The sequence below is a fragment of the Lacerta agilis genome, chromosome 9 (assembly GCF_009819535.1).
Source record: "Lacerta agilis isolate rLacAgi1 chromosome 9, rLacAgi1.pri, whole genome shotgun sequence".
In the NCBI taxonomy this organism is placed as follows: Eukaryota; Metazoa; Chordata; class Lepidosauria; order Squamata; family Lacertidae; genus Lacerta; species Lacerta agilis.
Genome location: NC_046320.1, coordinates 71,918,897 through 71,980,894, shown reverse-complemented (window position 1 = coordinate 71,980,894; position 61,998 = coordinate 71,918,897). Strand labels below are relative to the sequence as shown.

The window sequence follows — 61,998 nt, the reverse complement described above, 5'->3', positions numbered from 1 at the left end:
CTTGCGAAACCTTTTCTCCGGGAGAACCTGGGGAGAATCTGCGCCCTCCGGCTCGTGACGCCGCCTTCCTCCAAGGGGGTGAGGGGGGGGGGAAATCTAGGCAGCTATCGGGAAACGTCCACTATAGGGGCGGCGAGGAATCTTGCCGCACAAACTCTGTGGGGAGCGACATCGGGGTCACGCATGGTGTGTTGTGCAGGAGCCGTCTCCTTGGAGGCGAGGATTTCGAAGCAAGTCCTTTCCTCTCTCTCCTACCCCAAGGACTACCATTGAGGAGAAACACAGTAAACCAGCCTGTGCTCCTTGCTGGGGAATCTGCCTCCTCCCACCCCTAATAGCTAGTTTTTCCACCCCAAAGTGGGGGGGGGGCGCGGCCGCAAAAGTTACCAGCTCTGCCCATAACGAAAGCTTCTTTTCAGTTGCACACCGCAAAGGGCGGGGAGCACTTAGAAGGAATACGTTGGCACGGATTCCCACGTTCTGTGTTTTTGCAAGGTTGAAATCGGAAAGTAGAACGACTTGTTGGTTTTTTTTTAAAATGTAGTTGTGGAATATATCGCTCCTATCAGGCTCTTCTGAACCCTTTTTTTATGTTTAACTCCGATACAGAAGAATGGTAGATTTTGCGTTGGTGTTTTCAAAAAAAAAACGAAAAAAAAAACGAGTGCTTTCGTTTTTTTGTTTTTACCGCAAACCCATTCTACCAGTCTTCTTTTATATTTCCACCGCATGGGAAATATATAGACATACCTTTTAAATTTGGGCGCAGCTTTATTTATAGCGATCCCAGGATGCTGGGCAGAAATGTCACAGAAGTTCTGAGCGGAAGGGAAGCATTTTGGGAAAACTGCATTTTAGTATTTGGGCACTGTCCTCTACGAAAAGCCCCCAGCCCCCCCCCCCCCAAAAAAACTGTCAGTATCTGGGTGACAAGGAGTCTAATGGGCTTCAGCATTAGGAATTTTAGCAGTACTTGGCACTTGGAAATATCCCCTTGCCCTGGAAACTTATGAAGCATCGAGCTCTGAAGAAACGTCCTGTATCTTGATTATTTTTTGGGGGGGGGGGGAGAGGAAGAGCGCTGCACCTGAATGCTGCATGTTTCCGTCTAGACAAAAAGGACTTAACTGATTTGTAGTGTGAGAGGCCAGGCCTTTGCTCTCTATCTCTCTTTCTCAGGTGGTCAGGGTTAGATCCGTGGCGTTTTTGTGTGTGCCACCGAGTTCTTGGAGACTCTAGACTTCGAACTGTTCACTGCCCGTCGGTGGCCCCAACTTGTGTGCGTGTGTGTTGCTCTTGTCTCTTAATAAACCACCTCAACACCACTGTGATAAGCCCTGCAGCCTTTGCTAACCCGATGCCTTGGGACTACAACACCCATCATGCGCCTTGTCTGGCTGGGGCTGAATGGGCTCTGTATTCCCAAACGCCTGGAATGGCGCGCGGTTCCACCGCGAAGGTTGGCCGACCAAATTCTGGACCTGGTTGCTGTGTCTCCTGCGTCTTCACGGCGGCGCTTCATCCCTGCAAGTTAGGAGACGTCACTTCTACTGTGAATCCTGCATCCTTGACTCCCCTCCTGGGTTGCGGGGAACTGGGGTGGCGGGAAAGGGAATTGGGGGGCCCCCCTACCTCGCACTTGAAGTTCCCACGGAGCCTTTGCTCTGATGCAGAGGAAAGGGCCTGTGTGTGTGTGTGTGTGTATCTATTTATACTCATGGTTCATGAGCCTGAAGCCCACACTTGAGTTTATCTCTGTGTTGGGGTGACCATCTATAAAACTGTTGAATCCGGTTTGGCATCAAAGTGTGTATTAAAACTTGTGTTTTCACCTGAAGGGGAGGGGGTCCCGGATATTGCAGAAATGATGATGGCTTTGAACACCCAGTGTGTTCTCTCCGTACCCCTTAACATTTCTTCCATTGTAAAAAGAAAAAAAAAGTTGTTGTTTTTTGTCCCTTTGCCCCCACCCCTAATGCAGCCGTGTGTAATCAGGGAGTGAATAAACTGCGAAGCTGTTTCAGAAAAAGTCTCAAATGCTGGTCTTTTGTGCAGAGCTTTCCTGGCGAGCCGCGGCGGGAGATTCACAGAATCGTAGAGCGGCAGGGTTGGGAGGGAACCCAAGCGCCATCTAGTCCAGCCCCCTGCAATGCAGGAACCGCAGCTAATCACATGACTTCCTCTCTGCTGTGCGAATGCGACTTGCCTGGGGTTGGGGGTTGTCCACCGTCCCTCAGACCATGTGGTGGGCCGGACTATATTTTGATTTAAAAAATGAATCAATTCCTATGCCCCATAAATAACCCAGAGGTGCATTTTAAATAAAAGGACACATTCTACTCATGTGAAAACATGCTGATTCCCGGACCGTCCACGGGCCGGATTAAGAAGGCGATTGGGCCACATCTGGCCCCCAGGGCCTTAGGTTGCCTACCCCTGGTCCACAGGGCTAGTGCTTTTTTCTGGGGGGGGGGGGAAGCAGGGGTACGCATGCCCCTACGCATATTGTGAATCTGGCCTCGTTGAGGGGCAGTATTTCAATATGAGTAGGAAAATGAGGGTGCCCCCAAATATTTTTCTAGAAAAAAACCCACTGCGTGAGGCTGTCACTTTATTTGGGTTTGCTGTACTGGTTTCTTGATCCACTCAAGGGCTGTTTGCACTGCCCACATTGCTTAGAGTAGACCATGTAGGTTTATGTAGGACAGTCTCCTGCTTGGCCTGTCACCCTTCCACATCTCCCAAGGCGCTTGGCTTTGGATCTGTGCCCTCCTACCTACTTTTGCTACTGCCACGTTCACCCCCACAAAAAATAGCTGGCAGGGATAGGATGACTGCATGGGGGCTACCCCTCAAAGCTGTAGGAACACACACACACACACACACAAACCTTAATATTGTTGGGTCTGTGCATGTGGGATCCTAGCTTTCCTCCTAGAAATGATAAAAATTTTCATGAGGACTAGGAACCGTGGTGTCAGTGGGATTTGAAATCTAAGGCGTCTCTCTGCAAATAACATTTCTTTAGTCCAGTTCTGAGACCGCAGAGACATGAAAGAGGGTTGCCAGGTTCGAATCGGCTTCGAGGAGTAATGATATGTTTTGCCTTGGATGAATCTATGAATGTGGGTTTTAAGAGCAAATTTTGCACATTCTCCCGTGTTAAATGCACAGGCTAGCAAGCCTTAAACCTGGTGAAATGCAAGCTTGGCTTAGCTGGAGACTATTCAGTCAAAATACAGAAGGATAGCTTGCAGAAGCTATCCTGTATAGCTTGCAGAAGCTATCCTGTCCAAAGGCAGTGTTGTGCAGTGGTTAGAGTAGCTTCCTCAAACTCTGCCCTCCAGATGTTTTTGAGACTACAATTCCCATCATCCCTGACCACTGGTCCTGCTAGCTAGGGATCATGGGAGTTGTAGGCCTGTAACATCTGGAGGGCAGAGTTTGAGGAAGCCTGCACTAGGGCCTGGGGGTCCTGGGTTCGAATCCCCCCTCGCCCATGAAGCTCACTGAGCTATGAAGGCAATCAACAAACAAGCCCCCGTGAATTCGTGATGGTTCGAAAAGGCGCTGCTGTATTTTCCAAACAGCCTTAAAAAAATACAGTAAACTGCATTCGCAGGCAGCAGATCCCGACTGGCAGCGCTCGGTTAACTTTTAAACTTTAAAAGCAGGAATTAAACGGCCTCTTTCTTTGAAAGGCCAACACTGCGTCACGTTGCCGCCGCTGGCCTCCTTGGCATGCGTTTCCCTAACCTACAATCGACGGCTGCCAAGACGGGCAGAAGTTCACATGGCTCACGTTTTTGGGAAGCGGAAAGCCTATACCCACCCAGAACAGAACCACGTGCCCCAAGCCCTCCCCTTGCGCGATTCGCTGGCAGCATTTGGGGAAAATCCGCCGTGAGCTCTGCAAAAGTTGGGAATCCGTTCCAACACGTGCCTTGGAAGGGAGCCTGGTCACGTCAACTTTGAAAGTTTAAAATAAACTTTGTGGAACTCCTCTCTCTCTCTGCTCTAGCTAGCACAGCCTCCCCCAAAGCCGGTCAGAATGAAATTGCTTGCCCAGGTGTAAACCTCTTGGCTCCCGTGTGTCTGGAACAGGAGTAGGCAACCTAAGGCCCGTGGGCTGGATGAGGCCCAATCGCCTTCTCAATCCGGCCCGCGGACAGTCCGGGAATCGGCGTGTTTTTACATGAGTGCAATGTGTCCTTTTATTTAAAATGCATCTCTGGGTTATTTGTGGGGCCTGCCTGGTGTTTTTACATGAGTAGAATGTGTCCTTTTATTTAAAATGCATCTCTGGGTTATTTGTGGGGCCTGCCTGGTGTTTTTACATGAGTGCAATGTGTCCTTTTATTTAAAATGCATCTCTGGGTTATTTGTGGGGCATAGGAATTCGTTCATCCCCCCTCCAAAAAAAATACAGTCCGGCCCCCCCCCACATGGTCTGAGGGACAGTGGACCGGCCCCCTGCTGAAAAAGTTTGCTGACCCCAGGTCTGGAATATGGCCTCACTGTAGAAAGTTAAGGGCTGAATCCATTGTTCCTCTTGCGTGAACCCTAGAATAGCGCAGTTGGAAGAGACCCCCAAAGGACATCTAGTCCTATCCCCCAGCGACGTGGGAACCACAACTGAAGAATCCCTGAAGGATGGCCCCCCCCAACTGCTGCATGAGGCCCCAGAAGGAATCTACGGCCCTCAGACAGAGAAAAGTCTCCTGTCCTGGCCCTAACATTAGGCAGAGGGAATGAAGTAGCTGACTTGGGTATCAGGTGAAAGTTGCAAATTGCTCATTATTTAATGTACTGCTGCTGTATTTTTACTGCTAGGGGAAGAGAGAGAGAGAGAGAGATGCTCCCTTTTTTTGCTTGGCCTCAGGCCACCAAATGTCTTGGGCGCCCGCTCTGGTTTTGAAAGCCGACACTCCTTTTGGACACACCTGGTGCGAGTGTCAGGATCCTGCCAGGCTTGTTCTGCTTTAAAATGTTAGATCATCTGTCCCTGTACGTAAATCGAAGAGGCCTTAAGCAAGGGGTTTCACTCACCGCTTTTGTCTGGCTGAGGCGCAGGAGGGGGGGGGGGCAGAGACCCTTTGCCAACCTGCGCCATTTGCAAAGAAAATAAAAACGCAGACAGCGGCACGTGCCGTCTGACCGTCTCCCAAGCTGGCGCCCTCCTGGCGGGAGTTGCAGAAGGGCAAAACATCTGGAGGGCGCCAGATGACAATCGGCGGACTTGTGCAACCTCTGAATGAGTCACACGCTGCTTCTCCGACGGTTTTTCCATTCATGAGAGGGAGGAGTGCCTGGAATGCAGGCGTGTCTGGAGCTACGAACGGAGAAGGGTGTGGGGCCTTCTGGGCTTCAATGGAGGCCCCACCACTGCCTTCAACCCTTCTGGTTTGGAGGCAGATGCATGTGTGGTCTATGCCCTGCCCAAGCCAAATGGTTAGGTATTAGCCTGTCTCGGCAGACATTTCCACCTCGCATGCAAAGAAATATTTGTGTCCCCCCACACAAACCTGAAATGGTTTGATTTGGAAATGGAAGTCTGGTTTCTTCCTGGGGAGGTGAGGGCATACAATGTCTGCGTGTCTCTGGGTGTGCATTTTTAAAGTTTACACTTTGGAACCTAGGTGAATGGCAGCTAACAGATTGAGGTTGAATCCTAACAAGACAGAAGTACTGTTTTGGGGGGACAGGGGGCGGGCGGGTGTGGGGGACTCCCTGGTCCTGAATGGGGTAACTGTGCCCCTTAAGGAGCAGGTGCGCAGCCTGGGAGTCATTTTGGACTCACAGCTGTCCATGGAGGCACAGGTCAATTCTGTGTCCAGGGCAGCTGTTTATCAGCTCCATCTGGTATGCAGGCTGAGACCCTCCCTGCCCACAGACTGTCTCGCCAGAGTGGTGCATGCTCTGGTTATCTCCCACTTGGACTACTGCAATGCGCTCTACGTGGGGCTACCTTTGAAGGTGACCTGGAAACTACAACTAATCCAGAATGCAGCACCCAGACTGGTGACCTGGAGTGGCTTCCGTGACCATATCACACTGGTCCTGAAAGACCTACATTGGCTCTCAGTACATTTCCGAGCACAATTCAAAGTGTTGGTGCTGACCTTTAAAGGCCTAAACGGCCTCGGTCCTGTATACCCGAAGGAGCGTCTCCACCCCCATCGTTCTGCCCGGACACTGAGATCCAACGCCAAGGGCCTTCTGGCAGTTCCCTCGCTGCCAGAAGTGAGGTTACAGGGAACCAGGCGGAGGGCCTTCTTGGTAGTGGCACCCCCTCCCCGGTGGAACGCCCTCCCATCAGATGTCAAGGAAATAAACAACTATCTGACTTTTAGAAGACATCTGAAGGCAGCCCTGTTTCGGGAAGTTTTAAATGTCTGATGTTTTATAGTATTTTTAATATGTTGTAGGTAGCAGCCCAGAGTAGCTAGGGAAAATGATCCAGATGTGCGGTGCGGGGATTCGGTGCTGGAGCTTCCCGTGTGTAAGTCTAGGCCACCTACACACGGGATACCAGTTGCCGGGGGATCTGCGGCCAGCGTTCCACATGCGTATTGGCACGGGCGCCGGCCAAGCCTCAAAGTCTGAAGGTGTGTGAGTAAGTCGGAAATGAATAGATGCCTCCAAACTAAACTTGAAATGACTTGCGACCTCCTGTACTGTTACCAAAGCAAAGGCGACTAAACTAAAGGCAAAGTTAAAGCCCTAACGTTTTTTAAATTAAATCAAAACCTTTTCCCCAATAAAGACAGACACCAATGTTTCTTTTATGGCTTTGGCTGACCCGCATAGGCTCTTACACTGACTTTGACCTACCGCTATTCTAAGAGTCCCTAAACTAAAAGTCCCTGCGCCGCCAAATCTTCCACGATGCTAAGGCTAACTAAAACTATACCCAGTTACAGGTGGGTAGCCGTGTTGGTCTGCCATAGTCGAAACAAAATAGGAAATTCTTTCCAGTAGCACCTTAGAGACCAACTGAGTTTGTTCTTGGTATGAAGTGTGCATGCACACGAAAGCTCATACCAAGAACAAACTCAGTTGGTCTCTAAGGTGCTACTGGAAAGAATTTCCTATTTTGTAAAATTATACCGCCAAATCTTCCGCAATCTAAACCTATGCTAGGTCTAAAGGCTATCTAACCTTTACCGCCAAATCTTCCACGAGCTAGACCCTAACTAAAGCTACGCGCACTTCCAACCCATCCAACCCTCAGCCCCTAAAACCCTTAAACTAAACTGAACTTAACCCAACTAAACATAACCCAAAATAACATAAGACTAACATGCCTAAGCGGGGAGCCGCAGCCTTTTATTGATAACCAAGTGTGACATCATAACCAATATATTTACCAATAGGAACGCTGTTGCTGCCCCCCAAAAAGGCGGGAAGCAGAATAAACGACCATTGATAACTTTGAAAACCTCTGGAACTACAATTTTAGGCAGAGTGATCTCAGTGGCAAAATGCCTACTGAGTCTTACTTTTACTTTCACTTTTGTGGGGAAGTACACATAAAATAGTGCTTAAATAATCATTAAATTAAACAAATAACCGCGGGTTCAAAGGAACCCACGAAGTGTATTCCCACAGGGCGGGGTATAAATAATAAATTATTATTCTTATTATGAATATGTGTGTGTGTGATGAATAGGGCCTTAGAAATGGGCCTTCCAGAGAAATGTAGCCAGACAATCTGTGCTTTCACCGGAAGGCAACAGGTGAGAGATACCCAGGAAGCTGCCACCATTGGTCCACCTTGCTGTCTTGTCTACACAGGCTGGCAGCAGCTCTGCAAGATTTCAGGGTCGCTTTCTCAGCTCCGTCTGCAGGTGTCTGGAATTAAATCGTCGGACCTGCTGCCTGTTCCCATTAGAGAGAATCTGTGATGGGAGAAGCTGGACCTGTTGGAACAGATTCTCATGCCATAGTTAAGGCACTTGGTCCCCATCTTAAAGAAGAAGGAGATAATAGCAGTGTGATTCCGGGGGTACTTAGGGTTCATGGTGTAAAACCATAGTTTTAATTCTATTCATGTGTGATTGTTTTTAGCTGTTATTATTTTATCTGTCAACAGTGTGATGCAGCAGCTAAAAAAGCCAATGCAATTCTGGGCTGCATCAATAGGAGTATAGCATCTAGATCAAGGGAGGTAATAGTACCACTATATTCTGCTCTGGTCAGACCTCACCTGGAATACTGTGTCCAGTTCTGGGCACCACAGTTCAAGAAGGATACTGACAAGCTGGAACGTGTCCAGAGGAGGGCAACCAAAATGGTCAAAGGCCTGGAAATGATGCCTTATGAGGAACGGCTTAGGGAGCTGGGTATGTTTAGCCTGGAGAAGAGAAGGTTAAGGGGTGGTATGATAGCCATGTTCAAATATATCAAAGGATGTCATATAGAGGAGGGAGAAAGGTTGTTTTTCTGCTGCTCCAGAGAAGCGTACACGGGGCAATGGATTCAAACTGCAAGAAAGAAGATTCCACCTAAACATTAGGAAGAACTTCTTGACAGTAAGAGCTGTTGGACAGTGGGATTTGCTACCAAGGAGTGTGGTGGAGTCTCCTTCTTTGGAGGTCTTTAAGCGGAGGCTTGACAGCCATCTGTCAGGAATGCTTTGATGGTGTTTCCTGCTTGGCAGGGGGTTGGACTGGATGGCCCTTGGGGTCTCTTCCAACTCTATGATTCTATGATTCTATGTTCTGTATGCTGCCTTGAGTCCCTGTTGGGGCAAAAGTCAGGGCATAAATAAATATAACAAGAAGCCTGGATAGCTCAATGGGATAGTGCATGGCACTGATAACACCAAGGTTTCAGGTTCGATCCCCATATGGGACAGCTGTATATTCCTGCATTGCAGGGGGCTGGACTAGATGATCCTCAGGGTCCCTTCCAATTCTATGATTCTACAACTGTTAGTGTACAAGCCTTTAGCAACTTGGGGCCAGTTTACCTGTGAGTTCGCCTTACCCCAGATACGACCACTTGGCTGCTTTGATCATCAGAACTGGACCTGTCACTGGTGCCGCCTAATACCTGCCCCACGTTGGTAAGAACTCGACTGTTGGCCTACACTTTGGAACTCCCTGCCGATTGAGATCAGGCAGGCACCTTCATTCACCACACCCTTGAAAACGTTTTTGATTACACAAACCCAGGGCTTTTTTCCCCCCAGCCGGAGCTCAGCTCCAGCACCTCTCAGGTAGGCGCCCTTGCCGTTCTAAAAGAAGAAGGCAGGAGGACATGGTGAGCTCCGGAACTTTTTTTTCTAGGAAAATAGCACTGGGCAAACCAACCCAGTTGGCTAGAATGCTGGTGTGTGTCTCAGTTCATGGCTGGTTTTCATCTTTTTGATCGTTTTATTTTTTTAAACAAATAATTGCGTTGTAGTAAACTGCTTTGGGTTTGTTTCCTTTTGGCAATCAAGTGGCGTATACATTTTAGGAAATAATAAATGTGTGTGTTTGTGACCTCTCTCTCTCTCTCTCTCTCTATATATATATATATATACATACACATATGCACAAAACACCAACGAGCAGTAAGCAAAAAAACCAACGACAGCGCCAGCAACAAGCATGGTCGTACAAAATAAGGATGTTGCTTTGCAGTGGGGGGATGTTTGGGTTTAAATAATGGCTGTTTTTGGAGGGCAACGAGCCACGTGTGAGGCTGAGGGAAACTCTCTCACGTGGCCCTGCAATGTGAATTTGGCCGACTTCTGCAGAAGTACGTCGAGGAGGGCAGGCCCTTCCTGCTCAGCTTTAGATCTCGGGCTTCCGGACTCTGTGCCAAGTCTTCCCGGAATTGTGAATCACTGTTATGCTAAGCCACCGCACTTGGTCCTGAAACCTCGCACATGGGACCTTCCTTCATGTGACTGGAGAGAGGCCCTTTCCCTCCGTCCCACGCTGGAGAACACAGGATCCCCTCTAAAATCACAAATCCCATCCTGCAAAGGCTTCGGATCTCTCTGTCCTGTGGTTGGTATTCCCCCCCCCCCCCGGCCACTTGGCACGATTTTATTTCATGACGGGTTAAGAGGTGTGTGGCAGACGAGTCCCAATGGTTTGGGTTCTGTAATTTAACTGGAGTCAGGTTTATTACAGTGGAGAGAACAGGTCAGAATTCATTTGCAAATACACACAGCGACAAGCTTGAGAAATACTGTTTCTGCACATGTTGTTGCCTGGCCATTCTTTCTCCTGAGGCCAGCGCCGAAAATAAAATGTTTATTATTCACTTTTTTGCCGAGGTGCAAACCACACTCAGTCCCCAGGATTTCAAGCAGGAGGCCTTGGAAAGAACACCGGCCCCAAATAACGGAGAATTCAAAAATGGGAAAGCCTGTGGAGGGAGTAAATATTCAGTGAAGGAATGGCAACAGCGAAGGGTGATGGGGGCATGGCAGGCGATGTTTCAGAAGACACAAACAAGAGAAAGAAGCAGGGTTGCCAACTTTTTTTCTTTTTAAAAAAACTCCATTCTGTTCTTTTTGCACACAAATCTGTCCTTACCACCAGCAGTTGGCAAACCTGCAAAATGGGTTCAAAGGGGCTACAATCTTGATATGGAGCGGAATTCGTTCCTTAAGATGGGGACTGGAGGGAACCTCTTTTGATAAACCAGCCTAGGATTGGCCCTCATCTCTTGCCGTCTTCACCGTTTTCAGGACGCCTTGAGTCAACCCCTCTCCATCCCCTCCATCTCGCCTGCAAAATTTTGGGAGATAAAGAAAGAGCAACTCCCTCCCTCCCCCCCCTCGATAATTAAGTACATTTCACCTCCCCCCTTTTGCACCATACGGTGGTTCTCCCTCACAACAACCCTGCGAGGTAGACTCTGCCAGGAGATCAAGCGTCCTGCAAAGCAACTTCATGTGTTAGCGGGAACCCAGGGTCCCCACACTGTCCCAGTCCAACACTCTAACCACTACACCATGCTTCCTCCTGTCCCCCCCACCCCCGAGGACTTTCTCCTAGTGGCCAAGGATGCGTAATTGCTGACCCCCTGAGAAAACCAAAGTCTTCTTTTGCACAGTCCTTAAAATAAACCTCTCTGGAAACTGCCAGGAGTTAGCTGAGAAGCGCAAGAAGGGTTAAGGAGAGGCAAGCTGCACCCTCCCTGGTTTGGCTCCCTAATCTGAAGGGGAGGAGCTGGACTTGGGAGTCTTGGCCCACAGGCAAGGAGAAGCGTGGGAAGCGAACCGAGGGAGTGTCTGAAAATTCACAACTTTCAAGCCTGGTCTTGCTTTTCTGCTTTGAGCCTCCTCTTGCAGCGGCAGCACACACAGAGGCATTTATTCGGGAGGGGAACTTTGACAACAGGCAAATGGAAAGGAAGGCCACCTTCCACAACTGCTCCTGTGCTGGATAGGGGGATGAGTTCAAAGAACCCTTGCAATTTCCTAGTTTCCGCTGCTTTGGTTTTTGCAGCCTTTCGGGGAATGGTGTTGCAAAACAGGCAGGCTTCCATCATAGCATAAGAGATGCAGGGGATATTGTTGTTGTTGTTGTTGTTGTTGTTATTATTATTATTATTATTAAGAAAAAGTTGCTTTTGTGTGTGTGTGTGTGTGTGTGTGTGTGTGTGTGTGCAAAAGCATTCACTTATTTTTGCTTCTGCATCATCACCCTGTTGACTCATATTAAGATGGGCCCTCTTTGGCCTGATCCAGCTACAGGGCTCTTTGCATATCCTTATCTAACGTTTATCAGAGTAGAGTAGGCCCATTGAAATCAATGGGTATGACAAGCTTTGGGCCCAGTAATTTCAGCAGGTCTATTTTGAATGGAACTTAATATGAACTAAAGATTGAAGCTTTTATAGAAGTATAGTGTTCTGGAATGCTTACGGCCTGAGTTATAACGTTTTCTTGTTTTTTGCCAAATCAAGTTGGACGGTGTCCCCATCTAGTGATTCCTGCAATGCAGGAATCACAGCTATGCTGTATATATATAATCACAGCAAAAAAACAAAAAAAACAACAAAAAAAACACCTGTAACAGGAGGAGACTGAATAAGAAAGTTTAGGAAGCAGCCCTATGTACTAAATTACTTGAATATATAAGGGGTTAAGAGATGGAAGACAACTAAAACCCAAATTTGAAACCAAGTGCGGGTATACTACGAATTTTAATTGTTTAATATGAATTTAGTGGATTGCAATGAATGTATTTTACTTCTCTCTATTCTACTTTTTGGTGTTGTTGGCTCTCCGTTTGAAGTTTCAAATCATGCTGGATTTAGGACTGTGGCAGATTGTAAAGTTACAGGTAGGTTGCTGTGTTGGTCTGCCACAGTCAAAACAAAATAAAAAATAAAAAATAAAAAAATCCTTCCAGTAGCACCTTAGAGACCAACTAAGTTTGTTCTTGGTATGAGTATACCAAGAACAAACTTAGCTGGTCTCTAAGGTGCTACTGGAAGGATTTTTTGATTTTTGATTTTGTTTTGCAGATTGTAAACCCAGTCTTGGAGCTCCCCCTGCTGGCTGACAACTGACAATGTTGTTCTGTCCTTTGCAAATAGGGTCACATCCACACCAAAGCTTTAAAGCGCACGGTTTCTACCCAAAAGATCCTGGGAACTGCAGTTTGCTAAGGGTGCTGGGAATTGTGGCTTTCTGAAGGGCAGACTGCAGTTCCCAGGCTTCTTTGCGAGAAGCCATGCGCTTTATGTGTGTTCAGTGTGTGGTGTGTGGATGTGACCTGGGTCATTTAGATCTCACAAATGAGTTAGAATAATAGAATGGTCGAGTTGGAAGGGACCCTGAGGATCATCTAGGCCGGGGGTCTGCAACCTGCGGCTCCAGAGCCGCATGCGGCTCTTTTACACCTTTGCCGCGGCTCCGGGGCGGATACGCCTGTCCACTTCTCCAGCTGGCCAGCGGCCCGCCCTCCGGAGGCTGAGGGTGCTGCTGCTGTGCTGCTCTGCTCATGCGTCGTGCCTCGTTTCTGCCAGCGCAGGCGCAGCAGCAGACAGCAGCAGTTTCCCTCCAGAGGTGTGGCTGCTGCTACTGGTGTGGAGCTGCTGCTGGCTGCTGCATCGAGGCGACGAGGTAGGCAGCTGTGGGCTGGGCCAGGGGCGGCGGGTGGTGGGTGAGGGGGGAAGCCCTCCTTTTAAAAATGGTCGAGGAAGCTGCGCCTGTTTCCCTGCCGCTGCCTCCTTCACTCCTGGTTCTGCTTGCAGCCTCAGACCGCGCTCTCGCGGGCGCGCGTCTCTCTCCGCCCCGTAGCAAGGCCGGGACTCACCCTTGCCCGGGACCCGCGTCTCAGGAGCCAATGGGTGCATGTGTTGCGAGGGGGCTTGGAGGCTCCTAGGAGCCCGAGCACGCACAGCAGGGACGTGGCTGCTTAAAAAGGCTGCATGGAGGAAAAGGTAGTTGTGCGTTCTTCCGCAGCAGCGCCGAGCGGAGCCGCCACCGGACCTCACCAGGCAAGGTTAGTCACGTCGCCCCCGCCTTCCAGGGCTCAAAGCTGGGCTGGCTGGGCAGAAACCACCGTCGAGCTCTCTGCCTGCCATGGGCGGGGGGCTTTGCAACCCCCCAACGAGTCCCTTGGGGTGGGGGACTGGGACTGGGGAGGGGGAGTCCTCTGCCGCTGCTTCCTCAGGTGTGTTGCTTAGGCTGCCGGGCGGAGCGCGGGAGCGCAAGTTGGCCGCCTGCGCCGCGCCCTCCGGCTGTGGCCTCTCCAAACGCGCGGCGCAAAGAGTGGCGCCTTGGCTTTGCCCCGGTTTGGTTGGGCAGCCTGTGGCTGGAGGAGATCCGGGGGATTCCTCCTCGGCGGCTGAAAGAGGGGCTTGTTCTCCGGCGCTTTCTTTTCTCCCAGTTCTAGGTCACTCGACCCACAATAGCACTTCTTTAGTCTCCTTGCCGCACACGCTCTGGCAACTTTTCAGGCTCCGGCTTAAAAACTGGGAAAGCTTTCTCTCGCTTCCTTCCCCCCTCCCCCTCTCATTTCCTTCCCCCCTTCCCCTCCGATGCTGCTCTCCAACCACCTACCTGCTTGTCACAAGTTTTGACCCCCCCCCACTCCTTGGAAGGGTTTCATTATTGGAGCTGAGCTTGTCCCCTGCTGAGGTAAATGACTTATTGCTCTGCTTCGACCGGGGTGGGTGGGTGGGCTGGTAAAGAAAACCAAACCTGAGTAACTTATGCAGAGGCAGAATTTACTAGGTGGGGGAGAAGCCCCTGTCGTGACTTCCAGGTGTTTGGAAGCACGGACAGCCCACCAAAAAGAAAACTTGTGAAAATGCTTCCTTCGCGAGGGCAAGGAGCAATAGGGGTGGAGATGGGCCGAAAGTCCAAAGGAAATGATTTCTTGAAGGGGGAGGATGTACTACGGGAGGCAGAATAAAGGGCTGGTTCTCACAGAGACATGGGTAGGAGAATGACGCCCCAAAAGGTTGCAGTTTTTCCTCTGTCCTGAGTGTGTGTTAGGGGAGCCTTGACAAAGCACTTGTTGGCGTGGAAGAGAGGAGTCCTAACTTGGATCTGTGTTCATGTGCTAAATCTATCGCCATTGTCATTAAGGGGGCAGGGAACTCCCCTAAAAAGGTTTGAACACTATGAACTACTACAGCCACCTGTGTGCAAGTCAGCACAAACATCACAGGCTTCTCTGGTGCAATTCTGTGCTTTATTTAGCAAGAGAGGAGGTTGGAAGAGGTGAGCATAGCCTCTGGTCTGGAATATTAAGGGTAAAAGACACTAAGATTATTGTAAAAGCCAGCAGTCTTCAATTAGCCATGGGACAAACATTTAACACAAGTGTGCAGTTGAGGACTCATTTTTTAAAAAAACAACAACAAATCAAATATTTGTATGCTGTTGCAACCCACCTTGGATCAGGCTGTGACCTGGTAGTGGTCCCCAGGTTGGATAAAAATGAATGATTTAAAAAAAATAAATGGATTTTTTTTATTTAAATCGGATTTTTTTTATTTAAATCGGATTTTTAAAATTTAAATCGGATTTTTTAAAATAAAATGCAGTGTTATATTTGTTTTAAATGTCGCAGTGGTTTTGCGGCTCCCAGTTTCTTTTTTTCCCTTCAGAAACGGGTCCAAGTGGCTCTTTTTGTCTTAAAGGTTGCAGACCCCTGATCTAGGCAAACCCCCTGCAATGCAGGAATCTCAACACACGGTCTCCCATCCACTTTGAAAACATACAGGACCCTGCTTAGCTTTGCAAATGTGCTAGCAGTTTTATTGCTGGGTGCTGGGGGTCATTTAGATATCATAAACCAGTTGCTGGCTGCAGAGCTTTTTTTTTTTAATTAAAAAAATATTATTTATCAGATTACCTCCCTCCCTGACGGGTAAATTTTGATTAAAGCAGGAGAGAGAGGGAAAAGCTGGGATTTGGATGACTCTAAGCCATCTAGGTCAGGGGAGGGTCTCCTGCTGCTCCTGCAGACCTATTCCCTTGCAGGAATTCATTTTGGGGAGGAATTTACTTAAAAATGCATCCAAAACCCACCAAAAGCTTTGAAAACGAAAAGATCAAAGGCAGGCATAGGCAAACCCGGCCTTGCAGATGTTTTCCGACTACAATTCCCATCATCCCTGAGCAATGGGCCTGTTAGCTAGGGATGATGGGAGTTGTAGTCCCGAAACATCTGGAGGGCCGAGTTTGCCTATGGCTGATCGAAGGGCTCAAACACAAAGGACTAGCCAATCGTTGGAGGGCGCAGCCTTGTCTTTCAGAACCGCGGCCAATCAGCGCCTCCTCCCTCTGGGAGACTTTCCCCGCCTCCCGGGTCTTAAGCCTCCCCTTTCCTCCTATTGGCCAAGTGCCTGCCACTCGCACTTGGGAGACGCTCACCGCTCTATGAATCCGGAAATTGTGAAGCCGCGACTCCTTTAGCCCTTTAGCCAATCGTAGTAAAGAATAACAGGCAGGCGCATGCGCATGTAGCGAAAGGAAGCGGCAGTCAGGCCCGGCGGCGAGCTTTGTGCCACGAAACTACATCTCCCAGCGTGCATTGCGGAACGTTCCGGCGGGCAGCTGCGCCCACTTTTAACCCGCGCGGCACGCTGGGAAATGTAGTTTCTCCGATTCCTCCCCTTAGAAGCAGCTGTTTTGCAGCTTCGCCTTCGCTTCTCGGAGGGTCTGGGAGCCTCTGGCCGCTGCCGCCGGAGAGACGGGTGAGTGGGGGCGGGGGGGGGCCTTCGGTGGGGGCCTGGCAATGCTCCAGTGGCAGAAAGTTCCGCGGGCGGCTCTTCGCAGGGAGAGACAGTGCCGCTCAGTGGTTAGAGCTGGGAGGGAGCGGGGTCTAGTTCTGCAATGAAGGGATCTCAGCTAAGGAATTCCCAGCAGATGGCCGCCCAGCCTCTGCCTCTGAACCTGGAGAAGAAAAGGTGCCCTGTCAGTGGATATTTAGCCAAGGTTGCTGCAACAAACCTCCTAGCTCAGAGGCAAATTCATGGAGCATAGGGCTATGACTGGAATCATAGAGTTGGAAGGAACCCGAGGGTCATCTAGTCCAACCCCCTGCCATGCAGAAATCTTTTCCCCCCAATGTAGGACTCGAACCCACGACCCTGAGATTTAAGAGTCTCCTGCTCTACCGACTGAGCTATCCTGTGTTCTCTCCCGCCCTGTGCAGCGCCCATCCTCCTGCCATGGTCCACGCCTTCTTCATCCAGACGTTACGCTGCCGACCCGGGGAAGAGGCAGGCTGCTGCCGAGTGCTCTATTCCAGGGTCTTCGGCCCTGAAGGGTTGGAAGATGCTGGGCCCCAGGATCGCGAGAAGGGGCGGCTGCGCGAGAAGGAGCAGATCCTGGCCGTCGCCAGGTAACACAACCCGCATGCTGCGCTCTGGAAGTGTGTACGTGATTCTGACCTAACTTAGTCTCCTAGAGCAGTGTTTTTCAACCACTGTTCCTGGTGTGCCATGGGTAAAATTGAAAAATTACTTTATATATAGTCAATATAGGCACAGAGTTAATTTTTTTAACATTTTCTAATGGTGGTGTGCCTCGTGATTTTTTTCATGAAACAAGTGTGCCTTTGCCCAAAAAAGGTTGAAAAACACTGTCCTAGAGGAAAATGTACAGCAGGAGGCTTCGTTTGGTCAGAATGGAATATACACTCCCAGAATTAATGTTAAATACGTCACTTCTGGGATTTTAAGACTCGTTTACACATGTAGTGTCTGGAACCAAAGGGGAGCGTTGGTTGAACAGGTGTGGGAACCCCCCCCCCAGCTCTCAAACCCCCCCCCCCCAATCTACAGTGGTACCTCGGTTCTCAAACGCCTTGGTTCCCAAGCGCTGAAAACCCAGAAGTAAGTGTTCCAGTTTTCGAACAATTTTCGGAAGCCGAACATCCGATGTGGCTGTCGGCTATTGTTTCCAGGACGCCTGCACCAATCAGAAGCTGTGCCTTGGTTTTCGAACATTTCGGAAGTAGCAAACGGACTTCCGGAACGGATTAAGTTTGGTGCTTTTGTTTTTGCTATTGATTTTGCACTTTTGTTTTTGAGGCCTTTTCGGTTAATTTGTTTTTGTGACTGTGTGGAACCCAGTTCAGCTACTGATTGTTTGATTGATTGATTGCGTGGCTGTGGAAATGGATAAAAGCCCCCCATCCAAACAATGACTATCATCAGCGCAGGTAAGAAAAAAAAATAATTTTAATTTTTACCATCTACAATACTGTCTTATTTATTTTATAGTACAGTACATTGGTTATTGCTTTCATGGATCAATAGGCTCGTTAGATAGTAAAATTCGAGTTAAATTGCTGTTTTAGGGGTTGTTTTTTTTTTTTAAAAAAACATCTGGAACGGATTGATCTGTTTTGCATTACTTTCCTTTTTTTAAAAAAATAAATTTTATTGATGTTGTAAGATTTATAACCAAGATGATATCATAAAACATTTAAACATAAGATAATTTTAGAAAGAAAAGAAAAAGAGAAAGAACAACAAGTTCTTACATTCTTAAATTATTTTCACATTATTTGGGTGACTTCCCTCGGTCACCCCAGTTGAATTTCATAATCATATCATTGTCATGCAGTTACATTATATCAATAACTTAACCATTAAAATAAAAAAAATATTTTAATTTTTAAATTGGTATCTGAAGATGTGTGCATGCACACGAAAGCTCATACCAAGAACAAACTTAGTTGGTCTCTAAGGTGCTACTGGAAGGAATTTTTTTATTTTTTATTTTGTTTTGACTATGGCGGAGCAACATGGCCACCTACCTGTAACTTAACCATTAAACTTCATAACAACATCTTGAACCTAAATCTTAAAAAGAAAAATAGTGAAAACCTATAGCTAATTCCTAAGGCAACACTAAATACTACAATACTTACTCAAATAAATTTAAAATTTCTTCCAGTCTTCTTCAGTCAACTCTTCTCCCTGGTCGCGGAGTCAGTTTTGCCTCGGCTTTGGAGCGCTTTGGTTTTGGAACGGACTTCCAGAACGTATTAAGTTTGAGAACCAAGGTGCCACTGGTAGTGGTTTGTTGGTTTCCCACACTGTTCAACCAACAGGATGCTGGACAAGATGGGCCATTGGCCTGACCCAGCACTGCTCTTTTTTTGGGTGGGTGGGGGGGGACTCAATTTCTGTCTCTTTATTGTTTAAAATCACACAAATAAACACACACATCACATATATTTACATCTTCAAACATAACTACTTGCCTACTTAAACATCAGACATAAATGCTTACATACATAACAACTATCCACACTTGTACTAACACCTTCTCAAACCTCCAATTATCCTCTCTGCATTTCATGATATTATATTGACTTAATGTGCAGTTGTAATTTCCTTTTATTATTCATATTTTTCTTCTTTCAATTTCTATTTGCTTATTCAAAGGTTCAATCTGGGTCTGCTGTTAGGATTCCATTTATACCACTACCTAATAAAGATTCCTTAAATATCCTCCATTCTTTCCATACTTCCTGCATCATCTGTCTTCTTATTTTACCCGTTGTTTTAGCTAATTGCAAATATTCTAACATTAAGTTTTGCCAGTCTGCTATTGTTGGCACAGCCTTGTTTTTCCAGTTTCTAGCCACAAGCATTCTTGCTGCTGTTGTGCCGTACATACATAATACTCTTTTTGTTTTTTCAATTTCTTCTGGCAAGATACTTAATAGGAACATTTCTGGTCTTTTTTTAAATGTACATTTTATCAATTTTTTGAGCTCTTCATATATCCAGCACTGCTCTTTTGATGCACACTGTTTTTCTGCGTCTCCCTCCCCGCTGCCACCTTCGCAAGCTCCTCCATGGGAGGAAAGCTCCCTACGATAAACTTCAAATCTCCTCTTCCTCTCCGTTTGCAGGCAAGTGGAGTCAGCCTGCAAACTCCACCAGCGGGCTTCCGGGAAGCCTCACTCCGAGCACCTAGCCCAACTCCCCGACGAACCCGTTTCTCTCCACGATGCCCCGTTGGGGGTCTTCCGCCTCCCCGTGGGGGACCCCTTCTCTGAGGATAAGACCGTTCTGTGGGTGGGCATCCAGTGCCTGGGCTTCGCTCTGGTCTGCGACCCCCATGAGAACCTGCTGCTGGCCGAGAGCACCTTGAAGCACCTTGCCAAGACCCTCGCCGACCACCTCAAGCTGCTGAGCTCAGGGAGCGACGTCGTCCTCAAGGCCGACAGGACGGAGGTCGTCCTCCACAAGTTCCTGCCGCACGGGCAGCTGCTCTTCCTGAACGACCAGTTTGCGCTGGGCCTGGAGAGAGAGGCGAGCGCGGCTCTCGGCAAATGAAAGGTCTCCAAAGGGATGGAGGCTTGGACGGCCGTGGGCAGCTGTGGGTGGGTCAGCTGGTTTGCTGCATGCTGTGTACGCCAGCCTTGACCTGCCTGCAGCCCCTCCGAGCGCTCGGGACTACAGTTCCCATCATCCACTGCCAGCACAGGACGATGGGATTTGTAGTCCCAAGCACCCAGAGGGGCTGCAGGTGGGTGAAATCTGCTCTGTGCGACAGCAACATCACACGGCACACTGCATGGTGGGGAAGAAACAGGAGGAGGAAGAGGAGATGGGGAACCGGAGACCCGCTTCTCTGCCACAAAACTCGAGTCCTGATTTCCCCTCTGCTCCCTTGAAACAGGCCCCGACTGGTGAAATTGATAGGAGAAATTGATAGGAGACTTGCTGTTGTAATTGCCTCGAATAATAAAGCATAGCTGTGGTTTTTCAGTGTTCAAAGCATATGGCATAAATCAGGGATGGAGAACCATCAGGTCTTGGGGCTGGGGTACAAAATCTTACTACAGGTGGAGGTATGTGTTCTCCGATAAATCTGGGCATTACATCTATGCCCCAGAGACCTCGATATCTGTCTACCTTATCGGTTGCGTCGCACAGATTCGCATTTGTTAGAGCCAGATTTAATGTGTTCCCCTCAAATGTTCTGAGCAATAGATTTTCTAATGGTAAAACCTCTGTTTTATGCGCATGTGATAACAAATCAATAGAATCCCTTTACCATATCTTGTTAAATTGCCTTTTATACATTGTTCCCCGATCAAGGATTCTGAGTTCGATCATTCTGGAAATTGTTGCTAAACCACCTGAATTGCATCTAGCTTATCTTCTCCAGGACATCGACTCTTATAGAACATTACAGGTTGCCAGATTCCTGATTTCAGTTCTTTCATACAAAAGACTTCATGGAATGCTGCATGACTATTAAAAATCTAGTAAACTCTATGCTCCATCTTTATCTTCAAGGCCACAATACGGTACATCTAGAGCTTGTACGTTTTGCGAAGGAGATTATGCGTTGAAATATTTTAGTTGATATTTTAGAATGTGAAATGCTGTTTTTATTTATTGATTTGTTTTACCTTGTGGGCTTATAGCCGAATAAAGTATTATCTATCTATCTTGGGGCTGGGAGGGTGGGGCCAGGTGAGGAAATGCGGCCCTCCGAGCCTTTCTGCCTGGCCCTCGAGACTCTGCCACACTCACCTCCAGCCCTGCTTCGTGCCTCCCTGAGGGATTTTGCCTGGCTGCAACTGGTCCTTGAGCTCCGATCATGCTGCTTGGTTGCCAAGGGGGAGGACAGAGAGGCAGAATCGTAGAAATGGAAGGGACCCCCGCAAGGGTCATCTCGTCCAACCCTCTGCAATGCAGGAATCTCGGCTAAAGCACCCTGGACAGATGGCCATGCGTGTGAGGAGAAACTAGACCGGTGGCTTCCAAAGTGGTTGGCACCACCCCCTGGGACTTTGGTACAAAGGCAACTCTCTAATTTATTGCTCGACCTGCTTTTTCATCTGGCAAAAGGCAGACTTGCCTCCTCCAGGCTTTTAAAATTCTGACATTCGGTCTGGGGAAAAGGAAGCGTTCAGGCAGAGGGCGGAGGGTTTTCCTGAAGTTTTCCTATCAGCTAAGAAAATCCGGCAGTCATGGGGCTAGGCCTCTCCTGGAGTGACAGCTGCTTAAGAGCTTCCGGAGACCTTTGGCTGTCCTCCGCTGGATCCAGAACACTGGGTTCGGTGGCCCCTGGAAAGGGAGTGGGGCACTTGCTCAGGAGAAGACCTTCTTACAGAACCATTTATAGTTGTACGTGCAGCTGATGTCGTTCCAGCGCGTTGTGAAGTGAACACAGTCCTCCTTGTGTTGTGGTGCTCCATGCCAGTTGTCGGGTTGCCCCGGTGCCCAGAAACTGGGAAAGAAGGCGAGAGGCTGTGATTATATAACTGGCATGCTTTAAATTAAATATATATATATATATATATAAGCAGAGCTTTATGCATGCAGAGCAACGGAACCCTTGTTGGCCTCCATCTGTCTTGAGACAATGGAGTGCACCTCTGCAGGTGAAGTCCGACCGCTATGTTAGCAGCACCAAAGTGACCCCCCCCCCCAGGACGCAAGCCTGGGCCACATGTCTGGAGGTCCTGGGCTGCCCAGACGACAAGACCCCTCTCTCGGCCTGGCTGATGGGGTCCAAAGGAAAGCAGAGCAATAATTTGGGCACCCGCTTGGCTGCAGCAGTTGCCGGTATAAGGTGTGTTGGCGCACTCCACTCCAGATTTTTGTAGAGTTTCACCCTTGGCCTTTTCTGATTATTAATCTTAATTTATTATTTCTACCCCGCCCATCTGGCTGGGTTTCCCCAGCCGCTCTGGGCGGCTTCCAACAGAACATTAAAATGCAATCATCTATTAAACATTAAAAGCATTAAACATCTTCTCCGGAAGGTGTCACCAGAAGTTTAGAATCATTTTCCTTCTCCTAGATGGGCTGCCTTCCCAGGTGGATGAGAGTCCCACCTGCCCCTCTCTTCCCTCTACAGGAGGGGTCAGCAACCTTTTTCAGCCTTGGGTCCCTCAGACCATGTGGGGGTCCAGACTATATTTTGAAAATATAGGTGGCCATCATTGCCTCCTGTTTCAGGGAGTTCCACAGTTTAACTACACCCCGTTGGCTTCACGGTTGGAATTTGGCTGTGTTTGGGGCACTAATGCCATGTGTAAGGTCCTCGGTTAGTTGCTCATGAGTAACCAGGCAAAACTCCGACCTTTCCTCTAGTAGTCTTATTGTGCAATACAATGTACAGCGCAGAGCTAAAAAGTTAATGTCTGTATCAAACGTCGGCAGAATCCGGGAGTGGCCCCTTCCGGTTCTGACCCCAACATAAGAGTTTCGGTATACGGAAACGCCGCCTTCCATCCTTTTGTTTCACCCCTCGACGCCTTTGGGGCGACGGAGATTGCGTGCCTCCTTCCTCGCCTTTCCACCACCTTGTGCTGCGCCAGTTCCCTGACAATAACGAATGAATTCCTATGCCCCACAAATAACCCAGAGATGCATTTTAAATAAAAGGACACATTCTACTCATGTAAAAACACGCTGATTCCCGGGCCATCCATGGGCTGGATTGAGAAGGCGATTGGGCCGCACCCGGCCCACGGGCCTTAGGTTGCCTACCCTTGCTCTACAGCATGTGCAGAAACTGCCTTCTTGACCATTGGCAGGGCCGTCTTAAGCATATCAGGTGCCCTGGTGCGGCCAGTGAACTCGCGCTCCCACGCTCCGGCGGGCAGCTGGAGGGTGTGGCGTGGCTGGCCAGCTCGTGCTCCTGCGCTCCGCCGGGCGACTGGAGGGCGTGGTGTGGCCGGGCAGCTCGCACTCCGCTGGGCAGCTGGAGGGTGTGGTGCGGCCGGCTGGCTCGCGCTCCCGTGCTCTGCCGGGTAGCCGGAGGGTGCTGCTGGCGGGCACTGCCAGCGGGGCTGCAGGGCGGAGGCGCCCTCCAGGCCATTGCGCCCTGGCGCCTTGCGTCAGTAGGCTCAATGATTAAGACGGCCCTGACCGTTGGACCCACTATTAGCCTTGTCCGCTCAATTCCCAGAGCCTGTCTTTGCATGCAGGGGAAGTCCCTAACTCACTGAGGGCTTCAGACCCATCAGCTACCCTCTCCTTGTTTAGCCGGCTAGTCAAAGCCATTCCTGGAGTGTGGCCGCTGTCAAGCTAACACATTCTAGGAGCCACAGGTGAGAGCTGAGTGTGACGAAAGGTGGTCAAACTACCCCAGAGGAAGGAGCATGATGTGTTCCTATTAGCCAGGGTCCCTATTAGTCAAAGATCCCTATTGGTCAGGGATTACCCTGCCTGAATTTGGTTTGTTTTAGGAAATCAGAGAGAGGACTCTCTGAAAAAGTCTGTTTTGAAGACGCACCTGAAATGAAAGAATACAGAAAGCCACACACTGTGTTTCTTTCTTTTTTTAAAGAGCTGATCGGACCCACCTAAGCTTTTCGTTGTACTTTGTGCCGTCCACCCAGGTCCAAACGCCTTCTGTATTTTGGTCAGAGAGTCCGATCCAAAAGGGCTGCTTTCTGGCTTCCCTGGCAAGGTATTCCTGCAAAACAGTTTCAAACCACAGTGTTCCAGGGTTGCACAGAGAGGGGGGGGGGAACACTAGGCTCAGGGACGGGATACCATTCTCAAATCCTGGCTCAGCAGCAAGTGGCCTTTGGATTTGCAGCTGGGCAGCTTGATCCTGTGCACATTTACTCAGAAGTAAGCCCCACCCAGTTCCCAGAGGCAGGCTAGGACTTCAGGAACCAGCGAGTTAAGCCTAACCCCTTCTGTGCAAAGGACCCTCAACTCTAGGAATGCCAACTGACCAAGAAAACAATCCCTTGTGTCTCTAGCAGCAGCAGCAGCAGCTTTTCCAAGGAAGGGGACTGGCCTGGTAATACTGGCAGGCTAAGTTGCTGGCAAAGGCGCAGGAGCAGAGGCCAGCGAAGAAGGTGGCAGCACAGTGCGAGGCAGCTGCTTGGGCCAGGAAAATGTTTCAGGCCAGCCCAGGTATTGGTGTTTTTGTTAGCTGAGCAGGTAAATCCAGGTGTTCTGAAGCGTGTGTCCAGGGCTGTCTTCAGGACCGGTGCTAGGGTTTCTTGCGCCCTAGGCAGACCACCTTCTGGTGCCCCCCCGCCCCCCGCCAAAGCCTGCTTTAGCGGGAGGTGGGGGTGGTGGAGAGGAAAGCAGCAGTTTCTCTGCTGTAGCGGAGAAGCTGCTGCTCGCCTGTCCTCCCCGCCCCGCCAAAGCCTGCTTTGGCGGGAGCCGGGGTGGTGTAGGGGTCAAGCAGCACCTCTCCGCTACAGCAGAGAAGCTGCTGCTAGCCCCCCCACCCCCCCAAGCCTGGCCAGCGCCCCCTCCAATTTGGCACCCTAGGCAATTGCCTAGTTCGCCTTAATGGACACCTTTAGCATGTGTGGCGCCAGGGTGTAAAGTTCTGCCTGGCGCCCCCCCCCCCCGGTTGCCCAGTCCCAGGCACACAGGAGGACGGAGCCAGCTGGCCACCTCAGCATCTTGCTGGCTCAGTTGCCCCCGAATTCGCGGCACAGAGCCGCCTGCAGCAGAAGAGCCCGCGCCCCTAGCACCTATGGGTAAGACGGCCCTGCATGGGTGCTCACCATCTCTTCCTTTGACGTGATGGAGACCAGGTGTGCCCCCTGGGCTCTGCAGGTGTCCTCAGCTTCCTTCCAGGGCTTTGCCTCTTGGGAAAGGAAGTAGGTGCTGCCGTTGTAAAACCTCCAGCCTTTGGAGAGCAATGCCAGGAGGTCCCCTTTGGGAGAAAAAGAAGGAGTGGGTCTCAGCAATCCTGAACTGCAGGAAAGGCCGATTGGAGGGGCTGGATCTGAGCATCGTCTGATCGAGGATGAAGCATGGGCGTCTCAAGAAAGGGAAGGGATGTGTGCTAGAGAAGGGATGGGGGTTCAAGCATGGTGTGCGCGCATAAATATTATTTATGTATTGCATTTATACCCAACTTTCCCCGCATTCAGCTCAAGATGGAGCTTGTCATGCAGAGGCATGAAAAGCTGCAGTTCTCGAACCTTCTTACTTGTTCATTACATATACAGTGGTACCTCGGGGTACATACGCTTCAGGTCACATACTGCGCTAACCCAGAAATAACGCTTCAGGTTAAGAAATTTGCTTCAGGATAAGAACAGAGATCGTGCTCTGGCGGCACAGCGGCAGCGGGAGGTCCCATTAGCTAAAGTGGTGCTTCAGGTTAAGAACAGTTTCAGGTTAAGAACGGACCTCCGGAACAAATTAAGTACGTAACCAGAGGTACCACTGTACAAGCTGTGACCGGAAAGTTCGGTGAATGGTCACAGAAATCAGACAGCGAGAAATATTCATAGAATCATAGAGTTGGAAGAGACCACAAGGGCCATCCAGTCCAACCCCCTGCCAAGCAGGAAACACCATCAAAGCATTCCTGACAGATGGCTGTCAAGCCTCCGCTTAAAGACCTCCAAAGAAGGAGACTCCACCACACTCCTTGGCAGCAAATTCCACTGTCCAACAGCTCTCACTGTCAGGAAGTTCTTCCTAATGTTTAGGTGGAATCTTCTTTCTTGTAGTTTGAATCCATTGCCCTGTGTCCGCTTCTCTGGAGCAGCAGAAAACAACCTTTCTCCCTCCTCTACATGACATCCTTTTATATATTTGAATATGGCTATCATATCACCCCTAACCTTCTCTTCTCCAGGCTAAACATACCCAGCTCCCTAAGCCGTTCCTCATCAGGCATCGTTTCCTTTGACCATTTTGGTTGCCCTCCTCTGGACACGTTCCAGCTTGTCAGTATCCTTCTTGAACTGTGGTGCCCAGAACTGGACACAGTATTCCAGGTGAGATCTGACCAGAGCGGAATATAGTGGTACTATTACTTCCCTTGATCTAGACGCTATACTCCTATTGATGCAGCCTAGAATTGCATAGGCTTTTTATTATTATTCGAACATACATGCCTTACAGGCCTTCAAAGTCGGCCCCCTCTGATGCAATGCACGGTTGACAACATTCGTAGAACTGTTGGAAACTTCTGGAGAAGTCCTCTTTTCATACTGCTTTCAGTTCCCTCATCACAGCAGCTTGGATGTGTGAAATGTTGGAAAAACCTGTGCCCTTTCAGTGCAGATTTCAGATTTGGAAAAAGAAACAGAATCCAGTGGGGCCAGATCGGGAGAATATGGAGGGTTGGACAACTCAGTAACGATTCCACGCAGAATATGCAATTCTTTGGGCGGACAAACGCCGACCCCGCATTAATAACTCACAAACTCTGTTGACATTTGCCGCCGTTCTACTTGTTGACGGTCTGCCAGACCGAGGGTCATCTTCGATGGGTTGCCGCCCTTCACAGAAACGCTTAAACCACTCATACTCTGTCTTTCGAGTTACAGCTTCATCTCCGCACACAATTGTGAGCATTTCGTGGCTTTCCAACGCCGACTGTATGTTCAAATATTTCTCGCTGTCCGATTTCTGTGACCATTCACTGAACTTTCTGGTCACACCTTGTATATCACAGCAATTGTGTACAAAAGGTGGTGTGCAGGGTTCTCTGCCCCATCTCATCCTCACAACAACCCTGTGAGGTAGGCTAGGCTGAGAGCGAGTGGCTTGCCCAGGAGTCGCCCAGTGTCTGGGGATTCGAACCCTAGCCTGACACTACCACACTGCCTCTTGCTGCCTTATAGGCTCTTCTGTCCGGCTCTCAGGGCTGTCTCCAGACCACATCCCTCGCTGGCCTTGCTTCGCAGCCTCCTTGAGCATTTTTGGAAGGTGAGCAGAGGAAGGCGACCAAGATGCCCAAGGGTTTTTGAAACCAAACCTTATGGGGAACGGTTGCAGAAGGTAGGTATGTTTACCCTGGGAAAGAGGGGGCTGAAAGGGGACAGAATATCCATATACTTCAAAATACCTCAAGGGCTGTCACAGGGAAGATGGAAAAGCCTCCGGGAGGGGAGGGGTTGTGGTCTGGAGCCGGCTCCTGCATCATCGTGGGGGCATCTCGCCCCCACCCTTACCTGCCTTACCTTTTCCGGCTGCCGCGCTGCGCCCCTAGCTGTCAGCCAATAGGGCTTGCGCAGGGACGGGGTTTTAGCTGCTCTTAGGGCAGCTGTGGCAGCGACCTCTGCCATTCTGCATCGCTTGCTCATCGGATCACCCGCCCACCCTCCCTTAGGTTGGCTCTGGTTTGGACATTGCTATGGACTTCGGTTGGTCGTCTTGTTTGTGCAAGGGGCCTGGTAGGAGTTTTTCTCCAATTGGCAAATTGGCTCAGCCTCTTGGTTTTTCGCCTACCTCGTAGCAAATTGTCACAACTCTGTTAGATTGGCGGTTAGGCATTGGGTTTAGTGTGGTATCGGAGGGCAAGGTTCGGGCCACCGCCTAACCCTCCAATTGCTGGGTATTCCGTAAAGGAATCCGACGGTCGTGGATCCTGTCCGACGCCCTGTTGGTGGCTAGGGCCATGGCACGACCCCCGGTGACTTCAGTCGGGTCCTCGAATTACAAAAGCTTGTTTTTCCCCCGCTCTGGAGGGTAGGACGCGAACCAATGGTTTCAAGTTACAAGAAGGAGATTCTGACTAAACATCAGGAATAACTTTCTGGTGTTAAGAGCTGTTTAACAGAGGAACAGATTCTCATGGGAGGTGGCCTGGCCAGGAGGATCGCCATAACTCAAGTTGGGGTGGGGACTTGGTTTTGTTCCTGCAACTTTAACTGGATCTTGATATGCAGAAATCATGTGGCAAAGTCCTTTAATTGCATGCAGATCAGCATCACCACCTCCTAATAAGTTTCAATTACAGGAGAAGTTGGCAACGCTTATGTCCAGGACCGGAGACGGTCTGGTATGCTGATCCCCCTTGAAGGGAAGTTGGGGTTGGAAGAGGTTTTCGTCACTGATTTCGACCCCGACTTACTGTGGCGATTCTGGACAGCGGTTTTTGACGCACTGATGTTCCCCAGGCGGGTTTGGATCTTGGAGAAAGCCTTGGAGATGTTTTGGAGCAGCTGAACACCTGAAAGTGCAGAGTTCAGTGTAGTGTCAGACCAAAGTGAGCTTTGCGAAATGGGAGACTAGGAGAAAAGTAACGTTCTCAGAAACAAAATAAAAAATAAAATATATCCTTCCAGTAGCACCTTAGAGACCCACTAAGTTTGTTATTGGTATGAGCTTTCGTGTGCATGCACACTTCTTCAGATACACACTTCTTCAGAAACTTCTCTTTGGCTGAGAACATCACTGAAATGCAGTGATTGGGGCAGCTGCACCTGTTGAATTTCTGTTTCAACACAGGGTACTCTCAGAGAAAGGGACGTGGGTGGCGCTGTGGGTTAAACCACAGAGCCATAGCTGTCAACTTTCCCCCCTTTTTAAAGGGAAATTCCCTTATTCCGAATAGGATTCCTCGCAAGAAAAGGGAAAAGTTGACAGCTACGCACAGAGCCTAGGGCTTGCCAATCAGAAGGTCGGCAGTTCGAATCCCCATGATGGGGTGAGCTCCCGTTGCTCGGTCTCAGCTCCTGCGCACCTAGCAGTTCGAAAGCATGTCAAAGTGCAAGTAGATAAATAGGTACCACTCCGGCAGGAAGGTAAACGGCGTTTCTGTGTGCTGCTCTGGTTCACCAGAAGCGGCTTTGTCATGCTGGCCACATGACCTGGAAGCTGTACGCTGGCTCCCTCGGCCAGTAACGCGAGATGAGTGCCGCAACCCCAGAGTCGGACATGGCTGGACCTAATGGTCAGGGGTCCCTTTACCTTTACCTTTTACTCTCAGAGGAAAAGGGTCCAGTAAAAGGTAGGTAGCCGTGTTGGTCTGCCATAGTCAAAACAAAATAATAATAAAAAAATCCTTCCAGTAGCACCTTAGAGACCAACTAAGAGGAAAAGGTGTTCCCTATCCCATTTAAAATCTGCAACTGGAAACTACAGGAGAGGAGAGTGTTCCTCTTGTGATCATATCCTGTTTGCTGCTTTCCCATAGGGGCATCTGGTTGGCCACTGTAAGAACAGGGTGCTGGACTAGGTGGGCCATTGGCCTGATCCAGCAGACTCTTTTTCTTATGCCATAGGCGCATTGTGTGGCCTATTATCAAAGCCTCAGTTTACCAGCTGCAAAAAGGGCACAACAATAACCTACTTTCCTATCTTGGCTGTGAGGACAAACACTTTTCATTCTGCAAATTAAATGACCAAGAGTAGAAATCATCTACGACAAGGCTGTAAATTGTCTCCCTGCTTATTTAACTTATATGCAGAATTCATCATGCGAAAGGCTGGCCTGGATGAATCCCAAACCGGAATTAAGATTGCCGGAAAAAATACCAACAACTTCAGATATGCTGATGATACAACCTTGATGGCAGAAAGTGAGGAGGAATTGAAGAACATTTTAATGAGGGTGAAAGAGGAAAGTGCAAAATATGGTCTGAAGGTCAACATCAAAAAAACTAAGATCATAGCCACTTGTCCCATCACCTCCTGGCAAATAGAAGGGGAAGAAATGGAGGCAGTGAGAGATTTCACTTTCTTGGGCTCCATGATCACTGCAGATGGTGACAGCAGTCATGAAATTAGAAGACGCCTGCTTCTTGGGAGAAAAGCAATGACAAACCTAGACACCATCTTAAAAAGCAGAGACATCACCTTGCCGACAAAGGTCTGTATAGTTAAAGCTATGGTTTTCCCAGTAGTAATGTACGGAAGTGAGAGATGGACCATAAAGAAGGCTGATCGCCGAAGAATTGATGCTTTTGAATTATGGTGCTGGAGGAGATTCTTTGAGAGTCCCATGGACTGCAAGAAGATCAAACCTATCCATTCTCAAAGAAATCAGCCCTGAGTGCTCACTGGAAGGACAGATCCTGAAGTTGAGGCTCCAGTACTTTGGCCACCTCATGAGAAGAGAAGACTCCCTAGAAAAGACCCTGATGTTGGGAAAGATGGAGGGCACAAGGAGAAGGGGACGACAGAGGACGAGATGGTTGGACAGTGTTCTCGAAGCTACTAACCTGAGTCTGACCAAACTGCAGGAGGCAGTGGAATACAGGAGTGCCTGGCGTGCTCTGGTACATGGGGTCACGAAGCGTCAGACACGAATGAACGACTGAACAACAACAAATGATTAAAAATAGAAATCCTTCCCATTCCCACGTATCTCTGAGGGTTGTCCTCATTTCTGGGTTTTGCAGCTTACTCTCAGATGCTTCCGCTGGTGAAAGAGAGATATTGCTCAGCCACAGGGAGGTTCTGATCTTCTCCATCACTCCTTCGATTTCCTGGAGTTTCTTCTCCTTCTGGGAATCTACAAATCATATGAACATAAGAAGAGCATGACCTGTGGGAAACCCGCAAGCAGGATTCAAACACAAGAGCAGCACTCCCCCTTCTTTTGGCTTCCAGCAACTGGGATTCGGAAGCATTGCTGTCTCCGACTGTGGAGGTAGAGCACAGCCATTGTGGACAGGAGCCATCGATAGCCCTCTCCTCCTCCATGGATTTGTCTAACAATCCTTTTTAAAAGCCATCCAAAGTGGTGCCCATCACAATCTCCTGTGGCAGGGAGTTCCATGGTTTATCTGTGCGCTGCATGAAGAAGAACTTTCTTTTATCTGCCCTGACATTGCTGCAGGATTAACTTCCAAATAAAAGTGCTGGTGAAGGCAAGAAGAAGAAGAAGAAGAAGAAGAAGAAGAAGAAGAAGAAGAAGAAGAAGAAGAATCATAGAGTTGGAAGAGACCACAAGGGCCATCCAGTCCAACCCCCTGCCAAGCAGGAAACACCATCAAAGCATTCCTGACAGATGGCTGTCAAGCCTCCGCTTCAAGACCTCCAAAGAAGGAGACTCCATCACACTCCTTGGCAGCAAATCCCACTGTCCAACAGCTCTCACTGTCAGGAAGTTCTTCCTAATGTTTAGGTGGAATCTTCTTTCTTGTAGTTTGAATCCACTGCCCCGTGTCCGCTTCTCTGGAGCAGTAGAAAACAACCTTTCTCCCTCCTCTACATGACATCCTTTGATATATTTGAACATGGCTATCATATCACCCCTTCACCTTCTCTTCTCCAGGCTAAACATACCCAGCTCCCTAAGCCGTTCCTCATAAGGCATCGTTTCCAGGCCTTTGACCATTTTTGGTTGCTCCCTCTGGACACGTTCCAGCTTGTCAGTATCCTTCTTGAACTGTGGTGCCCAGAACTGGACACAGTATTCCAGGTGAGATCTGACCAGAGCGGAATACAGTGGTACTATTACTTCCCTTGATCTAGATGCTATACTCCTATTGATGCAGCCCAGAATTGCATTGGCTTTTTAAACTGCTGCATCACACTGCTGATGCAGCAGCTAAAAAAGCCAATGCAATTCTAAATGGAGCAGCTAAAAAAGCCAATGCACCAGTGGTCAGACTCTGGATAGGGTGCGAGAGCCGTGGAGATCAGGCAGAGTGGAAACGCGTAGTTGTACTTACATAGAAGGGCCATTGCGATGAGCGAGGTGGCCAGCAGTAGGAGCAGCAGAGCCAGTAGCGCCATGATGGTGATTGTGGAGATGTCTCTTTTGCGAGATGGAGAGGAAGCTGAGGGAGGCAGAGGATGGTGGGAAAGATTAAATTTTCACCCCCCCACCCTGCTTTCTCTTAAATGTGAGGCTCCAGGGAACCACCACCCCCTGAGGCAGGTAAGGTTTCTTACCTGTCCTCCAGCAGGCAGGGCAGGTTAGAACCATACCATTAAAAACAAGCAAAGCAGTTTACATAAAACTCGATGGGGAAAAAAACCTGAGGGGCTGTGTAGCACTGAGTGGTGCCCCAGAGAAGAATAGGGATGGGGCGGCGGCGGGGGGGTGGGGAGAGAAATCCATGTATGGTCTTGTTGAGATTCCTGCACTGCAGGGGGTTGGACTAGATGACCCTCAGGGTCCCTTCCAACTCTACAAGTCTAGGATTCTAGTTCACATTTAAAGCCGATTACCCCCCCCCATCTAATGCACACTTCCCAGAACAGACTGTATTTTTTGAGAATCCTAAGGAAAAACCATCTTCCGCAAAAGCTGCTGCTTGCCTTCTATCACTGTGCCATTGAGAGCGGGCTCACTTATTGTTTATGTGGAAGCTGCACAGAGTATTATTGGCTGTTCACTCTCTACCTTAGAACATATCTATACCATCAGGTGCCACAGAAAGGCATTAGACATATCAAGAGACCCATCGCACCCTGGGCACCGGTTCTTTGAGCTTCTGCCATCGGGACGGAGATACAGAACAATGAAGGCGAGAACGAGCCGTCTCAAGAACAGTTTCTTTCCTAGTGCAATTTTGGCCTTAAATGGAAACTCTGGACTCTGAAGTCATCTTATTTCATTTGTTATATTGTCCTCTATTGTATTGTGTTTATCAGTATTTTTAAGTTACAGGTAGGTAGCCGTGTTGGTCTGCCATAGTCGAAACAAAATAAAAAATAAAAAAAATTCTTCCAGTAGCACCTTAGAGACCAACTAAGTTTGTTCTTGGTATGAGCTTTCGTGTGCATGCACACTTCTTCAGATACTTTTCAGTATTTTTAAATTATGTGGAGTGCCTTGTTTGAGTTGATATAGCAACTGAGGAATTTCGTTGTTTCCTGCAAGGGTACAATGACAAGAAATATATAAACAAAATAAAATAAAAAAATTCCTTCCAGTAGCACCTTAGAGACCAACTAACTTTATTCTTGGTATGAGCTTTCGTGTGCATGGCAGACCAACACGGCTACCTACCTGTAACTGAAATAAACATCTATTCTATTCTATTCTATTCTATTCTATTCTATTCTATTCTATTCTATTCTATTCTATTCTAATATGAGAAGTGAAAGGAGGGAAGAGTGTTCTTGTGCTCAGATCCTGCTTGCAGGTTTCGCACGGGCACCTGCTTGTCCGCTTGGGGACAGGATGCTAGGCTAGGGGGACCCCATTGGGCCTGATCCTGCAGGGCTCTCCTTATGTGCTCTTATGAGATGCATTTGAGATTGAGTTGCTCTGGTTCATTGTGGGATTGCACTTCCTTCTGCTTTTACGGTGTCCTACGCTACGCAAATCGGCAGTCTATAAGTATATAGTTTTGAATAGAAACAAATAATAAATTCCCCACTTAAAAAAAAAGAGAGAGAGAAAAACTGCTCTGGTCCCTTTGCAAAACACAACACAAAGGAATACAGAGAGATAAAGAAACACAGCTCACACAGGCAATTATATACAACTTCCCAAAGACAAAAAATGTCAAAAATATAACATAATATAAATGTCTTATTTTTACATTTTGTCTCTGGTCCATTTGCAGGCGTGTTCTGCAGTGTGTCTCCCCTGATGCCTAGTTTGGGTGGGGTACAAGAGTTGGTGTGGGAATCAGGAGAGAGGGATGTTTGTTAAGCGCATATTTATTTTCCTCTGTGAAACTCTGCAAGCTCTGCAATTTCTCAAGAGCTTTATTGCAGATGTTGAATTCCACCCCATCGTTTCTGGCCATCTTTGCAGAGATGGATGAGAGTCCAGCAATCGCATCCATTAGGAGGACCGTGGGTGTGTGTGTAGCCCCCCACCCCACCCCACCCCACTCCCAGCCCCTTATTATGGATTAAATTCAACCTTCAGGCAAGAGGAAGCCACTGCAGACTCTGGGGCACTGATATGCTGAGAGGAAGCAGGATGTTGACCAAGCCCGTTCTTGCAAAAGATGCCTTGCACCAGACTTCGCATTGGGCACCGGCAAATGACCTTACGATTCCTTACATTCCTATCGCCGGACCCAGAACTGACTTGCAGGATTGTGTTGCCACCGGTAAAAACAATTGCTCAGGTAAGGCAATTGTCCACCACAAGGAAAGCAACTCCCCTCAAATTTACCAGATGGATGGCCTGATCCAGCAGGGTCTTCTGATATTCTGGTGCCTGGGGAATTTCAAACACTGCAAGGGGCAAAGAGGAGCAGACAGACCTCCTCCCCAATACCCCCTGCTTTGATATTCACCCCCCCACTGTGTTTGGACAAAGGCGCATTACGGATCCTGATGGATCAGGCCAGAAGGCTCCCATTCATCCTGGTCTCACGATGCCCCAAAGGGAGCCCCCAAGCAGGACCTGGGTGCAACAGCAGCACTCCCCAGAAATTCGTGGTATTCAGAAGCACTACTGCGCCCCAGAGCGCAGCGATAACATAGCCATTGCACCCCTCCCCAAGTGTCCCTGTTTCCCAGGGACCATGTCAGATTTACAGAAGCCTTCCGCATTTCTGATTTGATCCCAGAATGCCCTGCTTTTCCTTGGGACGTCCCTATTTTCGTCGGAGAATAGGATGGAATAGGATGTCCCCAGGGCTTTCTCGCCCAGCTGGAACTCGCTGGAACTGAGTTCTGGCACCTCTCAGATGGGCACCATTGCCATTCAAAGAGAACGAGAGAGGTGTCCATGAGTTCCAGCCCCCTTTTGTCCTAGAAAAATAGCATTGGACGTCCTTATTTTCATTGGAGAAACGCTGGAGGGGATGCAGTTGTGGTTAGTAGCCATTGATAGCCCTCTTCTCCACAAAACTCTCTAATCCGCTGCTGTAATTCCTTTGCTCCCCCAACCAAGTCCCCTTAACCAAGCCCCGACTCAAAATGTGAGAAATTTCTTAAAAGGGAAGGGAGCCTGTCACTAAAGTGTGCCCTTACCACCGGCTTCAAACTTCGTTGTGTTCACGTAGGCGATCTCTTGCGCCATCCTTCTCTGGATGCCACCAGCCTTGCCCGTTCTTCTCTAGCTGCTCCCTCTAAGACAGGCGCCTTTCTATTACTGTCATGCTGCCAGCGAGAGGCTTTGTGGTGAAAAAACACAGTGACTTTGCAACTTGTGCTGGGGTTCCCCTTGTCAGCTCTGCTCACTTGGCACAAGGGCTGGAAGTAGCACTCAGGGACACCTGGCATACTAGCAGTATGTGTGAAAAGGATCTAGGGGTCTTGGTGGGCCACAAGCTGAACACGAGCCCACAGTGTGATGCAGCAGCAAAAAAATCTAAGGCTATTCTAGGTTGTATCAGCAGACGTCTAGTGTCCAGATCAAGGGAAGTCATAGTCCCACTCTGTTCTGCCTTGGCCAGACCACAGCTGGAGCCCAGTGTCCAGCTCCGGGTGCCACAATTTAAGAAGGACGTTGACAAACTAAAAGGTCTGCAAAGGAGAGCAACCAAGATTATCAAGGGTCTGGAAACCAAGCCTTATGAAGAACAGTTGAGGGAGTTGGGTATGTTTAGACTGGAAAAGAGGAGACTGAGAAGATATATGAGGGCTATCTTCAAATATCTCAAGGGCTGGAAGATGGAGCAAGCTTGGTGTAGTGGTTAAGAGCGGTGGACTCTTAATCTGGGGAACCGGGTTCGCGTCTCCACTCCTCCACATGCAGCTGCTGGGTGACCTTGGGCTAGTCACACTTCTCTGAAGTCTCTCCGCCCCACTCACCTCACAGAGTGTTTGTTGTGGGGGAGGAAGGGAAAGGAGAATGTGAGCCGCTTTGAGACTCCTCAGGGTAGTGATAAAGCGGGATATCAAATCCAAACTCTTCTTCTTTTTCTTCTCCTGCTCTAGAGGGTAGGCCTTGAACCCATGGCTTCAAGTTATAAAAAAGGACTAAACATTTGGAAGAACAAGAGCTGTTTGACAGTGCAAGTCTCCTTCAGGAGGCGGTGGACTCTCCTTCCTTGGAGGTTTTGAAGCAGAGGTTGGATGACCATCTGTCATGGATGCTTGAGCTGAGATTCCTGCATTGTAGGGGGTTGGACTAGATGACCATACTTAGATGGCCATCATCTCACCAGGAAGCTAGCCTGGCTATTTCCGGAACTGAATTCACGAGAGATCCAGGAATTAGAACGGTGCTCAGGCATACAGCCTACCCCACCCTTAAATCAGAAAACAACACAGATAATTTATTATTATTATTATTATTATTATTATTATTATTATTATTATTATTATTATTATTTTATTAATTAAATTTGTATACAATCCACAGGGTGGTTCAAAATATAAAAATGACAACACAGAATACATAACAAAACAAAAACAAACCAGTAACCTCCCACCCCACAAACACACTTAAAAGGTCACAGATGTTTTCTACAATCGGGGAGCCACCACAGAAAAAGGCCCATATTTGTGTTGCCTCCCTCCAGACCTGCAGCAGAGGCACACGAGGAAGAGCTTCGGATGGCGATTGCAGGGTCTGGGTTGGTTCATAAGAGACTCTCATTTCTCTCAACCCTTCTGGCTGAGCTCAATAAAGCAAATCCAAAGTTCATCTCTCCTCCAACTCAGTTCCCCCCCCCCCACGTGATTGGTATATATGCATATAACACCCTACTGTTGAAGCTATTTGTGCCATTGCCGTGTTGTAAAATCAACGAAAACGTTTCCAGAAATGAAGAAGCTCACCTCTCCTCCCTTCCTGCAGAACGTGATAAAGCAAATTAAAATCTTGGGGTTTTTTGTGTGTGTGTGTTTGACTTGTCTTCTTCCTGTGAGGCTGCAGCAGAGACAGTCATAAATGAAAGAGGGTGTTAGACAGCCCTGAGGTTGTGCAACGGCACCGATGTCACAAGCGCACAACAATTCAGTTTTCCACCGACAGCTGTTTGTACCAATTCAGTGGTAAAACACAGGTTTTAAAAAGCAGTGAGATTTTTTAGAATGGATGCTTTTGAATTATGGTGCTGGAGGAGACGCTTGAGAGTCCCATGGACTGCAAGAAGATCAAACCTATCCATCCTTAAAGAAATCAGCCCTGAGTGCTCACTGGAAGGACAGGTCCTGAAGTTGAGGCTCCAGTACTTTGGCCACCTCATGAGAAGAGAAGACTCCCTGGAAAAGACCCTGATGGTGGGAAAGATGGAGGGCACAAGGAGAAGGGGACGACAGAGGACGAGGTGGTTGGACAGTGTTCTCGAAGCTACCAACATGAGTCTGGCCAAACTGCGAGAGGCAGTGAAGGATAGGCGTGCCTGGCGTGCTCTGGTCCATGGGGTCACGAAGAGCCGGACACGACTGAACGACTGAACAACAACAATTATTTATACCCTGCCCATCTGGCCGGGTTTCCCCAGCCACTCTGGGAGGCTTCCAACAGAATGTTAAAATACAATAATCTATTAAACACTAGTGTTGATGAGGAGTTTGCTGGTACCTTCACCCTCTTGGTTTGACCTGGGATGTGAAAGACTGCTGCCTCACAGGCCAGCGCCATCACAATCTGCCTTACCTTTCAGCCACAGGTGTGCTTGTGATGGTGAATGGTGGCAGAGCAGGGCAGGCAGCCAATCAGCAAGCGGCTTGTGTCACAGGGCTGCTGCTTGCACCATACTGGGAGGACAAAGGAAGCGAGTAAGGCCGTGGGAGGGAGCCATAAGAATCCATGGGAAATATAGCGCAGTTACTGACTAGGGTTCAAGGGAATTGGACTCTGAAGGAGAGCGAGGGAAATCCTTGAAAGATACTCTGGAAGGGAATCCTAAGGTGACCCAGAGGCAGACGGTACAGTAGTTGCCTGCACTGCAGCAGATTATCCAATGTTGGGAAGATCTACTTAGCCTAGGGTTGCCATCTGTTCAGAATCTTCCGGACATAGCTGGAATACTGCAGTCGTAAGCAATGCCCGGGCAAAAAATTGCAAAAAATGTCCGTGAAAAACCGAACATATGGCAAGCCATGTCGCTAGTGTTGTTTTCAGCTATTTTCCTTAAAAAATAGCTCAGAAACTTCTCTCTTTTTGGGGGGTGGGGGGTCAGTTTTGCCAAAGAAGCTCAACAACCTTTGCGTACGGATGTTCACTTTTTGAAATACGGCAATCCCTGATTTATTTATTTTTTAACCTCATCTCCCCATTATTGGAGCTTAAACGGTTCCCTTTTCGCAGTGAATGTTTTTACAGTGGTGCCCTGCTAGACGAAAATAATTCGTTCTACGAGTGTCTTCGCAGAGCGAATTTTTCGTCTAGCGAAGCGGCAATGCAGTGCGGATGCTTTCGCGCTAAAAAAAATAAAAATCGTCTTGCGAGGCAGCCCCATTGACTTTTTCGTCTTGCGGGGCAGCTTCCGCTAGACGAATGCCGTTCGTCTAGCGAGGCATTCGTCTAGCGAGGCATTCGTCTAGCGGGGTACCACTGTATTTGAGAACTTAAAAGAACCATTAAAACCTGTTAGGCAACTGCTCCTCCTTTCCCACCTACTCCAGATGATTCTGAGCCGCCCCCCCCCAGATTTGCCTCCTTTGAGACCCCCGTGGTCTCCGTTGCGTCGCGATAGATTTGCCTGTATTTTAAATGAAGCATCAGCCATGAACCGCAGTTGCAACTGCCTGTCGCTCAGCTACCACCAAATGCTAGGGGGGTCCCCCTGCCTATTGGGTCCTGAGCGCAGCACCCGAATCCTTGAATAGGCAAAAGGCAGGGGGGGCCTGATGATGAACTTGCCCCTCAATCTGTTGTCTTCATGGTTATTTCTTTCTTCTTGTCCTTGGAGCCATGGCTCCCAAGAAACCACCACCACCACCAAAGGGAGGGGCTGCAAAAGCTCCGCCGCCGCCGCCGCCGCCACCCGAACCTAGCGGCATGACACCGCAACGTCTAAAGATGATATGGATGTGCATTGTCGGGACAGTAATGGTCTTCGGTACCTTAGCTGCAGTGATGGGCCATCTCTGTAAGTTCAACTCTGTCTGCTGACACACAACTTCCACCAGCTGCGCCTGAACAAACTGTGTCGCTTGGTTTCTCCTGCTGAAAGACAGAGGGTTGACCAAGGTCCCCTCGCACAGGGAACAGGGGAGGAGGGCTGGGCACAGCCAAGGTGCATCTGCTGGCACCCCGCACCCGGCGGCAGGCTTGTTGAAGGGGCCCTTAGCATGTACAGAGACTCCAAGCGCCCTTATTTTCCAGGGCTGGATCTACGCTGAACTTTTTAACGTTATTAGAACGATATTAGATATATCGTTCTAAAATGTCACAGGGCATACTGGTACATTAAATAACGTCCCTTACCTGGGTTTTTTTTTTGTGTGTGTGTAACAATGCAGTTTCCCTATTGCCTGGTTCCTGGTTGCTCTGCAGAAACCTCTGGCATCAAATTTTAATAACACCTTGTTAACGTTACAAGCAGGGACCCAGGTGGCGCTGTGGGTTAAACCACAGAGTCTAGGGCTTGCTGATCAGAAGGTCAGCGGTTCGAATCCCTGCAACGGAGTGAGCTCCCGTTGTTCGGTCCCAGCTCCTGCCCACCTAGCAGTTCGAAAGCACGTCAAAGTGCAAGTAGATAAATAGGGACCGCTCCGGTGGGAAGGTAAACGGCGTTTCCGTGCGCTGCTCTGGTTCGCCAGAAAGCGGCTTAGTCATGCTGGCCACATGACCCGGAAGCTGTCTGTGGACAAACGCCGGCTCCCTTGGCCTATAGAGCGAGATGAGCGCCGCAACCCCAGAGTCGGACACAACTGGACCTAATGGTCAGGGGTCCCTTTACTTTTACCTAATGTTACAAGCAACATGTAAGGTGTCCATCTATGTTATGAAAAGCATTCCTTAACTCTTCCTATTTTTATAAACCATGAGTGTATATCCACCACGGGGACCATAGTTTTACAGAAGCCATCCCAGTTTCTGATTTGATCCTGGAATGTCCCACTTTCCCTTAAAGGTAAAGGTAAAGGGACCCCTGACCATTAGGTCCAGTCGTGTCCGACTCTGGGGTTGTGGCGCTCATCTCGCGTTACTGGCCGAGGGAGCTGGCGTACAGCTTCCAGGTCATGTGGCCAGCATAACAAAGCCGCTTCTGGCGAACCAGAGCAGCGCACGGAAACGCCGTTTACCTTCCCGCTGGAGCAGTCCCTATTTATCTACTTACACTTTGACGTGCTTTCGAACTGCTAGGTGGACAGGAGCAGGGACCGAGCAACGGGAGCTCACCCTGTTGTGGGGATTCGAACCGCCGACCTTCTGATCAGCAAGCCCTAGGCTCTGTGGTTTAACCCACAGCGCCACCCGCGTCCCTTAGGACGTCTCTATTTTCATTGGAGAAATGTTGGAGGGTGTGCCATTATGTGACCCCCAAGCCAAGGAGATAAGTAACTGTACAACCTTTAGAAGACATCTGAAGGCAGCCCTGTATAGGGTAGTGTTCTTTTTTTAAAAACGTTTAATGTTTTATCATGTTTTTATATCTGTCGGAAGCCGCCCAGAGTGGCTGGGGCAACCCAATCAGATGGGCGGGTATAAATAATATTCTTCTTGTTGTTATTATGGGATAGGATGTCCCTGTTTTCATTGGTGAAATAATTGTATGCAAGTACCGCTGGGCTTGCTCTTGTGGGCACCAGAGTTTGGTGCCCTGCATGCACAGGAGATCTGGCTCGCCCAGGTGGCCCCCTGAAGTCACTCATACTTTGAGGGGTTCACCTGAACCCCCTAAACTGATGTCAAACTCCTACAAGCCACATGCCCTCGATGCCTAGCTGTGCAGCCTGGGTGTCTGGGGGGGGGGGGAGGAGAGCTGTATTTCAGCAGCACATTTATGATAGCTTGCATGGCACAATCATTATATATCTTTAGGCTCCAGCCACAAAGCTTTCCCCTTTAACCAGGCCTTGCGCCTTTAACCATCTGTGGCCTTTTCAAAGCCTGGTGGGTTTTTTTTTTTTTTAAATGTGTTTGTTTTTCCTCTTGGTTTTACTGCATCTGTGTGGGGTGTTTTGTCTGGTGGTAGGTTGCTTCGGGTTCCCTGGGCAAACTATGAAACGACTAACAAATTCAATTAATAATAATAATAATAATAATAATAATAATAATAATAATATGGGGTGCATGTGAGCAAAACTCCTTCCAGGATCAGGGATGATGACTGTATGGACCAGCTGCAGTCGAGCAGCTGTGGAGCAATCACTTTGCAGACACTTTGCATATGAACCTACCCGGATCCTGAGATCATCTTCTGAGGCCCTCATTCGTTTGCCTCCTCCTTGAGAGGTCTGGAGGGTGGCAACACGAGAACGGGGCCTCCTCTACAGTGGCTCCCCGTCTGTGGAATGCTCTCCCCAGGAAAGTTCGCCTGGACTCTCCTTTTTTGGAGGTTTTTAAGCAGAGGTTGGATGGACATCTGTCATGGATGCTTTAGCTGAGATTCCTGCAATGCAGGGGGTTGGACTAGATGACCCTTGGGGTCCCTTCCAACTCTATGATTCTATGATCTCAGGCTGGGTAGCTGGTAGAGGGCCTTGCAGGAGTCTCTAAAGAGCTACTACTACCTGCTGAGAAGACAGTCTAAGGCAGTGTTTTTCAACCTTTTTTGGGCAAAGGCACACTTGTTTCATGAAAAAAATCACGAGGCACACCACCATTAGAAAATGTTAAAAAATTTAACTCTGTGCCTATATTGACTACATATAAAGTAATTCTCTTGAATTTTTTAATTTTTCCCACGGCACACCAGGCAACATCTCGCGGCACACTAGTGTGCCGCGGAACAGTGGTTGAAAAACACTGGTCTAAGGCTTGGTTGGAACCCAGCTCAACCTCTGAATATGGCAGTTTCATGTGTTTATTATGGGGCTATGGGGGGCAGTTGTTTGGGGGCAGCTTTCAAGCACTTTAAGTTAGGCAGCTGGAAATCTTAGTTCCTGTCCGTATCTCAATAACTTTAGATAACGCATTGCTAGCGGAACCACCCCATCACCTCGAACCATCGTTGAACAAACTTAGAGGCTCAATGGCCGCTTCATACAGACGCCCAAAGCTCAATTACGGAGATGGTAAGTGGGAAAGGAACAACTATTTATTTCCGATTCCGGTTTCGAAATGCGGGGCGCGGCACAGTTTCCATAGCTCTGAGGACTGAAAAGAAAAGGTGGAAATCTCCTGAAGATATAGATGTGGAATTTGGGCTAGCCTTTATAGGAGGTTTCTGGTTTCTGTGTATATAGCAATACCCACCATAATATCAAATCACGATAGGATGTCCCCAGGGCTCCCCCCCAGCTGGAACTCACTGGAACTGAGTTCCGGCACCTCTCAGATAGGCACTGTTGCCATTCTAAGAGAACGAGGGGATGGGTGACACCTGGCTTGAGAGCAGTACATGTGAAAAGGACCTAGGAGTCTGCCACAAACTTGACATGAGTCAACAGTGTGATGCAGCAGGTGCGAAAAAAGCCAATGCAATTCTGGGCTGCATCAATAGGAGTATAGCATCTAGATCAAGGGAAGTAATAGTACCACTGTATTCTGCTCTGGTCAGACCTCACCTGGAAGACTGTGTCCAGTTCTGGGCACCCCAGTTCAAGAAGGATACTGACAAGCTGGAACGTGTCCAGAAGAGGGCAACCTCTTTGAGAATGGATAGGTTTGATCTTCTTGCAGTCCATGGGACTGTCAAGAGTCTCCTCCAGCACCATAATTCAAAAGCATCAATTCTTCGGCGATCAGCCTTCTTGATGGTCCAGCTCTCACTTCCGTACATTACTACTGGGAAAACCATAGCTTTAACTATACGGACCTTTGTCGGCAAGGTGATGTCTTTGCTTTTTAAGATGCTGCCTAGGTTTGTCATTGCTTTTCTCCCAAGAAGCAGGTGTCTTCTAATTTCGTGACTGCTGTCACCATCTGCAGTGATCATGGAACCCAAGAAAGTGAATTCTCTCACTGCCTCCATTTCTTCCCCTTCTATTTGCCAGGAGGTGATGGGACCAGTGGCCATGATCTTAGTTTTTTTGATGTTGAGCTTCAGACCATATTTTGTGCTCTCCTCTTTCACCCTCATTAAAAGGTTCTTTAATTCCTCCTCACTTTCTGCCATCAAGGTAGTATCATCAGCATATCTGAGGTTGTTGATATTTTTTCCGGCAATCTTAATTCCGGTTTGGGATTCATCCAGTCCAGCCTTTCGCATGATGAATTCTGCATATAAGTTAAACAAGCAGGGAGACAATATACAGCCTTGTCGTACTCCTTTCCCAATTTTGAACCAATCAGTTGTTCCATATCCAGTTCTAACTGTAGCTTCTTGTCCCACATAGAGATTTCTCAGGAGACAAATGAGGTGATCCGGCACTCCCATTTCTTTAAGAACTTGCCATAGTTTGTTGTGGTCGACACAGTCAAATGCTTTTGCGTAGTCAATGAAGCAGAAGTAGATGTTTTTCTGGAACTCTCTAGCTTTCTCCATAATCCAGCGCATGTTTGCAATTTGGTCTCTGGTTCCTCTGCCCCTTCGAAATCCAGCTTGCACTTCTGGGAGTTCTCGGTCCACATACTGCTTAAGCCTGCCTTGTAGAATTTTAAGCATAACCTTGCTAGCGTGTGAAATGAGTGCAATTGTGCGGTAGTTAGAGCATTCTTTGGCACTGCCCTTCTTTGGGATTGGGATGTAGACTGATCTTCTCCAATCCTCTGGCCACTGCTGAGTTTTCCAAACTTGTTGGCATATTGAGTGTAGCACCTTAACAGCATCATCTTTTAAAATTTCAAATAGTTCAGCTGGAATATCATCACTTTCACTGGCCTTGTTGTTAGCAAGGCTTTCTAAGGCCCATTTGACTTCACTCTCCAGGATGTCTGGCTCAAGGTCAGCAACCATACTACCTGGGGTGTATGAGACCTCCATATCTTTCTGGTATAATTCCTCTGTGTATTCTTGCCACCTCTTCTTGATGTCTTCTGCTTCTGTTAGGTCCTTTCCACTTTTGTCCTTAATTATGGTAATCTTTGTGCGAAATGTTCCTTTCACATCTCCAATTTTCTTGAACAAATCTCTGGTTTTTCCCATTCTGTTATTTTCCTCTATTTCTTTGCATTGCTCGTTTAGAAATGCCCTCTTGTCTCTCCTTGCTATTCTTTGGAAATCTGCATTCAATTTCCTGTATCTTTCACGATCTCCCTCGCATTTTGCTTGCCTTCTCTCCCCCGCTATTTGTAAGGCCTCATTGGACAGCCACTTTGCTTTCTTGCATTTCTTTTTCATTGGGATGGTTTTCGTTGCTGTCTCCTGTATGATGTTACGAGCCTCCATCCACAGTTCCTCAGGCACTCTATCCACCAAATCTAAATCCTTAAACCTGTTCTTCACTTCAACTGTGTATTCATAAGGAATTTGATTTAATTGTATCTTACTGGCCCAGTGGTTTTTCCTACTTTCTTCAGTTTAAGCTGGAATTTTGCTATAAGAAGCTGATGATCTGAGCCACAGTCAGCTCCAGGTCTTGTTTTTGCTGAGTGTATAGAGCTTCTCCATCTTTGGCTGCAGAGAATATAATCAATCTGATTCCGATGTTGCCCATCTGGTGATGTCCATGTGTAGAGTCGTCTCTTGTGTTGTTGGAAAAGAGTGTTTGTAATGACCAGCTTGTTCTCTTGACAGAACTCTATTAGCCTTTGCCCTGCTTCATTTTGAACTCCAAGGCCAAACTTGCCAGTTGTTCCTTTTATCTCTTGACTCCCTACTTTAGCATTCCAATCCCCTATAATGAGAAGGACATCCTTCTTTGGTGTCATTTCTATAAGGTGTTGTAAGTCTTCATAGAATTGATCAATTTCAGTTTCTTCAGCACTGGTAGTTGGTGCATAAACTTGGATTACTGTGATGTTGAAAGGTCTGCCTTGGATTTGTATCGAGATCATTCTATCATTTTTGAAATTGCATCCCAGTACAGCTTTCGCCACTCTTTTGTTGACTATGAGGGCCACTCCATTTCTTTTACGGGATTCCTGCCCACTGTAGTAGATATGATAGTCATCTGAACTGAATTCGCCCATTCCTGTCCATTTTAGTTCACTGATGCCTAGGATGTCAATGTTTATTCTTGCCATCTCATTTTTGACCACATCCAGCTTTCCAAGGTTCATGGTTCTTACATTCCAGGTTCCTATGCAATACTTTTCTTTACAGCATTGGACTTTCCTTTCGCTTCCAGGCATATCCGCAACTGAGCGTCCTTTCGGCTTTGACCCAGCCGCTTCATCAGCTCTGGATCTACTTGTACTTGTCCTCCGCTCTTCCCCAGTAGCATGTTGGACACCTTCCGACCTGAGAGGCTCATCTTCCAGCGTCATATCTTTTATATGCCTGTTGTCTTTGTCCATGGAGTTTTCTTGGCAGGGATACTGGAGTGGCTTGCCAGTTCCTACTCCAGGTGGATCACGTTTGGTCCAAACTCTCCACTACGACCTGTCCATCTTGACCTGTCCATAGCTTCCCTGAGTAATTCAAGCCCCTTCGCCACGACAAGGCAGTGATCCATGAAGCGGCAGTGATCCATGAAGGGGCTAGGTTTCATAGGTTATTGCATTTTAATGTTCTGTTGGAAGCCTCCTAGAGTGGCTGGGGAAACCCAGCCAGATGGGCGGGGCATAAATGATAAATTATTATTATTATTATTAAGATAACAAAAGGGCTGCAGGAGAGCTGCATGGCAGCAAAAGTTAGAACAAGAGAGCAAGTGAAGCAAGAATAGACGGAACTGGACTGAGAAAATGGCTGTGTGACTTGGCTCTTTTATGGAGTCAGCCAGAGCCATGCCCATCTCCCAGGTCACATGCAGGGAGAGGAAGCTCCAGACTAGTGGAAGAGAAAGTTACACCGACTGCAGATGTCCCCCTGCTTGTGCCCACTCTAGGGAAATAAGGAATGTTGCATTTGACTGTACCACTGGATTTGTTGTTGTTGTTCAGTCGTTCAGTCGTGTCCGACTCTTCGTGACCCCATGGACCAGAGCACGCCAGGCACGCCTATCCTTCACTGCCTCCCGCAGTTTGGCCAAACTCATGTTAGTAGCTTCGAGAACACTGTCCAACCATCTCTTCCTCTGTCGTCCCCTTCTCCTTGTGCCCTCCATCTTTCCCAACATCAGGGTCTTTTCCAGGGAGTCTTCCCTTCTCATGAGGTGGCCAAAGTACTGGAGCCTCAGCTTCAGGATCTGTCCTTCCAGTGAGCACTCAGGGCTGATTTCCTGCAGAATGGATAGGTTTGATCTTCTTGCAGTCCATGGGACTCTCAAGAGTCTCCTCCAGCACCATAATTCAAAAGCATCAATTCTTCGGCGATCAGTCTTCTTTATGGTCCAGCTCTCACTTCCATACATCACTACTTGGTAAACCATAGCTTTAACTATACGGACCTTTGTCGGCAAGGTGATGTCTTTGCTTTTTAAGATGCTGTCTAGGTTTCTCATTGCTTTTCTCCCAAGAAGCAGATGTAAACCACTGGATTACACCCCACAATTTTAACATAGTTCCAGTTACAGGTAGGTAGCCGTGTTGGTTTGCCATAGTCAAAACAAAACAAAATAAAAAATTCCTTCCAGTAGCACCTTGGAGACCAACTAAGTTTGTTCTTGGTATGAGCTTTCGTGTGCATGTATGTGAAGAAGTGTGCATGCACACGAAAGCTCATACCAAGAACAAACTGAGTTGGTCTCTAAGGTGCTACTGGAAGGAGATTTTTTATTTAATTTAATTTTAACATAGTTATCCTGGAAAAGGTTTAAGTTCTTTGCTGATATCCATTTCCCCAAATATTTAACCCCACCATTTTAATTCTCACTTTAAAAAAAAAAAATTAAAACAAATTTTATTTATTTCATATCCATACAAGAAAAGATAAAAACCATACAAGCATTAAACCATCAAAATACATTTCCCCATCTTGTTCCCCCTTTCCCCCTACTCCCCACTCCCCCTCACCCCTGTGTGATCTCATTAAATCTCTATTTTACTTTCATCGCTTTCGCTGTGTTACTTATTAATATAATTGTCATTTTATTTTACAATTTCATCCTGTTTACCCCCACCTGTTTCATTACACATCTATCAAATATCAAAATATCAAATCCAGAGCACTGTAATTTCATGTAATCTTTCACTCCTTGCCACTTCGTTATTACTACTTGATTTGAGCGGCCTCTAACACAAGCACTTAATTTTGCCAATTCTACCAATTCATACATTTTGCTTCTCCTTTCCAGTTTTTCACTATTAATAATCTGGCTGATAGTGTGGCGTACAGAAAAACATATTATTTTTTGGGATCTCATCTGTAATTATTCCTAATAAAAAGGATTCTGGGTTTGTTTGTTTTTTGGTAAATGTAATTTTGAATAATTTTTTTTTAAAACTCTTCATAAATCTCATTCCAGAATCTAGTTATTACCTTGCAATCCCACCATAAATGATAGAAAGTGCTATTAATTCTCGTAATATTCTCGAGTCTTTCTTTTGCCATTGAGTCTAGATTTTTAACTATCAACCCCCCCCACCTTATTTATATAGAATCCTGCTGTTGCCAAATTTTGTTATAGCTTCTATTGTCCTTGGGACACTTTCCATCGGATTTCCCAACGTCAACACAATGTTGACTTTGTACTCTCTCAACCCAACCTTAATTCCTGTTATTTCATCATTTCCCCGTATTTCTCTAGTTAACACTTCTAATGTTAGGATTAACAACAGTGGAGAGGGGGGCATCCCTGCCTTGTCCTCATTACTGGGGTTTCAGTCGGGGGGGGGGGGGATTTCTGAAAGGCGGCACTTTGGATCTTAAAAAATTGTGGGTTTTTTGGCGTTTTTGTCAAAAAAAGGTCAACAGTTTTGGGGTGTCCTGCTTTTTTAAATACGGCAACCCTATAACATGTTCAAATGAAGAAGAAAATGTGTCTGTCTGGGTCTGGGTTGGGCTGGTGTTGAAGAAACTCTCATTCTGATTTTGGGAATATTTTCAGCCATAAAGGTATCGGATTTTGCTTCGACATTGGTGGACACATTGAAAAGCAACCAACATGAATATGCAAATCAGAAGAAAGACTACCGTAAGTACCGGTATCTGCATGTCTAAATACGGGGCACACTTTGAGAATGCAATGGGGCAAATGGATATAGCGGTGTGCCAGAAACTGAAAGGGTGGCATGCTGGAATTGCAAAAAAAGGGGGGGGGGCCTTAGCTGCCACAAAGATTAAAGGCCACGTTGAATGAACATTAAATGCTGGCGCAGAGCTAATGGAAGGAACTGGGGCTCTACACCACACGGTAGAACCAGTGTGGTGTAGTGGCTAAGAGCGGTAGACTCGTAATCTGGTGAACCGGGTTCGCTTCCCCGCTCCTCCACATGCACCTTGGGCTAGTCACACTTCTCTGAAGTCTCTCAGCCCCACTCACCTCACAGAGTGTTTGTTGTTCGGGAGGAAGGGAAAGGAGATTGTTAGCCGCTTTGAGACTCCTTCGGGTAGTGATAAAGCGGGATATCAAATCCAAACTCCTCCTCCTCCTCTTCTTCTTCTTCTTCTTCTTCTTCTTCTTCTTCTTCTTCTTCTTCTTCTTCTTCTATCTCAGCCATTGAGCAGCTTTCTCTTGGATTTTATCCAGGCCCTGCTCTGTCAATTTTGGTTTCAAAGAGGGCCTTCTCGGTAGTGGCACCTGCCCTGTGGAACGCCCTCCCACCAGAGGTCAAAGAGATAAATAACTATCTGACATTCAGAAAATACCTGAAGGCAGCCCTGTTTAGGGAAGTTTTTAACCTGTGATATTTTAATGTATTTTAATATCTGTTGGAGGCCGCCCAGAGTGGCTGGGGGAACCCAGCCAGATGGGCGGGGTACAAATAATAAATTATTATTATTATTATTATTATTATTATTATTTCATTCTTCAGCTTCTCAGTTTCCCACATTTCCATAGCAGTTTGCATTCATTTAAAACAGGTTGTCATGAAAATGTACCAGCACTGCAGCGCACGTTTCTCCTCAATATGCCCAGTTTTGCTTGCAATTTTCCTTAAGATGCAATTTTTATTTTTATTTTTTGCAAAGTAATTTCCTCTTAAGAGGTTGCGGTGTCCCCCACGTTGTTGTCATCACAAACAGCCATTTCAACGTTCCCTTCACCCTAGTCTGTGCCTTTCCCCAAAGTTCCTTGGTTGGCGAACTGCATTACAAAACCCAGAGGAACTTTTGAGGAATGGTTGTGTTTCAGGTCGTTTCGGAGAGTGAAAATCAGGCGGGTTTGCCTTTAAATCAACCCCCCCCTCCATTGAAGCAACTGCTTGTGGAGCCACAGGTCAGCGGAAAAAGCCCAAGTGGTGCAGCATTAGCAGCTGTGCGATGCTAAAATTTTGCCCCCCCCACCTCTCCCATTCCGTTCTACAGTATTGCTGAGGTGCCCCCTGCAGCGTGACACCCAGTGGGACCTCACCGGGAACGCTAACCTCAGACCACCTCTGTATGCCCGATGCATATGATTTCTCCAATCAAGAACCAGTCCTAGGCTGAATCCTGATAAAGGATCTGGTTCGTGGAACCAAAAAAGTTCCCTCACCCGTTAGGCCCACCGACAGAACCGTAGCTAGGTGATCTTGCGCCCCTGGCAGAACCACCCAGATTGCGCCCCCTAGCCACGGACAAATTAGCTCTTCTTTCTGCCTCTTCTCCAACCCCCCTCCCCTCCACCCATTCAATTCACCCTCTGTTTAAAACCCTTTTTTATGAGGCAATAATCTATATTTATATTTCATCATCATCATCATCATCATTCTTTATTTGACCGTCTGTCAGAAAATATATTTATATTTATGGACATATTATTATTTTTTTGTAGCTGATTTTGCGCCCCCAATCGCCTGCGCCCCAGGCGGGGCCCCACCTCACCAGCCCCTAGCTATGGCCCTGCCCGTTGCCGCATCTCACCTCGTTGCTGAAGTGGCGAAACGGATTGCTGACTAGGGCCCTAGAGCAGAGGTTTCCAACCTTTCCGAGTCCACGGCTCCCTTGGCCAGCTGCATTCTTTCTGCGGCACCCCTGTGGGGCACAGGAGGCCAGTTATGTCGCCCCTTGCCCGCAGAGCCGGAAGCCCCTCGCCCCTTTTCGAACGCCTTTCCTTGTGGAGTGTTCCCTGAGCCTCCTCTCCTCTCCCCACTCCTTGGGCGTCCTCCGGGCCCCTCGTCTCTCAGCCCTCCAAGCAAAGAGAGGTGCCTCTCCTTCAGGGGCCTGGGGAGAGGACGACCCCAGCCTCGGTGGCCTGACGGAGACTGGTCAATGGTGGATGTGAGGCCATCACTTTACTCGCCTTGGGGAGGCAAGCAGCTGTCCTTCAGCACCAGACCCTCAGCTCCCAGGCAGGCACTGCACACAGCAAGCACAAGAAAGGCCAGCACAGCGCCTGCCTGCCTGTGTGTGTGCTCAGCCTCCCACTTGTCCGACTGGCTGGCTGGGGTCCATCGGCCACTTGCCTAAGGGACCACCTCTCCTGGTATGTCCCGGGTAGGACCTTAAGGTCCTCAAATAATAACTTTTTGGAGGTCCCGAGCCACAAGGATGCTCGGTTGGCTTCAGCTAGGGCCAGGGCCTTCTCAGTACTGGCCCCGACTTGGTGGAACGGTCTGTCGCAAGAGAACAGGGCCCTGCGGGATTTGGCATCATTCCGCAGGGCCTGCAAGACGGAGCTGTTCCACCTGGCCTTTGGGTTGGTTTCAGTTTAACCCTGATGTTTCATTCTTTTGGTGTGATTGGTGGGCTACTTAAAAATGAGGCTGCAGTCTAAATTAAATTTTAAATTGTATTTTATTCTGTATTTTAATGAATTGTTTTATGTTTTTGTTGTGATTTTATTGGTGTTAGCTGCCCTGAGCCCGTTTTGGCGGGGAAGGGCGGGGTATAAATAAAAAAAATGTTTTTTAAAAAATATTATTATTATTATTATTATTATTATTATTATTATTATTATTATTAATACTACTACTCTGAGGCCGTCTTGGCTCCTGGCGACCAGCACCCCCTGGCCAGCCCCAGAGGCACACATTCGCCTGGGGAGCTTGTTGCCAGGACTGCTGCAACAATCAGCTGTGCAAGCCTTTAGGAGGCAGAAACACAAGAGGGCATCAGAGGAGGGAGGGAGGGAGGGAGGGAGGGAGGGAGGGCGTGGGAAAGAAAGAAAGAAAGAAAGAAAGAAAGAAAGAAAGAAAGAAAGAAAGAAAGAAAGCAAGAAAGAACGGAAAGAGGGACAGAGGCCAGTGTTGCCCGCGGCACCCCTGACCAGCATTCCTGTGTGAGTGTCTGGAGGCAGTTGGTGTGGGATGTAAACACAGAGCAGTCCAAACATACCATTGCTACAGTGGACATGAAGGGTATCTCAGTCCTCCAGTCAAAGCTTCTTGCTTACCTGGACTGAGATAGCTTCCTGTGTAACTAGAGGTGGGTGTGGTCTCACCTGTATACAAAACTCTTGAGACCAGACGCCATCTCTCTCTCTCTCTTTTGGATTCGTCTCTTCAAGGAACAAGGATGCTCTCTTGGCATCCAGCCAAGAGAGGCCAGGTGAAGCCTGCTCCTTTATGGAGATACAGTGGTACCTCGCTAGACAAAAGGCATTCGCTACACGAAAGGCATTTGCTAACAAAAGGGTGACTCGCAAGACGAATTTCCCTATGGCTGTGACTCGCAAAACGAAAACGTTTTGTGATCCCCCCCGTAAAACCGCGCTTCCTCCGACCGCAAGACGAAATTTCCGCTATACGACAACACTCGCGGAACGAATTAATTTCGTCTTGCGAGGCACCACAGTAGCTTCACACATGTAAATACATTTATCTAAGCTAGCCTGCCTTCTGAGACTGTGCTGTAACTCAGGATGAAAACTGTGAGTAAACTCTTTTTTATACTTTTAAAGAGCACTGCGTTGTGTCTTTACTTTTAAGAGGGAAGAAGGGGAATATACCAGGAATATACATGTTATTCTGAGGCTTTAGCAAGCCTATGCAACTGTTTTCTGCTTTGCTTTAAAAAGGGAATGCAACTCTGCAAAGTTTGAAGCTTGTTAACACAAGCTGCGATAGGATATCTTAATCAATATATCCTCATCCACATTCCTAAGCATTCCCACAGTTGCAGGATGGATGGCAGTTAACAGATTGAGGTGGAATCCTGACAAGACAGAAGTACTGTTTCAGGGGGCAGAGGGCGGGCAGATGTGGGGGACTCCCTGGTTCTGAATGGGGTAACTGTGGACCAAATAGTAAGACTGGCCCCCCAAAAGGAGTGATGGTCATTCTAGCTCAGGGTTCAGCAAACTTTTTCAGCAGGGGGCCGGTCCACTGTCCCTCAGACCTTGTGGGGGGGCCGGACTATATTTTGGAAAAAAAATGAACGAATTCCTATGCCCCACAAATAACCCAGAAATGCATTTTAAATAAAAGCACACATTCTACTTGTGTAAAAACACCAGGCAGAAAGCACACATTCTACTCATGTAAAAACATGCTGATTCCTGGACCGTCTGCGGGCCGGATTTAGAAGCCGATTGGGCCGCATCCGGCCCTCAGGCCTTAGTTTGGGGACCCCTGTTCTAGCTGCTATAAGTAGGTGCGCCAACAAGTCTTTATTACGCAAATTTTTTGTTACCCTCGTCAAGCATAGCTGAAAGTGCTAATGGAGAAGTTGGGACAATGCGGCATTTTAAGGTCTTATCAATTTCTCTGAATACCGTTGCCCAGAATTCTTGTGCTCTGGCCCAACCCCACCATCGTTTCATGGATGGGCCTACCCCAGTCTCCAGGTCTTGTGTGGCATTCCCAGTCCTGTGATTATGTATCACGAGGAAGCTCGGAGGTCCCTGCCCCTTCTTCCTCTAGGTAGGCTAGGCTGCAAGAGCGAATGACATGCCCCACATCACACATGGGATGGACAGGGTTTTGAACGCAACTGCTCGCAGTCCATGCTCCATGCAACAGCAGCTTTTCTCTCTCTCGCTCATAGAAAATCTCTACAAGAAAAATACTAAAGCCAGATCTTCTGGCACTTGGAATACTTTTGGGAGGAATCTCTACTATGTTTCAAAAGGAAGAAAGACTTGGTATGATGCGGAGAACTTCTGTGTGTCTAGAGATTCCCACTTGGCCTCCGTCTTAAGTGATGAAGAACAGGTTATATATATACTTTTAAAGTGGTCATTCTCTCTGGTGCCCAATCCTCCTGTCAACCTTGGTTGTTCTTGCCCTCACCTGCAAATATGTTATGATTTCTTCGTTTTTCTGTTTTGGTTTTAAATAATTTCTATTAATTTTCAATTACAAAAATCCAATACGCATCAAATTATATTGATACCAAATAGCAATACCAATTCAGATACAAATCAATTACATAGCCAGTTATAAATTTTGTATGGCTTCCCATGTGCTGTACTTCAGGGTCTAATTCCCTTTAATTCTGCCTCCAGACTATTGCTCAAACCAAATGCAATCCATTCCTGATAAAATCCCTTATACCACAGCTACAATGATGAACTTCAATTCGTATTAGCACATATAGTAGTTTGTCAATTTGCAAATCAAGTTCTCTTTTCTCCTTCCTGTGTGAGGTTTTTATTTTCATCAGTTGTTCCTTTATCAAATATTATGTCCATATTAATTAATTCCTGATCTCCTTTGTTGACTCGGAGTTACTCTGGACAGGTCTCTCTCTTTGTTCTTCGGATGCGGCTGCAAAATTCCACTTTCGATTTCAAACAGGGAGTCACCCAATGTTCTGCCTAAGCCCTGCCTGGCAGGCCTCCAAGTTCTCCCCTCCACGTCCAGTCGAAGCAATTAATTATAATTATTCGTAGAAAAATGATCTGGTGCCCCAACAGAGCCCCGGCAAGTCTTCAAAGTCCAGTCCCACTTCGCCTCATTGAGGGGGCAAGTGAAAGAATTAACTCCGGAGAGGTTCCATGCCATTTTTATAATTCTTCCAAACATTATTCCCCCCCCCCCACACTCACAGTCCTGCCAAATGTCATCTTCCAATGTTCTTCCCCAACAACAAAAGCACTGAGATAATTAACAGGATTTTTAAATGCATTAAAAAATAATAATAATCATAATTTAATTGTGCTCAAATTATTTGATTTAATACTCCTCTTTTATAAAATAGCGCTAAACACAGTGGGCTGCCCATATTTAAGTTCTGAAGCCTTTCCACTCTTTCCACACAAGGAAGCCAAGGCTGCAGTCCTGCAACCACTTACCTGGGCGGAAACCCCCATTAAACACAGACATTTACTTTTGAGTAGCTCGATAGATTATCGTACTATAAGTTAACTACACAGTGAATTCTTAATAATAGCAGGAGGTGTGCCTAAGCCTCTTTGAAAAGTTGTCACTTTTTGCATCTGTACTTACTGTATGCTGAAGCATTTGTAGAAAACCACTTGTAGGGAGTACCAGATTTCAGGTGAACCTACCGCAGGAAATATGCATCCTGGTGATGGAATGAATGAATGAATGAATGAATAAATAAACAAACAAACAAATAAACAAATTGTAAACATCACCACCAAATTCTTGGGCACAATTGAAGACTGCCCAGTGGTGCCACGGGGCGATATAGGCACCAGACACAAGTACTGTATTCTCTTTTGTGCCTCTGCTCTCCACCCCCAAATCACCAAGGAATTTGACCCCTCCGCATCCCATTATCTCCCTACAAGTACATGTTGCAAACCACCTCGCAACAAGTCACAGCATTCAATGTGCAATTCCTTACTGCCCCATTGCTCAGGCTTAGGTAGCTGAATTTGGGCATTTTGTCAGCTGAGGTCATTCCTTCTTTCTGCAGAATTACATCACTTCTCAGCTCAGAGGCCCCGCCTGGATTGGTTTTACAGATGAAAAGGAGGAAGGCAAATGGGAATGGACAGATGGCTCCAGAGTAACAAAACAGTAAGTCTAAAAAAAGGGGGGGGGGTTATTTCAAGAGGTGTTAGGGAACTGTCTTTGGGCATGTAAGGAATTTAAGTAACTTTTACAGCATAATCTGCGGTGCCTTGCACATGCATGATGATGATGATGATGATGATTATTATTATTATTATTTGTACCCCGCACATCTGGCTGGATTTCCCCAGCCACTCTGGGCGTCTTCCAACAAAAATAAAATACATTAAAATATCACACATTAAAAGCTTCCCTAAACAGGGCTGCCTTCAGATGTCCTCTAAATGTCTGGTAGTTGTCTATCTCTTTGACATCTGAAGGGAGGGAGTTCCACAGGGCGGGCGCCACTACCGAGAAGGCCCTCGGTGCTGGACCTCAGTGTCCGGGCTGAACGATGGGGGTGGAGACGCTCCTTCAGGTATACAGGACAGGTCACACATGTCATGCACCCCGAAACTAGCCAGGCCAGCCAGACTGACTCAACCACCCCACCCCACCCCACCCCACCCCCACCGCCAGCTACCGGCAGAGACCACCAGTGTGCCTTCTGGGACGCGCAGAGTGATGGCGGCTAACACATTGAGGTTGAATCCTGACAAGACAGAAGTACTGTTTTGGGGGGACAGGGGTGGGGTGGTGGTGGTGGACTCCGAAATATACTCGGAGTCAAGTGTGAATTTCATGCTCTTTATTCAGCTCATTGTAGCGAGGAATGCAGTTCCCCCAAAACGTCTGCTTTATATACACTATTTACACAATGGGCCCCACGTGATTGGCTAATTCCAGGATACTCCTGTATGCCAATCAGAGTGCGGATTCACTTCCATCTGGAGTAGGATTGGGTGGCTCCTGCGGACCAATCAGACTGCTGCATTCTGGATCCTATTGTTCTAGGGCAAAGCAAAGAAATAGAGGAAAATAACAGAATGGGAAAAACCAGAGATCTGTTCAAGAAAATTGGAGATATGAAAGGGACATTTCGTACAAAGATTACCACAATTAAGGACAAAAGTGGAAAGGACCTAACAGAAGCAGAAGACATCAAGAAGAGGTGGCAAGAATACACAGAGTTATACCAGAAAGATATGGAGGTCTCCTACACCCCAGGTAATGTGGTTGCTGACCTTGAGCCAGACATCCTGGAGAGTGAAGTCAAATGGGCCTTAGAAAGCCTCGCTAACAACAAGGCCAGTGGAAGTGATGATATTCCAGCTGAACTATTTAAAATTTTAAAAGATGATGCTGTTAAGGTGCTACACTCAATATGCCAGCAAGTTTGGAAAACTCAGCAGTGGCCAGAGGATTGGAGAAGATCAGTCTACATCCCAATCCCAAAGAAGGGCAGTGCCAAAGAATGCTCCAACTACCGCACAATTGCACTCATTTCACACGCTAGCAAGGTTATGCTTAAAATTCTACAAGGCAGGCTTAAGCAGTATGTGGACCGAGAACTCCCAGAAGTGCAAGCTGGATTTCGAAGGGGCAGAGGAACCAGAGACCAAATTGCAAACATGCGCTGGATTATGGAGAAAGCTAGAGAGTTCCAGAAAAACATCTACTTCTGCTTCATTGACTATGCAAGAGCATTTGACTGTGTCGAGCACAGCAAACTATGGAAAGTTCTTAAAGAAATGGGAGTGCCTGATCACCTCATTTGACTCCTGAGAAATCTCTATGTGGGACAAGAAGCTACAGTTAGAACTGGATATGGAACAACTGATTGGTTCAAAATTGGGAAAGGAGTACGACAAGGCTGTATATTGTCTCCCTGCTTATTTAACTTATATGCAGAATTCATCATGCGAAAGGCTGGACTGGATGAATCCCAAACCGGAATTAAGATTGCCGGAAAAAATATCAACAACCTCAGATATGCTGATGATACTATCTTGATGGCAGAAAGTGAGGAGGAATTAAAGAACCTTTTAATGAGGGTGAAAGAGGAGAGCGCAAAATATGGTCTGAAGCTCAACATCAAAAAAACAAAGATCATGGCCACTGGTCCCATCACCTCCTGGCAAATAGAAGGGGAAGAAATGGAGGCAGTGAGAGATTTCACTTTCTTGGGTTCCATGATCACTGCAGATGGTGACAGCAGTCACGAAATTAGAAGACGCTTGCTTCTTGGGAGAAAAGCAATGACAAACCTAGACAGCATCTTAAAAAGCAGAGACATCACCTTGCCGACAAAGGTCCGTATAGTTAAAGCTATGGTTTTCCCAGTAGTGATGTACGGAAGTGAGAGCTGGACCATAAAGAAGGTTGATCACCGAAGAATTGATGCTTTTGAATTATGGTGCTGGAGGAGACTCTTGAGAGTCCCATGGACTGCAAGAAGATCAAACCTTTTCCATTCTCAAAGAAATCAGCCCTGAGTGCTCACTAGAAGGACAGATCCTGAAGTTGAGGCTCCAGTACTTTGGCCACCTCATGAGAAGAGAAGACTCCCTAGAAAAGACCCTGATGTTGGAAAGATGGAGGGCACAAGGAGAAGGGGACGACAGAGGATGAGATGGTTGGACAGTGTTCTCGAAGCTACTAACATGAGTTTGGCCAAACTGCGAGAGGCAGTGAAGGATAGGCGTGCCTGGCGTGCTCTGGTCAATGGGGTCACGAAGAGTCGGACACGACTGAACGACTGAACAACAACAACACAACAACAATTGTTCTAGGACTAATCAGACTGCTGCATTCTGAATCCTATTGTTCTAGGACCCATCAGGCTGCTGCATTTGGGATCCTATTCAACTCAGTACATAACAGACTCCCTGGTCCTGAATGGGGTAACTGTGCCCCGGAAGGATCGGGTGTGCAGCCTGGGGCTCATTTTGGACTCACAGCTGTCCATTGAGGTGCAGGACAATTCTGTGTCCAGGGCAGCTGTCTCCCAGCTCCCTCTGGTACGCAGGATGAGACCCTCCTTGCCCACAGACTGTCTCTCCAGTGGTGCATGCTCTGGTTATCTCTCGCTTGGACTACTGCAATGCGCTCTATGTGGTGAAGGAGACCCAGAAACTGCAACTACTGTAATCCAGAATGCAGCAGCTAGACTGGTGACTAGGAGTGGCTGCTGAGACCATATCACACCGGTCCTGAAAGACCGACATTGGCTCCCAGTATGTTTCCAAGCACAATTCAAAGTATTGGTGCTGACATTTAAAGCCCTAAATAGCCTTGGCCCAGTATACCTGAAGGAGCATCTCCAGCCCCATCATTCAGCCTGGACACTGAGGTCCAGCTCCGGGGGACTTCTGGCAGTTCCCTCCCTGTGAGAAGTGAAGCTACAGGGAACCAGAAAGAGGGCCTTCTCGGTAGTGGCACCCTCCCTGTGGAACACCCTTCCATCAGATGTCAAGGAAATAAACAACTAGAAGACACCTGAAAGCAGCCCTGTACAGGGAAGTTTTTAATGTTTGATGTTTCATTGTGTTTTTAATATTCTGTTGGGTGTGATCAAGGGCCACAGAGAAGGAGCTCAGCCATAGGGCCAGGGCTGGCCTACCCATGACGCCAGGTGAGGCAGCTACCTCAGGTGTCAGGATTCCCAGGGGCAGCAGATCCCCATGTATGGGGCACAAGTTGCCAAGATGTTCTGCCCAAGGACTGCTGAAGTTAACATGCATTCCTTTCTCCCCCTGTCGTGTTACATTTTGGCCCTTCTAGTCCAGCATCCTGTTCTCACAGTGGCCAGACAGATGCCCTTTGTGAGAAGCCTGCAAGCAGGATCCGAGTGTGAGAGCCCTCTCCCCTCCTGTAGTTTCCAGCAACTGGTACAAGGAAGCATTGCTGTTTCCTACAGTTGTCGTGGCTAGCAGCCATTGGTGGCCCTGTCCTTGGTGAACCTGTCTAACAGTGGCGTAGCAAGGGAGGGGCGATGGGGCGGGGCGGGACGCCCCGGGTTCCAGGGGAGGGGGGTGACACTCGTTGGCCCCTCCCGCCACTCCCCCGCCGCCCAGCACCCCCCGTAAAGCAGCACGGCTGGGGCAGCCCCACAATCCGCCGCTCGCTCACCGGCTAGCCGCAGGAGCAGCAGCACCAGCCTGGATGCACTATGCATGCCTGGAAATTCCGGGCATGCGCAGTGCATCCGACGTGCGTCGTGACAGCCCCGCCCCCAGGGAGGGTGCCTCCGTGCCGCTGCCCCTGGTGGTGAAGAGACTTCCTCTGCCCCTGCTGTCTAATCCTGTTACAATAAGAACATGCAGGAATTTGAACATTTAAAAATGTGGCTCTCCTCCCCAGGGCCGGCGCATCCATTAAGGCGAACTAGGCAATTGCCAAGGGCGCCAAAATGGAGGGGGCGCTGGCCAGCCTGCCCCGCCGCCGCTCCGCAAGTGGCAGAGTGGTGGGGGAGGGAGGAGCAGCCTGAAATCGGGCTGCTCCGCCCCCTCCGCCAGCGGCATTGGCGGGGGGGGGGGCGCCAGGAGGTGATCTCGCCTAGGGCACAAAAAACCCTAGCACCGGCCCTGCTCCTCCCCACATAGTATCCAAAAGTGTCACAGCCCAATTTGCCTCAACAGGTCTTGCCACCCACCTCTCATTTCCTCCTCATTCTGTTGCCTCGGTAGACCCAGCCTCTCTGTATGTCTTGGATTTAATGGAAGCCTTTCCTCTCTGGTCCCAGGTATTGGCACGAGGAAAACACTTTCCACACAGAAAGCAAGAGAAGACTGGAGAAGGACTGCACATCCATAGTGCCGTCGCTGGCTGGAAATAATTGGCGCGATACCCATTGCCACGAACTACGGAACTGGGTTTGTAAGGAGAGCGTAGAAATTTAAGATGGCAAAACCTGGGCCAACATGTGACTGAAGACAGAATGGGTTTCAACTTCAGGAGAAGTCTGCTTAGAAAGAAGGAACAGAAATATACTATTCCACACAAGCTTTGTTCTTTGTGCTCCATGAAACCAAGAGAGTCGAGAGGTTGTTTGCTAGAATCATAGAGTCATAGAGTTTGAAGAGACCCCAATGGCCATCCAGTCCAACCCCCTGCCAAGCAGGAAACACCATCAAAGCATTCCTGACAGATGGCTGTCAAGCCTCCGCTTAAAGACCTCCAAAGAAGGAGACTCCACCACACTCCTTGGCAGCAAATTCCACTGTCGAACAGCTCTTACTGTCAGGAAGTTCTTCCTAATGTTTAGGTGGAATCTTCTTTCTTGTAGTTTGAATCCATTGCCCCATGTCCGCTTCTCTGGAGCAGCAGAAAAAAACCTTTCACCCTCCTCTATATGACGTCCTTTTATATATTTGAACATGGCTATCATATCACCCCTTAACCTTCTCTTCTCCAGGCTAAACATACCCAGCTCCCTAAGCCGTTCCTCATAAGGCATTGTTTCCAGGCCTTGGACCATTTTGGTTGCCCTCTTCTGGACACGTTCCAGCTTGTCAGTATCCTTCTTGAACTGTGGTGCCCAGAACTGGACACAGTATTCCAGGTGAGGTCTGACCAGAGCGGAATACAGTGGTACTGTTACTTCCCTTGATCTAGATGCTATACTTTGCAGTTGCGAGGGGTTCGTAGCAGTAAAACCCCCGCATCCAGAAACCATAAATCTCGGCTGGAATGGAGCCCGGTAGGCTTCTGTTGCGCAGTTTGAAATTCCTTTCGATTTCAGCACAGTTGAATACGCAGTCTCCTTGGAAGCAAAACCTGCTGCAAAGCGTCTGGAGAAAACAGTCTATCAAGAACTCAGAACGACTCTTGCTTCTTTCAGCAAAGCAGTCTTTTATTACAGCAAATCATAAATCACATACTGGGGGACAGAGCCGGCATGTCTGCCCTCCGTGTAACAGCAATGGAGAAGACTGGGAAATACACCAGTACTAAAACATATACAGACAACAGAACATCACATCCTGTAGGCTGGACGCAGCTTGGAGCTGAGTGTAACCCTTTCAGCTCACTCCTCACGTATACTCCTATTGAAGCAGCCCAGATGTGCATTGGCTTTTTTAGCTGCTGCATCACAATGTTGACTCATGTCAAGTTTGTGGTCTACCAAGACTCCTAGATCCTTTTCACATGTACTGCTCTCAAGCCAGGTGTCACTCATCCTGTATTTGTGCCTTTCATTTTTTTTGCCCGAGTGTAGTACTTTACATTTCTCCCTGTTTAAATTCATCTTGTTTGCTTTGGCCCAGTTCTCTAATCTGTTAACGTCATTTTGACTTGTGATCCTGTCCTCTGGGGTATTAGCCTCCCCTCTGGTATTATCACTTGGTGGTGGAGATCTGGGTCCTGGGTGAAGGGTTGCCATTCTCTCCCTCTCTTTATTTTTTATGCTTTTCCAGTTTTCTGCTAACACATCATGTTTTCCTATCGTACATTGTTTCTATACAGACTTCCCAATCCTGCACTCCAAGGCATTCAAGGTACAGTCATACCTCAGGTTACGGCCGCGCGATTTCGGGTTGTGCACCGCGCCGAACCCAGAAGTAATGGAACGGGTTACTTCCGGGTTTCGGCGCTTGTGCATGCACAGAAGTGCTAAATCATGCTTTGCGCATGCGAGCGTCCACTGTATACCTTGTTTTTGCTTCATATTAGATACTTTATCCACCCTATTTTTCCTCGTTCATTCCTTCATTGTAGTTGCCCCTACCTGAAAGTTGATTTTGGTATCATATCTTTTAAAATACCCCCTCCCCAAAGCATTCCCACTCACCCCTAGTTTGCTAGTCATTCTGGTTCCTTATTTTGGCTGTCGTGCTTGCTAGTTCGACAAATTCTTTCAGTAGAGATTCCCCTCTCTTTTCAATTTTTAGCATATACTGTACAATTCTGTTTGCTGCTGTTGCATAAAGGAATAGATTACATGCCTTCATTGGTATCTTGTCACAAATTATGGCCTTCAGGTTTTTTGGGGGAATGTAATTTTCAATATCTTTTCCAGCTTGTCATAGGCTATCTTCCAGCATTCTTGGGCATGTTTACACAAC

At 47.9% G+C, this 61,998-nt stretch overlaps 3 protein-coding genes across 3 annotated transcripts; 2 read left to right on the top strand and 1 right to left on the bottom strand.

Moving 5' to 3' along the window:
• Window positions 1-16,623: 16,623 nt before the first annotated feature.
• Window positions 16,624-20,401, top strand: AP5S1 (adaptor related protein complex 5 subunit sigma 1). The gene is made up of 2 exons (XM_033161194.1): window positions 16,624-16,820; window positions 19,350-20,401. The coding sequence occupies exons 1-2, from the start codon at window positions 16,648-16,650 to the stop codon at window positions 19,774-19,776; spliced, it is 600 nt and encodes a 199-aa protein (XP_033017085.1). The 5' UTR covers window positions 16,624-16,647; the 3' UTR covers window positions 19,777-20,401.
• A 1,012-nt stretch (window positions 20,402-21,413) lies between these two features.
• Window positions 21,414-35,074, bottom strand: LOC117052628 (C-type lectin domain family 4 member F-like). Its single transcript, XM_033159596.1, has 7 exons — window positions 35,026-35,074; window positions 31,809-31,916; window positions 30,536-30,643; window positions 28,259-28,357; window positions 24,945-25,096; window positions 23,772-23,884; window positions 21,414-21,685 (listed from the first exon to the last, which is right to left on the bottom strand). The coding sequence occupies exons 1-7, from the start codon at window positions 35,072-35,074 to the stop codon at window positions 21,547-21,549; spliced, it is 768 nt and encodes a 255-aa protein (XP_033015487.1). The 3' UTR covers window positions 21,414-21,546.
• A 3,789-nt stretch (window positions 35,075-38,863) lies between these two features.
• Window positions 38,864-59,874, top strand: LOC117052627 (CD209 antigen-like protein C). Its single transcript, XM_033159595.1, has 5 exons — window positions 38,864-38,998; window positions 50,206-50,395; window positions 53,115-53,281; window positions 54,954-55,057; window positions 59,676-59,874. The coding sequence occupies exons 1-5, from the start codon at window positions 38,864-38,866 to the stop codon at window positions 59,830-59,832; spliced, it is 753 nt and encodes a 250-aa protein (XP_033015486.1). The 3' UTR covers window positions 59,833-59,874.
• Window positions 59,875-61,998: the final 2,124 nt, after the last annotated feature.

Bases quoted from the DNA above. Each gene is read 5' to 3' on its own strand.
- LOC117052627 (XM_033159595.1), top strand. From the start codon at position 38,864: ATGGCTCCCAAGAAACCACCACCACCACCAAAGGGAGGGGCTGCAAAA. The intron at 38,999-50,205 runs GTAATGGTCTTC...CCTTGCCCGCAG, and splicing joins GGATGTGCATTGTCGGGACA to AGCCGGAAGCCCCTCGCCCC. The intron at 50,396-53,114 runs GTCAATGGTGGA...TCTCGCTCATAG, and splicing joins CGGTGGCCTGACGGAGACTG to AAAATCTCTACAAGAAAAAT.
- AP5S1 (XM_033161194.1), top strand. From the start codon at position 16,648: ATGGTCCACGCCTTCTTCATCCAGACGTTACGCTGCCGACCCGGGGAA. The intron at 16,821-19,349 runs GTAACACAACCC...CTCCGTTTGCAG, and splicing joins CAGATCCTGGCCGTCGCCAG to GCAAGTGGAGTCAGCCTGCA.
- LOC117052628 (XM_033159596.1), bottom strand. From the start codon at position 35,074: ATGGCGCAAGAGATCGCCTACGTGAACACAACGAAGTTTGAAGCCGGT. The intron at 31,917-35,025 runs GTAAGGGCACAC...TGCCTCCCTCAG, and splicing joins AACGAAGTTTGAAGCCGGTG to CTTCCTCTCCATCTCGCAAA. The intron at 30,644-31,808 runs GTAAGTACAACT...TATGATTTGTAG, and splicing joins CATCGCAATGGCCCTTCTAT to ATTCCCAGAAGGAGAAGAAA.